The 68,412-nt window shown below is 41.3% G+C and overlaps 3 protein-coding genes across 5 annotated transcripts; 1 reads left to right on the plus strand and 2 right to left on the minus strand.

Moving 5' to 3' along the window:
* Positions 1-946: 946 nt before the first annotated feature.
* Positions 947-21,204, minus strand: slc18a2 (solute carrier family 18 member 2). Its single transcript, XM_061228443.1, has 16 exons — positions 21,065-21,204; positions 20,592-20,754; positions 17,070-17,421; positions 14,098-14,156; positions 13,688-13,771; positions 12,799-12,891; positions 11,068-11,157; positions 10,927-10,970; positions 8,565-8,625; positions 8,027-8,122; positions 7,056-7,134; positions 5,790-5,841; positions 4,861-4,924; positions 4,557-4,676; positions 3,613-3,746; positions 947-2,199 (listed from the first exon to the last, which is right to left on the minus strand). Exons 2-16 carry the CDS (start codon positions 20,722-20,724, stop codon positions 2,092-2,094), a joined length of 1,569 nt encoding a protein of 522 aa, XP_061084427.1. The 5' UTR covers positions 20,725-20,754; positions 21,065-21,204; the 3' UTR covers positions 947-2,091.
* A 1,940-nt stretch (positions 21,205-23,144) lies between these two features.
* kcnk18 (potassium channel, subfamily K, member 18) lies at positions 23,145-31,102 on the minus strand. Of its 3 annotated transcripts, XM_061227406.1 has the most exons (4): positions 30,746-31,102; positions 30,481-30,633; positions 30,027-30,167; positions 23,145-25,990 (listed from the first exon to the last, which is right to left on the minus strand). In XM_061227406.1, exons 2-4 carry the CDS (start codon positions 30,545-30,547, stop codon positions 25,167-25,169), a joined length of 1,032 nt encoding a protein of 343 aa, XP_061083390.1. In that variant the 5' UTR covers positions 30,548-30,633; positions 30,746-31,102; the 3' UTR covers positions 23,145-25,166. The 3 variants fall into 3 exon arrangements, with proteins under 3 accessions (XP_061083390.1, XP_061083387.1, XP_061083388.1); XM_061227403.1 differs by having other exon boundaries at positions 30,481-31,102; XM_061227404.1 differs by lacking the exon at positions 30,027-30,167 and having other exon boundaries at positions 30,481-31,102.
* Positions 31,103-55,862: 24,760 nt separating this feature from the next.
* Positions 55,863-63,645, plus strand: vax1 (ventral anterior homeobox 1). Its single transcript, XM_061228839.1, has 3 exons — positions 55,863-56,454; positions 59,059-59,246; positions 62,698-63,645. The coding sequence occupies exons 1-3, from the start codon at positions 56,238-56,240 to the stop codon at positions 63,220-63,222; spliced, it is 930 nt and encodes a 309-aa protein (XP_061084823.1). The 5' UTR covers positions 55,863-56,237; the 3' UTR covers positions 63,223-63,645.
* The last annotated feature ends 4,767 nt before the right edge of the window (positions 63,646-68,412 follow it).

Raw genomic sequence — 68,412 nt, forward strand, 5'->3', positions numbered from 1 at the left:
TGAACCAGTGAAGAGTATCTGGGGCTGTAGAATGTCCCCCCTTTAACACTCTCAGACCTTCTCACAGAGGGGGATGAGTTCATACAAAAATTAGGGAGATTGTGAGTAAATAAACAAATGCTGATGAAATGAATGTGAACTGGCCAAGGCACCAATGGCTGAGGCAGCACTTGTGAATAGATTCTAAAATGTGGTAGCAAGAAATGCCTTAGTGGCCTATTATTTATGGAAAAAGCAGAGCTAGCAGTGAATGTGGACTATATTTTTCTACTGTAAGAGTTTACTGCCAAGCACAAAGTGGTGTGAAAGAAATCAGTTGGCAGCTGCTGCCTTCTTGGTCATGCGTTTTACAATAAACTGTCTCTGCCCCAACATAACTCATTCTTAAATACAAATACAGTTGAAATATGAATTCTTATTATTCTTCAGTTGAGTGGACCATGTGGTTATTTTATGTTTACGAATTTTGGTTTCTACAGTCGAGAATCTCATTCCTCATTCCTCAGACAGTGTAAGATGTGAGTAGGATGACTGTGTCAGTGTTCAGTATGGCACTGCAGGGCTTTGATAACTGATATTATGTTTATAAAACATTCCCGTAATTTACAATTACATTAGACACAAATTCACTCTCCCTCTCTTAACACAATCCACTAATAAGAATACAATTGGCTGGGATCAATGCTGTTCTTACAAGCAGGTTGCACTGTAAAATGAACTCTGCATTTCTTAAAGGCAAATGATGAGGTTTTAGAACATATGTCCAACATCTCCAGTCTGGGACATTGTTATACCTAAATGATCTGATTGTAAAAAAACAGAAAAACAGAGAATGGGAAAGAAGAAGCAGTAGATGATTTTGTAAATTAAAAATGTAAAAATGTATATTTTAGGTATTTTACTTTCACCACAAAATGGCTTTTGGTCAAGCAAAGGTATGCACAAAAACAAATCAGATTCTTTACTTGGTGGCAAAATGGATTGAAGGAAATCCATTAGTTTTATTTCTATGCCACAAGCAGAGAAGAAACAACACACACACACACATCTCCAAGGGAATACAGTCAGTACCTGAAAGCTCTACACTTGTCAGAGGAAAACTGTTTGAACACCGTACACAAGAACAGTCTGCAGGCGGGGCCACAACTTACAAAAAATAATCTGTTTATCATCGTCTTTGCTGGAACAATCTATTTCCTCCAAACAAAAACCAATATGAATCATATTTCAAAAACCCAGTGCAGCTTAAATTAATGTTAAAAATCTCTCTTGATTCCAGAAATTATCAAAAATGTTAAGGCCTATTTCACGGTAAGATGTGACACGATTCTTGCCACTTCTGAAGTAATTAAAAATATATATATATCAAGTTTTTTTTTTTTTTATCAACAAACATACTGTTAAATGCACTGAATGATATAATGTGTATATATTACATTTACATACATTTACCTGTTTTCAACAACATAAAAATCCACAGTGCTCTACCGTACAATATAACATAAAGCGTAAAAGATTACAGTATCTCTCCAGTGGTAATCAACTGGTAGGATGACATGAATGGACTCGGTGCGTTCGCTGAATGAGTGCAAAGTGCCTGATCAAAAGGGGGCCCTTTCTAAAGGAACATCAAAGGGAAACAGCGCAGATGGTCTCGGCTTGCTCTCCTCCAAACACGGGCCTTTTGTTTAAAACCTGCACAAATTTCGATGTGCTTGTTAGCCAAAGCATGACCGGCCGCTTCTCGTTTGATTAAGACGCCTTTTCAAACACCTGTGTGGTGGAGCCCTACCACCTTTTCCTGTCTTTATAAGTTTGAAACTCCTGAACATGGTGACCATGTGAGACTCCCCTTCTATTCTGGCTATTTTTAATTCCTCTCCCTTCTGTGTGGTAAGGCTGGTGGCTTCTGTTGATGTGGATCAGCTTTGGTTTACCTCAGTAGTACGACACAGCGACACAAAACACACTGGGGGGGGGGGGGGGGGCTTTGGACATTCACACCGAAATGGGTCAATTTTAAAACTTTGCTCTTTTTTTTTTTTGTACAAGAAAATAGATTCTCTGGAAGGTGACGTACATGTCCCATGGCTATTCCTCGCTCTCAGTCTCTATCCCATCATCCATCTGGTAGTTCTGAGTGACCTGCGTGTTGTATGCTCTGGTCTTCATTGGACAGTTGTAATCCATAAGAATGGCCTGAGGAGATAGAATGTTGTTACCCCAGAGCTTGGCTTAGCATAGTGCGCTAGCGTTTCACTAAACATTCACATTCACTGTCTAATATGTTCCTGCAGATTTTAGTTATTTTAGCCTGCGTTATTACATATTCCTCATTCCTGATGTTTAGTGCACTGCATTTCTCTGGATGTCAGAAAAATGCAGCTAAGATCTCTTATAATGTTTATGATTTTACAACGACACATTCAAGAGAATTATTATGTCAGCATATGAACTTTCTTTTGTTTGTACATGTTCATCGAAATGCAATACTTCCTTGCTTGGTCTCAATGCCTGTGTGGACATAAACAGAATAACGTAGACAGAATTTGTATTTCCTTGTATCAGGTTACCTCATGCCAGTCACTCAGTGTTTGATGTTCTAATACCTGGTCCAAAATAAATACGATTCTATCAGGCCATTGTGTGCAGTTGATTTGACTCCTGAAAGATCCATCCTGCTTATTGTTTGTATTTAATGTTCCTGTTAACTTAAAATGACAGTTTGCAAGCATGCGGTGGTTCCTGCACTGTCCAATTTGACTGAGCTATTAAAGAGTTTATGTGAATCCAGTAGGGATTATGGAGAGCGTTCTGTCAGAGCTGATTTAGCAATTGTGGATTTAACGATGGCTGTGTGTGAGTCTGAGGGCAGTTGCCTTGGTGCCGCAGTGCCTCACTGTCTGATTTGTCACTGCCCTACAAAGATGTCTTCAGAGGCGCTTAGACAGCAGGTAACGAGCTGCCTTTGAAGGCAGAAAGAAGTCTCAGAAAGGTAACAAGATGCATGATTACAGGCAAGTTAGCTGGCTAGTCCATGGAAAGCCCAACAAGGCTTAAAACCAGTAAATGCATTATTCCAGTATTTAAATAGATATAACTACAATGAAGTGTTGAGCTCACTGTAGTCACACTTGTAAATGAGCTCGTGTACAGTTCTGTGCCTGACTCCACCATTATCTGCAGAAGCAGCACTGCATTGATGCTGCCTTCAAGGCATGGTTTTAGCAAACTTTCGAATGGGATGACACTCGATGCCTTCCTCCCTGAGAAGGCAGCATTTTTGCCAGTTCAGACCTAGCGTATTTGTTGTCCTGTAACCTGGGAGACAATAATGGCCTCATTGACTTGACATCTGCAATCGCCTCATATGTATTAGACACAAGCACTCCTTCACGGGATAGCCAAATGATTATTCCAGAGGGGGGGAAAGCAATGGTTCTGTTGTGCATGTTTGAGCAGCAGGACTGGAGGTATGACAGATGGAGCTCTTTTTATAAAAAATAATAAAAAAAACAATTCCCAACACTCGGAAAAACCAGAATACAGCAGAGCTCTCAGCAACAACAGCAATTTTGCGAAAACTGAATTAAGAAGTTTGTTTTTTCTCACCATTTTCTCCTCCTTGCCCGGTGGACTCCGGAGGAAGAAGCAGAGAGGGGCGAAGAGAATGTCCACCACCCCGATTATGGTCATCAGCCAGGGGAAGCCGATGCTCCGGGCAATCGCCCCACCGGCGGACGGGCCTTCAGACACGGCACAGGAGAAACAGTCACGCGTGAGGGAGATTAGAGCAAGACTTCCACCTCATTCCAGGGTCCTGTCTTTCTATTGGCTGGCAATTAGTGTATCCTCAGATATTTCCCTGTTCCAGCTGTCACCAATACTGCTAATTGCTTTTTCCTGTTTTACTTTTAGAACCAAAATACTGAGTCACACCTTTTCTTTTTTGTCATGCATTACATTTCACACTTTAGTCATTTAGCACATGCTTCATGTACAGTGGTATAGGCAATGGCAAAAAAGGTGGAATATATGAAGTTGAAGAGCCTGTCTGTAATAATATATTGAAAATGTATTATTTAGCTGAAAGCAACTTGCTCAAGGGCCCAACAGCTGTGTGGATCTAATTGTGGCTACACTGGGGATTGAACCACCAACCCACTGGGTCTCAGTCATCTACCTTAACCACTCGGCTACAGGCTTCAGATCTAGTGAGGGAGGAAGCCCTGACATATAAATGGTGAACCCGGTAATCATGAGCCATGTGTATCTGTATGTTGAATGGGGGTCGGGGGGTGTGTGTGTGTGTGTGTGTGTGTGTGTGTGGGTTTGTATGTTGAATGGGGGGTGGGGTGCCGTGTGTGTGTGCGCGTGTGGGGGGGTGTTCAGGTTCTTTGCAATCAATCTCCGCATATATTACATACAGTACCTCGGGGGATCAAACCCAAACCATCCCCGTTGGCTACGTCTCTGATGTGTAAATGTCAATAATTTGTGATTTGAATATGAGTGATTCAATCTTGGCCAGAGTTGTTAGGTGGGCCACTGCTCACCTAATGCAAATCCCATGCAGAAAGCCACATCGGCAATGGCGTACACACTCCCATAAACAGATACATGCCGCAGGTCCACCAGGTACCCCATTATTGGCATCATAGAGGAATCAACCATGCCTGTGAAGAGACCAGACAAACAGTTTCCACATTTAGCCACATTTGATTAACACGTGCCTTACAAAAGGCAAGGAAAATATAGAAGAGGACATGAGGACATTACTCCTACTGATTATTTCATTGAATTTCCTTTCTTCAGTGTAAACAGTTTTTTATGGAGTGGTGAAACAGTTAATTGACTCACCAATGGCAAATCCGACACCAAAATTCGGTATGATCAGTCCATAGATGTCTTTTGCAAAGGGAACCTATAAAAATATTTATAAATGAATACATACATTTCTCACACATACTGTAATGAATGAAAATCAGATGGCATAATTAAATCTTATATGATATGGTTTCTGTTCAAATTTGTTGAACATAAATGACTGTCACAATGACAACGTTAATGAAATTTTTTTGTACAGTACATTTTACAGTTAACAAGGAAAACAAAAACTTAAACCTTGCTATAATGTGTATAATCATTCTTTTTTTTTTTTTTTTGCCTCTGTCCCAGGAAAAGATGCTGACCAGCCTACTATTGCTGGTTGTTGAGTGAAAACTGCAACTATTTGAGTGTTCATTATGGCCAGAAGACAAGGGGTGATAAGGCTGGGAACATCTGTATCCTACTGAGAAGACTGTTGAGTGAGTACATCGCACCAGGGGCAGAAACGCATAGGCCTCGGGTCCTAGTGCGATTGATACTCGCCTCTCCTTCATAAAACCACAATTTCAGTGGCTATAATCCACAGATAACCGAGTACTCCCTCAGGTAATGTGGCCAGCGCAGGGCGAATGTACAGTGTCCGTAATGTGGGTTTATCAGCACAGACAGTGTGAATGTACAGTGTCTGTAATGTGGGTTTATCAGCACAGACAGTGTGAATGTACTGTGTCCGTAATGTGGGTTTATCAGCACAGACAGTGTGAATGTACTGTGTCCATAATGTGGGTTTATCAGCACAGACAGTGTGAATGTACAGTGTCTGTAATGTGGGTTTGTCAGCACAGACAGTGTGAATGTACAGTGTCTGTAATGTGGGTTTATCAGCACAGACAGTGTGAATGTACAGTGTCCGTAATGTGGGTTTATCAGCACAGACAGTGTGTATTTGCAGTGCTTACACAGAGGATGCTTATCCCCACCAGGAGCATGCCGATCAGGGCGCACAGCCATCTGGAGAGGAGCAGAGAGCCGGTAAGAGACTGCCAAAGACAACATGGCTGACAGGAGTCAGTGTTTTGTACTTGGGGCTGAAATAGACCAGGGTCAACACACAGATTTATTACAACAATAAATTCTGCAGGAAACAAAAAAAAAAAGAAAATAAAGGCCATGGTCAAACTCAATGTAATTAAAGCGGGAAATGTCTTTCTCCAGGCAAGCTTTGGGGTCTGAGCAGCAGACTATTTTATTAAATGAGAGAAAACATAATAAAATCTGAAAATCTAGAGTTTGTATTTTTGACATATGCAAGTCCGGGGGAAAATAATGGATGATGGCTAAACAAACTAAACAGGAATCAGTCAACTTTAGGAATTATTATTATTATTATTATTATTATTATTATTATTATTGTGAAAGAATTACTGTAGGCCATTATTCAGTCCGAGAATTACATACTCTGTCCTTCACTCTGTAAAACAAATTGTCTTCCAGTAAGTCTTGTTTTTCTTTTCTTTGTTTCTGACGCATTCCCCTTTTGTTCCTGTAACTACTTGCCATATTGTACTCGTTTTCTTTGCTGCTGACGCATGTACTCCTCTGATACACTCATAGACAAACCACAGGCTGTTTCCCACACAATGGAGATCCAGTGTTGGTTTGGGACGAGGTGCCTCTCTCACCAGTGCAGAGTGGTAACAGACAGGAGCCTGGTCAGTGGTTGCCGTAACCCCAGAAACTGTGCTCCACTCCATCCCACAGTAACAGACAGATTCCACAGAGTCACACTGCTGGCTAATGACATGGCCCAGACTACAGTACTAATGTGATTTCTACCCTATAGGGGACAGCCTGTGCTTGTGGAATGTGTCTTTAACAACTGAACCCCTCTGCAATCGCCTTGTCTTTGTTTTTGATAGTGAGCTCCCTGGAGACCGAGTCACAGACTAAGGTACAGGAAGTCCTTGTTTCTGGTTTGGGGCTGAATTCCGCTCAATGCAGAGCCAAAATTACCCACTGGTTCAATAGACAAATATCTCCCCTGGTGGGTGTGTTTGTGTGTTGCTCTGCTGCAATATTGACGGTTCTGGTAATAAGGACAAAAAAACGTGGCAGAGAAACAACAAAGAAATTTCATTTGATACTGCTGAACGGCGGCGGAAACGGACAACTGAGGCATGATTAAAAGAAAAGAAGAAAAAAAAAAGAGTAATTTCCCCCCTCACCTTCCCATTTTGTGCGCGAGAACGCCGAAGATGTTGGTTCCAATAAGGTAGGAGATGCTGGCGGGCACAAAAGCGACGCCTGTCGAGGAAGGAAGGGAGGGAAAGGGAGAGATAAGCGCGGGCGTTATCTGTCCATCGGAGCGTTGCTATGCGCCGGGGAGAGGGAGTAATGAAGGCTCTGAGGGAACCGGGCGCTCCACGCGGCCGCCCCTGACACCCTCATATCCTGCTCGTTTCTGATCCCTCATCGCCCGCAAAATGAGCTTCCCCCAGCCCTCCTCATCTGTCAGGGCATCGAGGGAGAGACGCGGAGCAAGCCGACTACACTAGACTAGAATGCGACTGATAAATCTGTCGAAATGATCTGGGCGCGGTCATTTATCTGCATGTTATTGTTACATTTCTCACCCGTTTCTTATGTGCTTGCTTGCGGGTGAAGGTTAGGCCCAGATTCAACCAACTACAGAGCTTTATTCTTTAATGTCCGAAATGAATGTATGCGCAAATGTACTGTATGTCTAAGGCATTCGTTGTATTTATTTGAATTACTCAAACTCAATAAATGTTCTGCTGAATGTATGTCCTCACAGCTAGCAATTATACAGTGGCCTGTAGGGGCTGACAATCAGTGCTATAGTGGTTAGCTAACAGTTAGAGGAGGTGAGGCAGTCAAGATAAGAATCAACTGTTAAAAGAAGGAAAGACAGTTGATTATTCCTGCTTTAGCAGACCACAATAGTGCCAATTTGCTTTTGGCAGTCTGACAGATTGCTGGGTTACAATTTTATTTTACACATTCATGTCCTATAAGCTGTTGCTTTTAATCACTGTAATGCTGTAGATTTAAGATTAAAGATTAAATTTGACCAACATTAGTGATTTTTAATTTTTTTAATATTCCAGGAATAACGCTGTTCTGTGCCTTTGGAGCGAGAAGGAAGACCAGAGCAAAAGAAGAAATGGCTACATACCCAGCTGCCATTTTCTTGAGCACATCGTCTCCATCATCCAAATGGGCAAGGCCGGTTCCAGCATGGCTATCGCCATGTTAGCGAAGCAAATGGAGCCTGGAAAAGGGAAGGTGATCGCAGGTAAGTGGCATGGGCCTTCTACCACCATCTTCACAACTCATACGTTTGTCACCGGAAGGCTTTTTTTGTGAAATAATACCGCTCATATCATCCCCCGCTTTCACGAGGCGGATAATTGAGGCAGTGGTTGTGCTCATTTACAAACAGGTGTCTCTCTGTGCTTCTGACACGGGGCGGCTTTCAATGTGCCCTTTTCAATCACGTAAATCACACTCCTTGTAACGGTCAACTTCACCGCGGTCGTCACACTGTGTGTTCATGTTTCTGCCTTTCAACCGCCAAAAGGGCACAGTTTTAATTTGGTTGAATTTCATAAATAAATAAATCCTTCTTTATTCAGTACTGAAAATAGTGCTTTACAATCATGAAACATTCACAGTTCCTTTCACCAGGCGTTAGGTTTACTTTGTTTTCTTACCTGCAGCGATGAGTATATAGGGATCCTTCATGAGTGTCAACAGTGAAGTCCCTTGCTGACTCTGTCACAAAAGAGGTGGAAAATAGAATTTAAAATGTCACAGGTCCTGGGAAAGCCCTTTGGGTTTTCACAAATATTGTTTTAGCTTTTTTGTTCTGGACATGAGTATGCTTAGCTTCTCTGACCGTCACAAATCCAGCAGCACTGTGTTTACTGTGGGGTCAGGCCTTTCTTGATATTATATTGGATGAGCTTGTGGTTGCTACTTCCCACCCTCGATGAAAGTACTGCATATTGTCTTTAGATCCTAGGCCTGCTTAGGGCTCATCCTGTATCCTGCCCACTGTATACCGTCTTGGAAAACATTATGACTGGGGAATCATAGAGCTTTCTCTGTATTCTGGAAGTCTCCTTGGCTTACCGCAAGATTCTTAAAAAAGAGACCCTTCAACCGCTCCCCCACTGTGATCCGTCACCTAGCGACCACAGATTACTAGGACCTCACTAATGAGAGCATTGGTGCGTTCCTGCTCAATTGTTACTTCCTGTTATTTATATATAAAGTATAAAAACTGTCTTTAGGACTTCTTCTTTCTGTTGGAGCCCTCATTAGCAGTGACCATCGTGCTTGGCGAAGAACAATTCCCCGGAGAAACAGTCCTCTTTTCAAGCACCTTAAACACGCACTTTTGAGCTCATTTGAGAGTGTGGAATCTCTATTTAAGCATCAAACACAATGGCCTCTGGATATGTTTCAATCGATGTCTACGTTTGTGGGAAACAAACAGATTGGGCAGGAGTCACTGAAATGCGATGAAGTCCCATCCCTCGCTATGAAACTTCCTCTCTGAGACAAAGTCATTGCTCAAAGTCAGATTAGATCTGGCCCAGAATCCTTTGCTTCCAGGAGCAGGCTAAACAGGCACATTTTGGAACTGGGAGCAAAGAGTGTCATTGCTACCAACCCACTGGTCACTATAAACAGGATTATGATGAACCAAGACACTAGCAACACTCCACAGCATACACAACACATAATTTAACACTGACTGAGCTTCCATGCGGTTGAAGGGCAAGGTTTATTTAGCTAAATTCTCATTTATTTGTCAGGTCCCAGAGTACCAGTTTTACCCATGGACTGAATCACTGTGGAACCCAATGAGCAGCAACCTATTCTTTTCACATTAAACCAATCCTATTCATTGAAATTTGACACAATTTTTGTGTTATTGTCATATTAATCTGGCCTAGCAGTACCACATCATTTTTTTTGTTTTAATTCCATCTGCGGTATATCTGATATCTGTGCATTAACTGAATCTCCAGGAAAATAAAGATAACTCTTTTATAGAGCAGGCTGTATATGTCAGAGGAAAAAGGAGTAAGATAAAAAAATCCAAAAACAAACTGATTAGCTCATGAACTAACATCAAAAATAACCACAGAAAACAAAATAGAACAAAATCAAACAAAATGTAAAGGTCTTATTCTCGGCTACTATTAGATTTGAAGCCATGTTTGGCCCATGTTTTCAGCACAGAATACTGAATGCTGTCTTCTTCCCCTTTTCTGGAATATAATGCCTTTCACGTTGAATCTGATAAATTTGTTTTGTTGGTGAACCTGTGTTCTCTTTGAAACACAAAACAGGACTTGGTTGGAGTCGGTTTTCAACTCGTCCACCAGCGCAGTTAAGAATAAAATAAATCATTGATTGCATAATGATCTTTCCATTTCTCAGACTATTTATCTGCTTCAAAACATACATAAATGACATAATCGGCAAACATATCCTCTGAATTGCCAGTCAACCATACTGATTTTACGTTAGTTCTACTGTTTACCATTAGTCGAACAGTTCACAAGGAACCGTTTTATTTATGCAGATGTGACTGCAGCTTTCCGCCATTTATATGTTTTATTCTTATTTTATTGAGTCTTGTTTCATTACTGGCAGTAAAAGATAATAAAAAGGAATGGACAACTAATCATGGAGCAAGGCCTTCTATCTATGAAAAGGAATCAAATAATTATGCCCTAAAACGTTTTCCCAGCATGCACCATGGAGCCCATCCATGCATGGATCACACTTGCATACTGTAGATTTTCCTTGTTATCAGGCCAAAGCACATATTAATTCAAAAGCGCAGTACAAGCATGCCAGCTTTCCTGCCTGAAAATAGACATCTCAGAAACTCTAAGCACACCCTATCTCTAGCATTGGTAATTATCATAATGCGAGAATATATAAATGAGAGCTATGAAGGCTATGTTTGGTAGACTTTGTGGTCGCTCCACTGTACGGAGCATACAGTATGTCATTTTGGCTCTGCTGTTTGAGTGCAATGTTGAAGAAATTCACCTCTGGTTCCACTTTTGAGGGCTGAAGAACAAACAATTGGAGGGCTGTGGAAAAGAAAAGGTAAATTAATTTTTTAAATATTAGAAAAACCAAACTGGAGATTTGTTAAAAAAAAAGTGCTTTGCCACGTAGTTAGCTCACCTCCGTCTAATACAGCCAGCACTGCGAGGATGAGGAAGGGAGCGGTCTTCCCCACAAACTCATACATCACACTGCCGAAGGGCGGTCCGACTGTGGAGACACACAGCAGGTGGTGGTGTGCCGTTGTCAATGTGATTTGGGGCGACAGTGGCGTAGGAGGCAAGAGCAGTCGTCTGGCAGTCAGAGGGTTGCCAGTTCGATTCCCACCCTGGGTGTGTCAAAGTGTCCCTGAGCAAGACACCTAACCCCCTATTGCTCCCGGCGAGCTGGTTGGTGCCTTGAATGAGAGGCATCAACTGTACAGTGGGTAAAGGCGCTATATAAATGTTGACCATTTTACCATTTAGCATGGTCATTGTGGACTCATGTCCACAGTGAGGATCTCCAAAATCCAAAGTCCTAGGGGACATCTTGTGTATTCTATTTTTCTAACCAATCTCTGGATTAATGAAGGTTGTTGAACATGTGTTTAAGTTTCATAATGAAAGTTTGCTCATTACAATTTTCTTTGTCTGAGTTCTTTATTTTCCACAAATGGTTTAATTTAAGAGCTGAAGGTCTTTCAATAAATCAATTTAAATGTGACCTCTTTCAAAAGGAAACAATTTACCACAGCACGTTTCAGAAAATGAAACCATTCCTTGCTTGAAAATGGATCTGAAAAAAGTCCTTCAATTACTATGGCACAAATAGTCTTTGAATATTTGATTCTGACATAATGTGACATTAAGAGGGTAAATCTTCCCTTATGAATAAACCGAAAATAATTAACCACTTGCTAGACTTTGAAATTTTGGTTCAAATGAACACAGGCATACACAGATGTGCCAAAGGACCAAGTTTGAGACCAACGACCCCAGGTCTGGATAGTACTATGGTTTTCAGGAAGTTTAAATGCATACATGTACTTGCAGACTGATGGGGCAGGTAGACTATCACATTAAATAACCCATCACAACCATTTAACCAAACTTCATTATGTTCCCTAAGGCTCAGTTATAACTTTTTTGTCTCATCTGACACATCATAACTGTTAATAGTGCACTATAAACTCAAATTGGGCAATCATATCAACCATTATCATATCAAATTACATTAGCCCATAAATGTACATACCCTAGGGACCGTTTGTTTACCTAAAAAGTCAGATTAGATCTGGCCCAGAATCCTTTGCTTCCAGGAGCAGGCTAAACAGGCACATTTTGGAACTGGAAGCAAAGAGTGTCATTGCTACCAACCCACCGGTCACTATAAACAGGATTATGATGAACCAAGACACTAGCAACACTCCACCGCATACACAACACATAATTTAACACTGACTGAGCTTCCATGTGGATGAAGGGCAAGGTTTATTTAGCTAAATTCTCATTTATTTGTCAGGTCCCAGAGTACCAGTTTTACCCATGGACTGAATCACTGTGGAACCCAATGAGCAGCAACCTAGGCCATAAATGTACATACCCTAGGGACCGTTTGTTTACCTAAAGAATATTAATTCACTAGCTGGCTCGCAATAATTAATTACGGATTACAAAAATACAGAATAATTAGAAATAGGTACTTTTGAAACAGATTTTGAAGGAATTGAAATGTGTCATCAAGTGGTTCTCATCCAACAATGGAACCCTTTGGGATTTGAACTAGCAACCTTTGGGATGCGGTCCTAGTCTGACTCAGCCAAGCTCCAGTGTAAAAAGTGAAGAGCCTGATTTTGCACTGTGTACTGACCCAGCACTCCCATTGCCAGTCCTCCCAGTGCGATCCCAATGGCATTCCCTCTCTCCTCGTCATCCGTATACACGCTGGCCAGCATTCCCATCCCTCAAATGGAAAACAGGAAGAGTGCATTCAGTTAATATTAATAATGTCTGTGATGTTTCCTGTTTCCTCTAACAACAAAAACAGTGGGTCAGCCAAGCCTGTGCTATTACAGTATGATGAAACTTTCAGAATAACACAAACACTATCAACACTAACACTGCCTAGGGGTGACATGGCTCAGGCAGTAAGAGCAGTCGTCTGGCAGTCGGAGGGTTGCTGGTTTGATCCCCCGCCCGGGCTGTGTCGAAGTGTCCCTGACCAAGACACCTAACCCCCAAATGCTCCTGATGAGCTGGTTGGTGCCTTGCATGGCAGCCAATCGCTGTCGGTGTGTGAGTGTGTGTATGAATGGGTGAATGAGAAGCATCAATTGTACAGCGCTTTGGATAAAGGCGCTATATAAATGCTAACCATTTACCTGGGATAACTGACAACTGATTTATGTTTTGCATTCAAGTACAATATGGCATCTGTGCTTCAGTTGGACGCAACACATCTGGAGTGGTTGATGTGAATCTCCTCTCCCCCGTCCCTTCACCCTTCCTCCTCCTCCTCCTCCTCCTCCTCCTCCTCCTCATCATCATCATCATCATCATCATCATCATCATCAACAACATCATCATCATCATCATCATCAAAGCCTTATTCTGAAACAGTGGGACCCCCAAGCTATGAGGGTCCAAGAGTATTGCCACAGGAGAGTGTTGTGAACTGGACACAAAATAATTTGAGCATACTGTAGAAATGCCTTTGAAAAAGAAAAGGCTTTATTGGAAGATTTTGCCGAAGACCTCACCAGCGACAGAGGAACAGGAGGACCCGACGCCTTGGAGAGACCGGGCCACAAACAGCAGGCTGTAGCTCTTTGAGAAAGCGAACACTTGATAATGACCATAGATGAAGACAAAGAGAATGTCCTAATCATGAAAAGACACTAGCCATCTTGCACAACAGTATCAATACGAACTACAGGGCATTGCAGAATTCATATTCATTTTATATCATTACTTATCAGGTACTGTATGTTCAGCTCACATAATAAGGAAAAATCACATCACCCATTTATACTGAAGCATTTAAGCACTCATCATCAACAAAATAAATAAATGCATAAAAAAATAAAATGTTCTTCCTGCAATCTGACCCCACAGACGTATTGCTAAATGTAAGCCCTATCTCCAAGCCACTGGGTAGAGTGATACTTACTTAAGGTGGAAAGAAACATGATGCAGAACCCAGCAAACATCGGAATCTGGTATCCTATTCTGCAAAGACACACGATCACAGAGTCTGAGGAATGCTCGATTGATATAACCGCAATTAAACAATTAAAAGGAAGATACTGAAAGAGCACATTTGATCTGGTGTTCTCCACATTTGTCGCACCACCCTGGTGTAAAATCCAGCTATGAGGAGCTTAAAATTACCAGCTACCAGCTGTTTCAAAACATTGTTTGAGCTGGTCGTGCATGGAGCTGGCCTGAACTGGTCAACCAGCCACCAGCTGTTTCAAGTTTTTTTTTTTCCAGCAGGGCAGAAACATGTCACCTCAGATCTATGATGATAACTACCCAGCAGACACCACGAGTGACAGTGTTGTACAGAATGTTGGATGATCACAGTGCTTCAAATTGCTGCAGATCAATAGAACAATAGATACATAAACACGAAAACTAAAATAAATGAATGCGAGAAAATTTACAAGACCGACGAAAAGAGAAAAATAGAGGCTTTCCAAAGCCAATGGTAGACAGAGCACCACTTCAGAGAGAGACGGCTGTCTGTTTCAGACGCTGGACATGCATGAATTACCTCGCGTGTCCTATCTCAGAAGCAAGGTGACTCACAAAAGATGATGGGATTCCAATATTCCCTTCAATTACTGATTGTTGAGATGACCAAGTTGAAGCACTAAAATGCTAACCGGGTGAGCCTTTGAAAGCTGTATTGTGTTATATTTGTGCGCATTCTACACTGCTTGGTTAGTATTTCTCTTTGTACCAGGTTGGTTAGGGACGTCTTTTTATGATGTTAAAAGATGACACATAAAAAAACAAAAAACAATCATACGTGCCACAGAAATTGCAGAAGTTGTTTATTATTCTGCCAAATAAAATAGTTTTCTTTATTTAAGGCAGCCATGATATGCCTGAAAGAAAACAATGAGAAGTTCTGGCAGTAAACGGTGAAATGGAAAATTAAACACATTCAATTCAAACTATGTTATTTATACCATTATACCATTTTAAAATCATGTTCTCCACCAATCTTCTGATTTTGCCCACAATCCCCTCCAAGCATACAAATTGGTATACTGTACAATTCCCTACCACCCATGGGGATCTTTCATGTACACAAACTATTGGAGCTTGAGGCAAGACAACAAGGACCCTTTCCCTTCAAAATTACACCAATATCTTCTGCGTCTATGATGACATATAATTGACAATAATAATAACAACTTTATTAATACAGCCTGGTTAATGCCGCTGTTTATTTCAGTTTAAAGTGAGTTTACATTTTTTACCCATTTGGAACCACAGATTGTCCTCAAATGTGACCTAATTATGATTGATAAAAGTTGGGACCTATCATTGCAGCGATTTGCTTATTATCTAATAAGCAATTCTAGGCGGTGTTTTCAAGAAGGAAACACGTGCAAAAACGTAGTATCGGACGCACAGATACAGTTCCGTGCAGCCTGTGGCTAAGACAACGAAAATAAGCGAAAACATTAACAGCCGCTGAAGTTTGACAACATCGGAGCTGCTATTCCGAAACGACAACAGACGGCCTTTGCTTGCCCAATCAGGTGATTCTAAATGGGTAACATGTTAACCATATTGGAGCTCATGACTTATTTTTTACGTTCAATTAATTTAATGTATCGTCAGTTATCGCGCTAGTTAAGCTACTAGATGGCTAGCTAGTCTGATTAGGTATAGAAGAGAGTGTCCGGCGATCACGGGATAATTGTACCCTGCCTGTTAGACACATTGATCGCTAAGGCTTCCACAAATAATGATTTCTGAAAAAAAAGTTACTTTCAGTGTCAAACCACTATGCAGTGCACTTTGTTACATAAAGCTGTAAACAGCTGCAGCCAAAAGTATCCACTGGCCTTGTGGCGAATGCAGCTAGTTCTAATTAACTTGATGTCGCATCACAGATGCCGAAGAACAAGTGCCCAAGCTGTGGCTACACCTAAACATTGTGCGCATCTTATGTGTATTAATATAATAGCCTACACACTTTAATGACGGATTACACCGTCAAAACCTCTGCAAACAAGAACTACGTTCGAGCATCCTGTGCTAAATGCAAGCTCAGAGACACAAACCTGCATTAGATTGACCAGTCAGCCAAACTAAGCAGCATAAACATTTGCACCTTTCCAAGGCCCTAATTTTACAAAACACAGATAATGTTTCCATTGATTAAAAAATAAATGTAAATATCCTCTCTTTGTGTGGCTAAATATCTCCTGAACAAAAGTAGACTTAGCAAAGTAGGGATTTTCCTTACTCAGTAATGGAGTTCTAAAAATAACATTTCCAGCCACAAAACTTTTTTTTTTTTAATTGGAAAAATGTGAAAGGTTTCTCAAACAAAATGGAATATGAAGCTCAAGTTTTCAAGAATTTAATATCTCATAATTGTCTATCAACACACAGAGGCAGAGAAAAATCCAAGAGTTGCTTTGGTGCAACCTCCTGGAGTTGGCATGGAATGGCCCATATGTCTTAAAGAGTGTGCTATAAGCAGTTTCAGTCGAGCTGGGTGGTGTAAAGGCACCTGCATGTCAGTCGACAGCTGCTCTCTTGTAAACGTTCCCTCGCTGATGCTGTCGTTTTTGACATGGAAACAATCATCCCTTGCTTGCTTTGAACAGGCACTTGGCCATGTTTATCCTTTAGCCCTTTTCTAGAGGTGGCTGAGGAGTCTGACAGCTGAAGCATATGCACTACAGATCGCTACTATGATGGGCTATTTTAGACCCTACTGGCCAGCCATCTACACCAATGCCAAACGAGTCACATCTCACTGGCATCAGGTCATTATTGCAAGTGGTGCTGGGCACATTCTGACAAAGCCCTTTGACGGTCAAATTTTCAACAGGATGCCACAGATCACACGCAAGTCCCATACCCACAGAGGTCAAAGGAGCCGGCACCCACCTGTTGGTGAGGGGCCCGATGAAGGGGTTTGTTATCAGCTGCACGGTGGCCTTGGAGGCGAACAGCAGCCCCACTTTAACGTTTTCGTCCAGAAGCTCGTTTTTATCCTTGGGGCAATCGGAATCCTCCGCGGTGCCGTTTGTGGGCGCAGCGGGAGAGGGGGACGCCCCGTTGCCTGTCATGGCCATCGGCGTGGTGAAGGGGGCGGCGCCAGCGGTCACCCTGGTGGAGTTGTCGTAGAGGGACACGATGGTTTGGAAGGTTCCGGAGGGCGTCTGCGGAGAGGCTGTGTGGTTGAGAGCCACCGCCCCGGGACTGTCGGCCACGTACAGGTAACTTGGAATGATGGGCACTGGCGGAGGAGGCAGAGTTACGCGTTAGCGGAGGAAAACACATCGGACGTTTTCGCAGTGCGGTGCTCATGGAGCCGTTTGGACAGCGAAACAAAGTACACGCACATACAAAAACTCAAAAGTCAGGTGCCGAACTGAAAAATGGTCTTCGTCTACATTGACATTTTTTTTCATTTGGCAGATGCTTTTAATCCAAAGCAATTGAGAAGTGCGTAGGTTCTTCCAAAAGTTAAAAGTACCAAATCCATAACTAGCAAAACACACATGAAGAGCTGTTCTACACAAAAGACAATAGTGATTATAAGTGTAATTTTTTTTTTTTTTTTTTTTTTTTTTTTTTTTTGAAAAGGCTGAGTCCACACACTGTAAATACCATATAATGTACCATCTACCTTACCACATCTGTGAAAATGAAGATGGCTTACACTTACTTGCATACTTTTGACACGTTTATCCAGACATGCAAACAGGTATTTTCTCTGGTCTTGTTGCCATTAACTATTTTAAATTTACAAAGAAACTGATCATCATGTGACTAGAATGTTCCTATTTAAACAAGTACTTTGCTTTTGTCTGCTGATGTAGGGTTTTTTTTACACTATTGAACAATTGATAAAAAATTTAACAAGATTTGGAATTTGATATTCAGATTCTCAATTATTCTCAATTTTTAGCACTGGAAAATGGCCACTCATGTTACGTGAGACTATATTATGCCATTTAGTCAAGTGGAATGCTGTTTCCATGCTTTAAAACTATATATACACCCCACATCAAGTCAGTAGTGAAGGAGTACATATTTTGATGGCCATATCTGAGTCGATGATTGGCCACACATGGTGTCTCCACCCATTAATCATTATTCTCTGATCGTTTGTTTTCAGCACATTTTCACCCCTCAGGATAGGAGCATAATGACATCACCAACGGAGGAAGGACCATTTGAGGGAGAAACCGCACACTGAGGTGAGCAGCAAACGCCCTCCACCCCATAACTGTCCCAGCAAGGCTTTGTGACTGCAGTCATTCCCCTAGACTAGAACATTAATCTGGGAACTAACCGGGACAAGTGAACACCACCAGAAGAAAAATCAATGTTCTGTCTTGTTGGCTTCAGCATGATTTGCAGGTGTGGAATATTTGAAATAATTAAATGAGAACATCATTGATGACTGCTGCCCATTCAGTCCAAATGTTTCTTGTCTACAGTACACTCTAGTGAGTGTATACTCTGGAGCATTGTGTTCACACCTCAAAGGTTCTGGCAAGTTATTCCAATTGATACAGTCTTTGTGAAATAATATTTCCTGATTGTGACATTTTGCTTCAGTGACAAATTTAACTTTAATTAATTAATTTTGCCTACACTGTCAAAAAGGATATGTCCATATCCAACTATTACAACAGTTAATTTCAACACAATTTGTGTCAAAGTTACTATTTTTGTTACAAATATACAATTTATGTTTTTCACTGTCTGTTTTGAAAGAAACGATTAAGATTCCAGGTAAATTTTTGGTCCTATGTGTTGAGCATCACATCACATGTGAACAGCTGGCGGTGACAACCAGGATTCAGGTGGGGACCAGTGGCTGCCCTACCGCAACAAAGACTCAGTCTTTTGTTGTGGGTGTGCCATACAGAAGTCCCTGCACACAGATTATCCTGAATAAATCCATTTGGTTTATAAATACAGTAGCACCAGGATTATCAAAGCAACAGGAGGATTATTGCAGTAATTCCCTAATTTTCCTTTTTAGTTTGTACATACATGTAAAAGTGAAACATTAAATGCCAATAACAAGAAACATTAGTTTACTTTTCAATAACGTGTGCTGTAATCCTATTTGAAGTTACCCAGGATGCTATAGGAGTTGCCCTTTATGCAGAAGTCAAATCCATAGACTGTATACAGTCAAACTGGTACAGTGTCACGCTAAACATATTTCAGGTTGGACCTCGTCGGCGAGCTTTTATTGGGAAGGTGTGCTACTGCCTAATTTCCTCCTGACACGGACTTTAATTCAGTACAGAACAGAAGACCCCTCCATCCAATTCAGAGCCCAATCGTTGCCTCTTATCACTCTGCCAAAGGCTCTCAGATCGGTACACGTCAGTGTCACAATTAATCTGACACAAAGTGAGACTTATCGAGGGCAGCGGACCCCGGCGCTTTCGGAGAAATCGTGGTGGCTTATTCAAAACGCAAATGAATAGGGACAAATCCCCAGAAGCAACACGGCGAAAATCCAATATCCTTCAAATCCATGGCTTCTGGTGAAACGGGGCTCTTCAGAAAAGATCAATAAGCTTTCTTAAACCTGAAATCTGTGTCAATATTTCCATTTTATTGTAAAATAAACTCAAATTGATGCCACAGGCCAAGTTGAATAATCAGCCCATTAAAAAAATATACCTTTGTGTTCACACAGAAAATAATAAATCATCTTTATCAGTATCAGATAAATACTGACATGCAATTCAGCCACCAGACCATGAACAATATCCTATAATAAAATGAAATCAATTATTTCAGGTCATACCTAATTCATTTATCATTTGACAAACTCTCGATTTAATACCAGATACTGTTCATTTGCATGTTACAATGGCATTAATTGGGCACCTACAGTATATACATCACATTTTAAACGTGATTTTCTGGTAAAATGCTTTTAGCTCTCTCAATGCACTGCTCGCTTTCTTGTATGCTGAATCTGACGCTCAGAGGTCATTACGATGTAATATTACGTTTATTATATTTTAATAATGTTAAGATCTTGTAACTTTATGTTGAGTCGAATTGATTTTAAGGGAGTCTAGTATGCAATGTAACGGGCAGAAATGATTCATTTCGAGAATTAATATTGATGCATTACAAATAAAGTAGCCTAGTATAGTGTACCTCGTTTTAACCCCAGTTGAATTTGTTGAAAAGTTTGCATTCTGTGAAGATTTGCATCCAAACAAGATTTACATTACAGATCGCAGAATGTATGAAGGTGTAAAATAATTTAAAAATGAAATTGTATATCCACACTTTTCGCTTTTTTGCCGTTATGTTTTTGATGTTTAAAAAGTTAACTTAATGCTAACGAAAGGAACTCGGAACAGTGCAATTGTTTGGAGAACATGTAACAGGTGTGCATATTCGGCGGTTTGCACCTACCAACTACGGTGAGCAGCATGTTATCCAGTAGCAAAGCGATGAAAACGATCAGCAGAATCAACCTCCGAGATTGTCTTTCGTCTCTTACCCATCTCAATAAACTAAATTCGCGTAGCTTGTCTAGTCCTCCCATTTTACAGCCCAAAGAGGAGAGAGATTCGCCCTGAAACGAAAGAGCACGTTAGCTGTAAACCTTTCTGTGGAGGGAAAGGTTACAGGATGAAGAACGCATCAGGTATAACAAGAAACTTTCTATTATATTTTACTCCGTAACATATTTAAAGAAAGTAAGATTAGCTTTAAAAATCGACCACCCTTTCAGAAATATATTCTCTTTCCAAGGGTTTGCGCCCAGTAATGAAATCTGCATCTTGACAAGTGAAACGTCACAAGATGTTCGCCAGTGCCTTAGCATGAAGGAAAGCAACCACAAAGTTGAAAGATGTACACATTCATTAATGACACAGTCTTACCTTAAACGCACATTAGAAAAATCCCTATGCAATTGCAACGTGAAGAAAGGGACGTTGAACGTGGGGAGGTTTGGTTACTTGACTTATCCCTGACGTCACGGAACCCTATCAGTCACGAGCATCATCACGGCATCGCCAGCGGAACTCGGCTGTAGCCCAGTATTAACGGAGACGAGTTGCTTCCTACAGATGACCAGCTCCTAAAGCCTCCGGTTTGACGTTTGACATCATAATACGCCTAAAATGCAATTTCCCGAACTGCATTTTAAAGAGAGATCAATGCACAAACTAAATTGATTTGTGCTGTGAATCAAGTGGCATGTGCTCTGTTGCATACAGGATTTTCTCCTATTCAAGTAAAAATGGTCTGGTGTTATTTTCTAATATTAAGCAAATTTACTGGGTTGCAGTTTGTAATTCATGAAAAAAAAGAAAATTGTTAGTTTCTTATCAAAACTGCAATATGTAGTGTATTAGTAGTACCAACGTGAAAATAATTAATATTACTGCTGCTATTGTTATACAAAAATGTATATTGTCAATTTCAATCAAGCTTCGCCACATACACATTGCGTCCACTTTTACAAGATGTTTGAGACTTAGAAAATGGGCCATATTAACATATTATTATTGGTGTTCATAGTGACGATACGAAGGTAACATTGTTTGACTGTCAGTGGAAGTGTTGAGCAAATCCAACCCTGAACCATCTATTATAGTGGCTGCTAGTAGTAGCACTCCACCCTGCCACTGGAATGACCTGCAATGCACGTACGCACACACATTTCTAAATGCACTGGGGTGACTGTTTTTTCTTTTTTTTGGAGAAATGGTATGTTGGTGGCAGAAGCATACATCAAAATACAAAAATAAAATTCAGGAGATCGAAAACCCAGAGAAGCAACTGGATTTCAGCCCTTTCACCTGGGCATTAAGCCCACTGCCCTGTTCTGCGCTTCACATAAGTCCTGCGCTATAACAACCGATACTGGAAATTACATTTAGCATATCAGTGCCCAGGGCTCCACCTGGTGTACATTTACACAACGTGTTTCACTGAGTTTTGTGGGTTGACTAGTGCCACCTAGTGTTTTAATTTAAACCCTGCAGGGTCCTGGGTTTGGTGCGATATGATTCAAAAATTCTTTGTGTCGTCCTCTGCCTGAAAAATCACACGATGACCCCTTCATGGCCTTGCCCTGGGAAGGTGGGTTCCAGTGGGCAGGGTACCTCCTGCATGTTGCATCAGGAGCTACTCTTTGCTTTGCTGAGCTGACCGAGGATTGTGCAGAAATGAGATATTGTATTACATTTTCTTAATTTAAAATGGAATGGCCCGGGGACAACTCCTTAGCCGAAGAACGCCACGCCTTTTCCGTGCGTCCAGCTACTAAACACAACCTTGTTATTTACATTTACATTTTTGTCATTTGGCAGACGCTTTTAATCCAAAGCATCACATCCAGAACTAGCAAAATACACATGAAATGCTGTTCTAAACATAGTCGTCATCATAAGTGCAATTTTTTTTTTTTTTTTTTTTTTTTTTTTTTGGGGGGGGGTTAGACGAGGATAGGGATATCAGAAAGGAGGGGCAGGGGAAATCAGGAGGGAGGACTAAGGTAGGTTGTTATGTTCTTCATCCTCCCTCCACCCTCCTCTTGTTTCTCCAGACGGGCCTCCTGCTGATCGTGTGAGAGTGACCGTGCTCTCCTGCAGTCTCTGGGCTGAACTGTGTCCCACCTGTCCCTGTGCCACACCTCCAGGACAACCTGCAGCAGGTCTGGCGTCTCAAAATCTCTCTAGCCTTTTTCCGTTTTCTGTGCAAGCGCTTGTGTGGAAATGTACCCCAGATAAACTGTTTAATTGGCTGAAGTAAAACACCTACAAGGTGCACACTAATAAGCATTCAGTGTGTCCAAAGAAACCATTTCTTTTAGTTTTGAATGAAACTTAGACGCCTTCTGACACCCGGAAACATGCTTCGCGTTTCAGTTCTTGAGGGATGTATGTATGTGTGGAAGTATCAACACCGTACGTCATGTTCTCACCTTCGTAAATTATTCAGCCATTACAATAATGAGTTGGTGAGAATTTAATGTCATTGTAACAGCAAGAGACACAATTAGACAAATGAACACCAGCATGAACACATAGGGAAGCTGACACAATTAATCTTTAAGGTCTAATAAAAGCACATCAATGCTGATCACAAACAGTATATTACACTCAGGCCATTCTTAAGGGATACAGCAAAGCAAGGTTGCAATTACGTTGTACTGGAAAATAATTTAAGAATATTAGCTTAACGACACAGCTTTTTTCTCCTCTCAACCTTTTCTCAATCTTACAATCGTGTATTATCATATTCGTCACAGTGCTTTTTCTCCAGTGTCCTCTGTCAATTTGGGTGAACACAGACAAGAAAGAGTGGCCACCAACGAGCGTTCGAAAAGCCTGCGCTTCTTTTACCTCAACTGTCCATTAGCTGAGCTGTGCAGCCACTACATTAAGGACGACCCGCTTAGTTTGCTCAGACAGACGCATTGTAGGCACCCCCCAGTTAAATGAGATCCTATGAGTCTCTTGACACCCCTCCCCTCCGAGTGGTTCTGGCATTTTTCTGATGACCCATAATGGAAAACGTTTCATTTCCGTATCATAATATGGCACATTGTGATGCCAGTATTGTGATACCAGCCAAATTGCAAAAGAAATGTCTTGCCTATTAAATAATAAAAACAAATCCAGATATGGATACTCAAAATTTGAGTACATACATGCTGCATTTTGCAGCCGGTTCTCAAATCTACAATGCAAATGCAAATGATCGCTTTCAAATGACTGAGAGGCCAATAAACTTCAGTCTCAAATGCAAGCACTCAGCAGTTGATCACTAACAGATTCGGCTGGCTGTTTGGTTCAGAGACTGGTAAAGTCTATCCATTGTGGTAATGTGAAGCTGTGGCTTGGGCAATGCACAGGCCAGGAGGGTTCAGTTACAGTACGAGTCCGTGGTGGGAGTTTACCGGTGCGCTTAAGAACAGCTCGCACAAGTGGAATGATGTCCATAAATGTCCGACCGTGTAAACTTGAGCCGTATAAACCTGGGGCTGCTCTGGGTGCTGTCATCTGCTCATAAATAATCGGCAAAAGGATAAACTGTGTCCTGACCGCCTGGAGCTCCTTCCCCTTTTCTTTTAATTCGCATGAAGTGATGGATGTTATCAGATGATTAAGAGGTCAAACAGAACATGCACCTCAGGAACTCTCAGGAATGGGTGGTGTTGGGGAGCAGTGTGTTGCTACAGGAACTCTCAGGAGTGGGTGGTGTTGGGGAGCAGTGTGTTACTACAGGAAGTATCAGGAGTGGGTGGTGTTGGGGAGCAGTGTGTTACTGCAGTAAGTATCAGGAGTGGGTGGTGTTGGGGAGCAGTGTGTTACTGCAGTAAATATCAGGAGTGGGTGGTGTTGGGGAGCAGTGTGTTGCTACAGGAAGTATCAGGAGTGGGTGGTGTTGGGGAGCAGTGTGTTGCTACAGGAACTCCCAGGAATGGGTGGGGTTCGAGAACTGTGAGCTAGTTTGCTCTATTGATTTCAGGAAGGTGGAAATTAAGCAGGAGCTTTTCAAATGTTCCATTAGGTGCTGCTATCAATGAAGTCAATGGAAAGATTATACATCTGTTCAAATCATCCATGTTAAAACTTCTGAAATGTTCATTCAATTGCTAGGTGATGGCTTTAACCATTGATACCTATGCTAATTTGACATTTATTACAGAGAGCATTGGCTGTAACTGCAATACTTAGGTTAACACTGGCTATAATACGACAGTGACATCTTTTTTACAACCGTGTACTTCTCTCCATCTGTTCAAACGTGCGTTAAGTGCAACTGCCAAGGCATTATAATGCAGAAGCCAAAATGGAGGGGGGAAAAACCCAGCCATAGTACTGTTCCAGTATAGCTGGCTCAGTTAAGCAAGTTTCTGTCGGTGGGAAAAAGGTTTCAAGGCTTGTCCTTTATCTTCTGAGCCCCACCGAGTGAGGGGCGGGTGGTCTCTGGTCTCCGGGGCCCCTCGGGACCTGAACTGCAGTCCTGCTACTTGTACTTCAGTACCTTCCCCCCGCTGATGCAGCGGATGAACGTGCGGTAGTAGCCGACGAAGCGAGACTGGCCCAGCTTGAAGGCCATGGAGAGGATGGCCATGCCCGTGATGAGGAAGAGGAAGGTGACCATGAAGAAATTGGGATGCTGGGGCACGATGTCGCCGAAGCCGATGGTGGTGAGCGTGACGAAGCAGAAGTAGAAGGCGTCGAAGGTTCCGATCTCCTCCTCCCACAGGGGCAGAATCAGCCCGCCGAACAGGAGGTAGGCGAAGAACAGCACCAGGATGAGCATGAGGGGCACGTCCAGCTTCTCCAGCTCCTCCCCGGTGCACAGGTCCCAGATCCCGCGCTGGGGCTCCGCCCGGCTCAGATCAGGGCAGGACTGGCTCCGGGGCAGGGCGGCCAGGCCCCTCTGTCTCAGCAGGTTCTCCCTGGCTAGGTTCTCCTGGGTGATGATGCGCTCAAAGATCTGGTCGTTGTGTAGCTTGATGGACTTCCTCTTGACCGACGCCTGGCTGCGCAACACCTGCCTGATATCCATGGGCACCCGGACCACCGCGTCCTGGCTGAAGGTGTAGACGGCGTTTTGTACCCCGGCCTCCTCCACCGGCTTCTCCGAGGGACCCCAGGAGGACCTGGCGCGGAGTGACAGGTGGCTGCAAAGCTTGTGCACCTGGAGGTAGGCCTTGGAGACGAGGATGGCCAAGATGTCGCCCACGTCGGTCAGCACCAGCAGCATGAGGGGGATCCCCACCATGGCATAGATGACACACAGCCACTTGCCAGCGACTGTTACGGGGTACATGTTTCCATATCCTGGAGACACAGGGGATGTAAATTAGGTGGTTAAACAGGGCTGGTGTCTTATGGGTTTATGCTCATTTCCTTTAGCTATCACCCGGGACATGTAGTCAGGAGGATAGGCAAGGCTGTCACAGGACATTGCTGCCTTCACTTCACTCACAACAGTGCGAAGGCATTATTGTGCTGGGGACAACCATGATGGAAAAGTACTAAATGCCTCTGCCTTTAGCATCAGAGAACCTGTAACTGTCTCACATTACATTATTACGTTTACATTAATAATATGTTTTGCTAATAATATTTTTGAGAATTTATCTCAAAATGATCCAAAATTCCACTTATTATCTGGAAAGTGCCTGTGACTGGTACCTTTTCTGTCTAAAATCATTGATTGATCTAGCCTATAATGTAATGGAGTACCAATGGGAGCCTACAGAGAAAAAATATAGCTTAAAGGACATTATATATTATATTTTTAGCAGTTAAGGATATGCAAAGGGTATTTTTCAATTCTTCCATAATTATTTCCGAAACTGAATTTCGCACAAACAGATGTCCGTACCTTCAGCACTAAGATCGAAAGGAAAATCAGGTAGCAGTTGAAATTGTACTTCCCTCTAGGGTCTTTCAGTGCACTTGTCCCTGGTTATGGGTATGCACTTTGTTGTACGTCGCTCTGGATAAGAGCGTCTGCCAAATGCCATTAATGTAATGTAATGTAATGTAATGTAATGTAAAAAAACGTGACCGAGTTAGTGCAAATGCACAGAGCACTCGAGGCCTCAGTATATTTGAGACAATACTGGCATCTGCTGGCGATGTATGGCATCATGAAAGCTAAGACAGGCTCAGTAGGTTACAGTGGGACTTCAACCAAGATGCCTTTAAGTGAGAAGATGTTTGGAAAAATTTAATAAATTCCATGTATCTGCAGATTTAACATGAGGATGGCCACAGTGAAATGATGATAGTTAATGAAAATGTTCATTGGGATTTCTGAGGGACCGAGAGAGATGTAATCACAGGTTAATGGAAATATAGATGATGTCTTTCAAAATATGAATCTGTCATTCAAATAATTGTACTGTGGCGTGACTTTAACGTTAATCCATTTGCCCATGTCTTGTTGTTCAGATTTTTTTAAAACTGCTTTCTTGGGTTAGTGCCTTTCCTGTTTAAAGTCCATTATTTTCAATTAGTCCGTTTCTTCTCATCTTGGTACTTAGCATTTCAGACTTTCCGCAGACTGAATAATGTATTTTCACAAAGTACTTCACTATGCATCATATGCCATTAAAAGATGATGGGAAAAATAAAAATGACCCACATTTACCATTTTTTAACAACCTGTTGTTGATATTAAGACCACAGCCACTTACATGATTGATAAATTAAAATATTCTGTACAATTTTACGTTCCTTCATTTTGGCCTTTAGGGGGCCATTTCTACTGAGACAGAGCAGCAGAAATCCACTGTGCTGTTGAATCTGAATCCAGTCCAAACCCATTACTGTTAATGGTGTGCTGCGCAGCAAACCGCCCTCTTTCACTTCCTGTACGTTTATTTTCACTTAGTAAGACACCAGTAAGAAGATTAATATAGCCTTTATTGACATGTTTTGGGGGTAGCAATTACAGTGCAGTAAATTTGTTAATCTGTTTTCTGGCTTGCTTTGCAGGCTGTCGGGTGTCAAATGGTCGCTGGCTCTCCTGTAGTATAATGCGGCTTGTAGGATGTGAAATAGTCACTGACTCTCCTGTAGTAAGTAGTGTGTATGTAGGATGTAAAATAGTCACTGGCTGTCCTGTAGTACTGTGTGTGTAGGGTGTGAAATGGTCACTGGCTCTCCTGTAGTATAATGCGGCTTGTAGGATGTGAAATAGTCACTGACTCTCCTGTAGTAAGTAGTGTGTATGTAGGATGTAAAATAGTCACTGGCTGTCCTGTAGTACTGTGTGTGTAGGGTGTGAAATAGTCACTTGCTCTCCTGTAGTATAATGCGGCTTGTAGGATGTGAAATAGTCACTGACTCTCCTGTAGTAAGTAGTGTGTATGTAGGATGTAAAATAGTCACTGGCTGTCCTGTAGTACTGTGTGTGTAGGGTGTGAAATAGTCACTTGCTCTCCTGTAGTATAATGCGGCTTGTAGGACGTGAAATAGTCACTGACTCTCCTGTAGTAAGTAGTGTGTATGTAGGATGTAAAATAGTCACTGGCTGTCCTGTAGTACCGTGTGACCTGTTGGGTGTAAAGTAGTCACCGTGGTGCTCCCTGTGCAGGTGCAACTGGCACTGAAAAGACTACAAAGGTACCATGAACAACTCCAAAATTATTATTTTTTTTTAGAAATTATAGTTTGTGAAAAACGTCATCTTCAGGGGGGGTCATCACTTCTTACCTACTCCATTGTCGTATTTGGCTACTGTAATATGTGTTCCTGTATTTTGTCATTTCTTTTTTTTTTTAAAGATGCGCTTTGAAATGGTTTTGTCAATTTGTTGCAGTGCCACTCATCCCCATCTCCAAGAGGCTACTTACAAGACACTCATATCGCAACGCAAGATACACTGAGACTTACACATTAGCTAATGCACTACGATTTGTAATTAAGATGAGCAGGAAGTAGCAGGCTCTGCTGAAGATAACTTGAACAGAAACTGCTAAACAGGAAGCTCAGAGCTTGAAACCTCAGAGGTTGAAACCTGGGTCAGAGCTTGTTTTTGATCTGAAGGCAGCATCTTGGCTGGCATTTATGTAGCGCCTTTATCCAAAGCACTGTACAATTGATGCTTCACATTCACCCATTCATACACTTTACATTACAGGCATATGGCAGATGCTCTTATCCAGAGTGACGTACAGTTGATAACACTAAGCAGGAGACAATCCTCCCCTGAAGCAATGCAGGGTAGAGCGGATCTTATTGTGGCTACACCCAGTCATGTACCTTAACCACTATGCTACAGACCGCCCACAAGAACATTGAATAATTTGCTGCAATCTTCCAGTGGTTTTCTCAGATTTATTTTTACTTGGCCGATCATATATCTTATTCAAATTTGCTCCTCTAAACTCAGTTCTATGTTTTTTTTTATCTTAACGTTCATCAACTTTTTATAGGCTGTGAGTCACCCCTCCTAAAATTCTGTTTGATCTGCTCTTTATCTGAGACCACCTCACTGCTATTTTTACAAGTGCTCTGATCATTTCCATTTGGCCAGTCTGTTATTCTGTTATTACTCCACATAACATTGACAACATTTAGTCCTTGGTCCTGGAAGAATCCAGGATGCTAGGCAGAAATACATGAAGGAAAAAAACACAAACAATATGATTAGGATGGCAGTGGTAATCTTCATGTACAAAGGTATAGCAGCATACTGTTAGTGTGGATCGCCCCTGTCTACTGGTTTACCGACTCCATTGAAGTAAGCCAACACAAGAGTATTGGGGCCGCCTGCCTTATCTGTCCATAATCAATGATTATGGGTAGCACACGCAAGCCACAATTTATGCCTCTCCCACTGCACTTAATGGATATCTGCTGAATAGATTACAAAAAAGAAGAAGAAGAATTTACTTAATGCTTTTAATGTAGTGTTTTCCAGAAGACCACAACCAGACCTCACGCGCAGACCAACTGATGCCATATGCTATGAGCCAACACCACCAATGCATTTCAACCAGAGCGCATACATTGTGTAGTTTGACTTGACTAATCTTCCTTTGCACTGTAATGGCAATGCGGGAGTTCCGGGAAAAAATATTGCTCGTTCCAACAGTGGATATTAATCTACAGGAGTAATCATCATTCAAAATAATTGAAAACCCCGCCAAAATTAAACCAAATTAGAGAAACTTATCTGGGTGACTAGTCATTTGGAACTGTTCCTTAAACAACATTCGTCACTGGGGGATAGTTCTAATGAACATAATGCACGTATTTTATCGACAGAACAATACGGTAGGATGTGTTCAAACAAAACACCTGTATGCTGTAGCGTTGTTATTTTTGACCGACAAGTCAATTAAAGTTAAAAACTTACCTACTGTTGTAAATACTGTACAACAGAAAAACATTGATCCAAAGAAGGTCCATAACTTCGGGCTTTGAAGCCATATCATCTTAAAGTTGTTCATCTCGCTTTGTAATTTATCCAATAATTGTTCTTGCTCGTTCAAACTATCTGAAGGAAAAGCACATAACTGATTTCAAGATAGAATATAGGTATCTAGGCAATATGTTGACTACTAATTAGATGTACAGTAAAAATGCTGTTGCAAACAAAGGTTTTGCTAATCTCTTCATCAATTCCTCAATTAAAATATCCAAAATGTTACCTGCGAAAAGCAAACTATTCTTTTTTGTTGATCATACATAGAATGCAATAAATACGCGTAGCCTTTGGGAGAGACGGACATATGCCGGTCATCCACAATTTTTTCATACGAATTGGTCTAGCCAGTATTCTTGTGAGACGTTTGAGTTGAAATTCTTACCATTCCTACTTGAATTGCGAACCGTATGCACTAGAGTGAGCAAAAATGTTTTGTATTCCTGATTCATAGACCCATTGATAGTCCCACCTTCGATGTACCGGAATGACAGAGCCCCTAAAGCGGCGTATCCAACGAGTAACACAATAAGGCAGCCTAGAGGAAACAAAATCGACAATAAGCGAATGCATCGCGACCTCTTTTCCGAACTTTGCTGCCCGTCTTCTATCGCAACAGACATCTTGCGACTGACTCGGCCACGACCTACTAGTCCAACGTGCGGTCTGCCTGTCTTCCCATCTCCAGATGCTCTAAACACTTAGCTGACAGTGCAGCGTAATTGCGAGAGTGAGCATGAACCGCGCCGTCCTTCGCTCGAAGTAAGCCGCTGACTTGCATCCCCCAGGGTGGCAAATGCATGATTGGGGAATTACCCTTCTTGAGCAGTCCTCAAGAGTTGCGTTGAATAACAATTAATCTGAGAATACGAACTAACGGATTATATCAGAAGGAATGTTTAACAAAGTCAAAATGGTCATTTAAATGTATTTTACAAGCAAAAGCAGTAAGTCATGGGCTACAGGAACCACTTTTTAACTAGCCTACGTAATAACACTTGTTTCTGTTTCGCATGCGGAGACGAATGACACTTGTTTCAAAACTACAACCGCAATCAAGTTTCAAAACAACAACCGCAGTCTCTGCCATGTCGCCCTTAAAGTATGTTATTTCTCACATAAAAAACTGTAGGCTTATTGTAACCAAAGAACGCGCGTTTGAATGAATCTCCGAACTACAACAGTAATTCATAACATTGATTGATTCCACCCCACCACCTCCTTTTATCACAGCGATTTAAGTTGGGTTAATATGCATACGGTGAGAAAACTTCCAAAAAACTTCCGTTAAAAGACAGTTAGGGTGTCATTGGAAATCTAACAGCCCCAAAACGATTAGACGTACTTGTTTTAACACTGAGCATTGTGCTGTTTAAAGTTCCTTGAAATTTTCAATAACTTTCTCTCTTCTTTATCTTTGCTTAATATATATATATATATATATATATATATAATTATTTTTTATTTTTTTTATTTTTTTTTATTATTTTTTATTATTATTATTTATTTATTTTACCTTTCTCTATATTTTATCTGTGCTGTGGGTGTCGGTCATGTTTCTGATGAGGGAGAACACCCAGGATTTAAATATGTCTGCGGGGTCAGGAATTATGAAAAAACTACAACCGCAATCAAGTTTCAAAACAACAACCGCAGTCTCTGCCATGTCCTCCTTAAAGTATGTTATTTCTCACATAAAAAACTGTAGGCTTATTGTAACCAAAGAACGCGCGTTTAAATGAAAGTGTCTCCGAATTTATTTTACCTTTCTCTATATTTTATCTGTGCTGTGCGTGTCGGTCATGTTTCTGATGAGGGAGAACACCCAGGATTTAAATATGTCCGCGGGGTCAGGAATTATGAACAAGCAGAGACAGCTGGTACTGTATGGCTGAAGGGGCACACACTGGGGATGGAGGGGGCGGTAATAAGTTCTGGCTCTTCTGCTGCCTCTATTCGTTAACCAAAAATGGTTCCGTTCGCCTGCATATTCTGTCTCCAGTGGATGAGAGGCGCTACTGACTCAACAGACGAGCCTGCCAGGAAGTGCCGCCTTTAATAATTCAAGCCTACGCTACAAGCTTGTACGCTATAAACGTGTGCACAAGAGCAGCATAAAAAACAGTAAAACAATAACTACCTCACACAACAGATAGGAGAGTAATTGTAGCAGTACCTTGAATCAACAGTGACTGAGCCTGAACTAGTTTAAAAGAAAGTGCAGCGTTCATTGTGGCATGACAGCTATTCATTACAATCTTGCACACTGTTCCTCGCATTTATGTAAGAAATCTGGTGGGAATTGTATCCGGAGAACAGGTTGAAGGGTTCATATCCATTACAATTTGAGTCAGCTTCACTGAGAAAATGTGACAGGATAGCAGCACAAAGAACTGAGATGATCAGAAACTGAGATGTTATGCATTTGTGTGTAACATAGATGATATGTGTATGTGTATGTGTATTTTTTTGCTTTAACTTGTGGAAGAACCTATGCACTTGTAAATCACTTTGGATTAAAAGTGTCTGCCAAATGACTAAAATGTGAATGTAATTTGTTTGTTAATTTGATAAAATTATTTAACTAATTGATAAACAAAGTGAAATTATTTAACAAGATTTATGCACTTTTTCCAGCCATTGTACAAACCTATGGCAGGGCAATCCAATGAATTCTGAAAATAAAACTGATAGACCAGAATGGTTTCATTTCCCCTCATTGTGGCAGAATTAACATTAATCAACATTTTCAGTTTCCACATGAGTGTAAATGCGCAAGAGTTAGATAATGAGCTGTAGTCCCTAACCTGCATGTCTTTTGACTGTGGGAGGAAACTGGAGTACGCAGAGGAGCCTCATACAGACATGGGGGAGAACATGAAAAGTCCATGCAGGGCTTGAACCCAGGACCCTCTTGTTGTGAGGCAACAGTGCTTCTTTCTCCACACTTTGGCCTTTCCACTACTTAGTTAGAGGTTAATCTTGGTGTCATCAGTCCATAAAACTTTGTTCCTGCAAATAAGAGATTTTAGTTTCATCCAAAACTGAAATCTCTCACTGAAACTCTTTGGTAATTTGTGCTGAACTACCTTTTTTTTCACACAAATGCAATTCATTTTATCCATGCATATGTAAACAACACTGTTGTGTTTGACAACATCATCTCTTGTATTTGGTGGAAAATACAATTTCCTGCAAAATCCTGACCCTACAAATTGGAAAATGTCTTGGAAAATTGACACCTTCTCCCGTTCACACAGGCAGAAAAAAAAGCACAAAATGGCAGAACATTTAGAGGTTAAGATGCATGGAAAGGGCTTTTGTCTCAAGTCCCTGTGTGGCCACCCACCAATGAGTGCAAAACTGTCCAATTTTGTCGTTCACAGTTCATGTATGCCTCATGCACCCATTTCCAACTTGGAAGCCAGAAGTGCTTGGCCCAGAAAGGAAAGCCTGTTGCTTTGACAGCTAACACATCTGGTTTATCTTACCGAGGCAAATATTTATCTGAAATTATTACTTGTGTCGAAAGACACTTGTGTGTGATGTGCTCTGATGTCTGTGTTCGGGCAGAAGAACCATTTTGAGCAATGGAGGCTTCGCAAATGACCTCACTCATTGTGTACTGGAAGAACCTTGACTGGCAATAAATACTGTCATGTTTGTTTAAATTATGTGATGTGTGGGAGGGTTAAAAATTGCTGGAGTGCCTGTCAGTGCCTGAAATAGTCAGCAGTGCATTGCGCCTTGGCTTGTCTACACTTTTTTTTTTTTTTTTTTGCTTCGTCTGTTTATTTGTAGTTTTTAATTTGTCATCGTAGTAGCATGGGGCAAATGCCATTTGTGAGCACTGGGTTTACATTGATTGTCAAAAAGCACTTGTAAGGGGCCTTTCCAAGTCATTTTCTATATGGGCTTCCATTGGTCAGTGCTTGCCTTGGCTGTTCTCTGATTGGGTGGTTGTTCTTCCAATGGGCCGCCACTTAATGATGAACTGTGCACAGTAAGGATTTTGAAGTGCCACTGTAAATGCAGTGGTTAGTTATTGTCTATTCTTTGGAAAGGGGGGATGCAATACGATACCAAAAATACCCCCAGTTTTGTAAACTTTGTGCTCAGCTGATTGAGTCGGCCCATATTCGGGAAACCTTTGCAAAGGAAATGTCCTAGTTTGCTGTCCGGGAAACCCCACAGGAGCACTTTATCTCTTAAAGTGAATGTGCAATATAAGATTAGGGAGACTGTGTGGCGTGGTCTGGGAGGCAGACAGCTCTGAAGACATACAGACCACTCCTGTGCAGCCAGCAGTGTGACATTTTCTTTACCATAAGTAGGCAGACTGTACGCTTTCCTTTAAAGAAAATGCAACAATAATGCATGAGATATGGCTGATGCAATACCTGCATTTGGTCTCCGTATAATTGCGATGACAGATACCCTATCCCTTCTATAGGACAGCGTTTCAAATTTGTCACACATCACGGTCACATTTATTGGGTTTGTCAACACTTTATGCTTCATCAAATAGTGAAATAAAAAAATAAAAATGAGAAACTATCAAATATAATTTTTCAACTATAATTCCACATGCTAACACACAGAAATGACAGAAGTATAGATTGGTCATAGAATAGTTCAGATTCATTTTGAAAGGATGCACTGTGGGTGAGAACTCTGAAATGGTGACACTGTGTTCTCCAAACATAGCACCACAAACCAATAGTCAAGATTTCAGCCCCAGGGGACTTCCATCTTCATTGGTCCAGACAAACCAATGCACAGGTGCGTTCCAGAAATGGTACTAATTGTTTATGCAGTACTCATGTAACCAGCCACTATAATTGGAATGGACTGAGTTGCTTGAATGCCTCCTTTCTGAATCCTTTCCCTCAGCTGTCCTTGCCAGTTTACGACAATAGTTTCACTGGCCTTTAAAACAAAAGAGCACCAGATATAGATGTTTCCAGGAAAATTACAAACACTCATCTCGTATGTTTTTTTTTACACTAAGGCAATGTGATAAAAATAATATGGGAACTGGTAGAAAGCTGTTGCCTACCCAACTATGCAAGCTTAGAAAGGGAAAAGGAAGTTTGAACAGTTAGCATCTACAGGGCTTTGCATTGCAGAAAGGAACAAAGTTTTGAATCGGGTTGCATTAGCGGGGGTGGGAGATGTCAACTAAGTATTTTAGCACAGAGCCATTAAAGACAATATAATTGGTAAAAGGAGAGTCAGAACAGCCTTGTGGGCAGGGTACCAGGTTCCCAGTAATGCCTATGAGTCATTCCACGGGAAACAGTCCCTGGAAAATGATCTGGTCCATATTCCTGTACAGACTAAAAATTCAACTAGAGTTACAGATACCAAATAGTCATTGAGAAATAATTGGCCAATGATTGTCCAAAATGGCCGCCTTTACTGAGGTATGATTTGTATTTCTAGGGGGGAAAAGGGAATATAATCTCATTATTTTTGTGAGATTACAAGGGCATATACAGAATGGTGCAAACCCAAAAGAATAGAGAGGTGCAGACGAACGGAACATAAATATCATAAAAATAAGAAAGTCAAATTCCTCCTTTCTGTGTTTTATTGACCAATATTTCAGCTGAATGCCTTCATAAGGGTGATGGACATAATGGCATGTGTAATTACGACTGCAACCATAATAAGTTATTCAGACCTTAAAAACAAGTAATCTATACAAAAAGGTTATAAATGTAAACTGGTGATTCATCTTCCACAAAGAAAATCAAATATTTTCTTTCAGCTCACATGTGATATTCTTCATTTCACAGAGATATCTACACAGCAAATTTGAGGTAATGGATATTACCCTTACATAATTCTTAATGTGAAAACTGTTATAATGTCTACTTGAATGTAATATAATCTTTGGCCACCACTGATCTGGTTCAGTTTTCCAGTTTCACATTTCAACCCTGTTAAACCTTTTTAATATACTGTACAGTATAATTATTTGGGGGATATTGCAAGATTACAGCTCCTATGGCTTGTAGTTGTGAATGTGTGAATGTGAATGTCTCCACATCTTGCATGTCTACTTCTGTTTTATTCATTTTAATACACTGACTGTGTGACGGAAATATGAGGAGAGCTGGATGGTATCCATGTAAGCCTGTCTCTTGATGGCGAGATCCCTGTACTGACACTCAAATGCACTGACACTCAAACGCACTGACACTCAAATGCACTGACACTCAAACATACTGACACTCAAATGCACTGATACTTAAATGTACTGACACTCAAACGCACTGACACTCAAAGCACTGACACTCAAACGCACTGACACTCAAATGCACTGACACTCAAACATACTGACACTCAAATGCACTGATACTTAAATGTACAGACACTCAAAAGCACTGACACTCAAATGTACTGACACTCAAACGCACTGACACTCAAAGCACTGACACTCAAACGCACTGACACTCAAATGCACTGACACTCAAACATACTGACACTCAAATGCACTGATACTTAAATGTACAGACACTCAAAAGCACTGACACTCAAACGCACTGACACTCAAATGTTCTGACACTCAAATGCACTGTCACTCAAATGCACTGTCACTCAAATGCACTGACACTCAGATGTACTGATACTCAAATGTACTGACACTCAACTGCACTGACACTCAAATGCACTGACACTAAAACACACTGACACTCAAATGTACTGACACTCAGACGCACTGATACTCACATGTACAGACACTAAAATGTACTGACACTAAAATGCACTGACACTCAAATGTACTGACACTCAAATGCCCTGACACTCAAATGCACTGACACTCAAATGCACTGGCACTCAAATGCACTGACACTCAAATGTACTGACACTCAAAGGCACTGACACTCAGATGCACAGCCAGGTTCATTCATTTGTGTGCCCTACGACAGCTTCTGTCCGGCTTCAGGAGTCCATGCTTGAAATGCTATGTGTTCCTGAGGGTAAGGCCAGGACAAACATTTTCATTCCACTCATATCGCTGTTCCAGTAATGAGGGGAACGCATTCATATAAATTCCAGAAACATATTTCCATAAATGAGAAGAGTAATTGATAATTCGATTTTAACAGCACAGCAAAATAATATTACGGTAATAATATTCTTTAGCTGTAAATGCAAAGAAAAATTTAGTTGGTCTCTTGATGAAGACTGGGCTATTTAAATGCTTTTCTGACAGATCTGAGGACTTCATATCCATGTCATATTCATATACTTCTGCTCAGGACTATAGGCTGATTCTATTCATTTCTCCTGATCACAGCAGAAGAAACCTTGTATATTGTTTGGTAATGACTGTAAAGCACGTGGCAGTTTATTAAATCCTTTTTAAACAAAAACTCAGGAAAGGGATTTAAAGCTCATAGACCCTGTGCCTGAAAAGCACCAGCAATACTTCATTTTGATGTTGAATTTATGTTTTTTTTTCTACTGTTTTTTCAATAATGCATAGGGATGAGAGTTTCTTGGGAATATATTGTGCATTAGAGGTCAGGGAACAGCCATGGCACCCCTGTTTAAAATAGAGTTGGGCCTTTTAAACGTTCATTTTCCACTTTAAAAGCCAGCTGAAAACATGTGGTCCCTTTAAAACATTCAGTGTGGTTTGAACCTGGCCACTGGACACTGGACACTGGACACTGGACAGTGGTGGTTTGTACAGAGCACTTACCTAGTAATTTGCTGAACACACCTTATGCTGACTTCCTCCATTTGAGGTTTCTGAAGGACACTTAGTGATATGAGTATTGTGTTCTATCAGGACGTATAGTTTTCCTTCATGACTCCACATTTATGATGTAAAAGCACAATCACTCAGGCCCTCATATCGCTCGACGATTCAAGTGCTCTCCTGACATACAGAAGGAATTTACTTTCAAAACATTCTTAGGCCTAAGTATACTGTACATTTCGCAGTCTCTCAAATTAATAATAATTAATAATAAGCAATAATTCCCAAACCGCCAACACATACATTTATATAATTAGATCTTTTCTTTTAATGTTTCTTTCCTCTGAAACATCAATTGATCCTCTTTCCTCGACCAACCTCTCAAGGACAAACCTGCTCCTTCCCCCGCCTCAGTCTCTTTAACCCATGGTCATTATTTCTCAGGAGGCAGGTTGTCTCTTAAACCATGACTCCATATATAGAGATGTACATTGCACATGCTTTTAACTTCTGCTATACTTCATCAACACAAGAGCACAGAACCTATGCATGTTGCCGCCTACCCATTCGGAGCCCATAGTTTAATGTTTTCACTTGGCAAGTGTCAAAGAATGTAAACTGATTTTATTTCCTTCTGCTGTCCTGTGTTTCATCCTATCCGTCTCAGAGATGGCTGTTCTGTATGGATGGGAGCAGGGTTACTTCCTCCTGCTACTGCCCTCTGCTGGTTGGAAAGGGTATCAGAGGGTGTAAACTAATGGCGAGGAAACAAAATGAAGTCTGTATACAGTAGTCACTGTAGAATCTAAGAGTTCAGTGTTCAAAATTGATGAAAATTCTTTATCCAAATCCAGAAAGCTTTCAGATTTCTGAAGTGACAAAATGGCAGCGCTGTCAACAATGAATGTATTCATTCATTACTGCATTTATGTTCAGTAACATTATGATTTTTATAAACAGCATGTCTGTTTATTTCCCCTTTATTCTAAAGATAAAGCTTGCTTCCTACAGTGAGAGAACACAGCAGAGCACAGAACTTTAGATATCTACAGCGAAGCATTCGACATTTGACCCGAGGCTCTTCATACAAAGAAATATTGCAGTCATAATGAACAGTATTACATTTATTGTCAACATATTAATAAAACGGTAGCATGAATCTGAAAGAATGAAAGCGCTATAAATGTCACTAGTGAGTTCCAAGACCGGCAATGGGGGTGATTTATTGGTCCAATTGCTGAAACATCCATTTGAAATGGTGGTTCTTCAGGGAGTGCCTGGTTACAGACTGCAGCTCATTCTGCCATTGAGGGGTCCCAGTGGAGCAGTGGGCAGACAGAGTGGAGCACCCACAGATGTAATGACACATATGAAACGTGCATATCTCTCACCGATAAACAACCAAAAGTTAATGACCATATAAAATCATTGTTTACCAGCGGGGATGCCAACAGTATACAGTATATGTGGCTTTCAGTGTTTGGCTTTCAGACTCCAGAGGAAATTGATGAGTAACTCTTTCGGGCAGTTGAAATGCAGGCAGTCTGCTGGCACCAGCTATACAGCAGATGACTGGATCTCACCTGGGTACTGCAGGGTTCAAGACCTGGCATATATAGATCCGGTTCTCTGTTCTTATTGGTCAGTTTGTGTTCTGTGCCATGAGCCGTGCCAATATTCATGATATGCCATGGCTTCTTGTGCAATATCGGCCTGCTAGTCCGAGCTTTTTGGACTTGCCAAAAGCAGCACTCTCAGCCTGAACCTGCTTCCAAATACCAGATGATGTAACTGTATACGCCCTGAAAAAAAGACCAGGCCTCTTACATACAGTACTGTGCAGAAGTCTTAGGCACCCTAGACTTTATTATATTACATTACATTACATTACATTATTGGCATTTGGCAGACGCTCTTATCCAGAGCGACGTACAACAAAGTGAATAACCATAACCAGGGATAAGTTCGCTGAAAGACCCTAGAGGGAAGTACAATTTCAACTGCTACCTGTACAACAAAGATAAGGACAAGGGCCATTTTTTTTTTTTTTTTGAACGAACAAACAAACAGAGCAAAAGTGACCAAAGTTAACTATCCAAACACTGCTTACCTAGCCAACTAAAAATACCGATACACAAAGCAAGTCACAGAGACAACAATTAAGGTTCACAGGGAGGTAGGGAGGGATGGGGAGAGGTGCTGCTTGAAGAGGTGTGTCTTCAGCTTGCGCTTGAAGGTGGGGAGAGATTCTATAGTTCTGACCTCAACGGGGAGTTCGTTCCACCACCGTGGAGCCAGAACAGACAGTAGTCGTGAGCGTGAGGAGGAGGTTCTGAGAGGGGGAGGTGCCAAGCGGCCTGTGGAGGCTGAACGAAGAGGTCTGGCAGGGGTGTAGGGTCTGATGATTTTTTGCGGATAAGCTGGGGAAGACCCTTTAACTGCTTGGAAGGCTAGCACCAATGTTTTGAATTTGATGCGAGCCATGACAGGCAGCCAGTGGAGGGAAGTAAGCAGGGGGGTGACGTGTGAGTATTTGGGAAGGTTGAAGACCAGACGAGCTGCTGCATTCTGGATGAGTTGGAGGGGTCTGATAGCGGACGCTGGGAGGCCAGCCAAGAGGGAATTGCAGTAGTCCAGGCGGGACAGGACCATCGCTTGGACCAGGAGCTGGGTCGAGTAGGGGGTGAGAAATGGGTGGATTCTCCGTATGTTATATAGGAAGAACCTGCAAGACCGGGTCACCGCCGCAATGTTCTCGGAAAGGGACAGTCTGCTGTCCAGCACCACGTCGAGGTTCCTTGCACTGGGTGACGGCGTGAGTGTGGTATCCCCAAGGGAAATGGAGAGATCCAGATGGGGAGAGGTATTAGCAGGGATGAATATCATTTCAGTTTTACCTGGGTTGAGCTTTAGATGGTGGTTGTCCATCCAGCTCTGGATGTCCCTCAGGCAAGCAGAGATACGGGCTGAAACCTGCGTATCAGACGGCGGGAACAAGACGAAGAGTTGGGTATCGTCCGCGTAGCAGTGGTAGGATAGCCCATGTGCAGTGATCACAGGGCCAAGGGAGCGAGTGTAAAGAGAAAAAAGAAGCGGGCCAAGGACTGAGCCCTGGGGAACTCCTGTGGCGAGGGGCCGAGGTGTCGATACCGAACCAGCCCAGGCAACCTGGAAGGAGCGACCAGAGAGGTAGGACTCAATCCAGTCCAGGGCTGTGCCACAGATGCCCGTTGCTGACAGGGCAGACAGGAGGATGGAGTGATCCACAGTGTCGAAGGCAGCAGAGAGATCTAGAAGAATGAGGACAGAGGAGAGGGAGGCTGCTCGTGCGGCATGGAGTGACTCACTGACGAAGAGGAGCGCAGTCTCTGTCGAGTGGCCCGATCTGAAGCCAGACTGATGGGGGTCTAGCAGGTTGTTGTTAGAAAAGAAGGAAGAAAGTTGAGTAGAAGCGGCTCGTTCTATAGTTTTAGAAAGGAAAGGAAGAAGAGATACCGGGCGGTAGTTCTGGATGATGGAGGGATCCAGGGTAGGCTTTTTTAGCAGCGGAGTGATGTGGGCCCTCTTGGAGGATGCTGGAAAACAGCCGGAAGACAGGGAGGAGTTGACAAGGGACAAGAAGTGATTAACAGGTAATAGACAAACAACCTGGCTCAAGCCCTAACCCTTGCTGTTCAAATGAGCAATTTAAAAAAATCAACGTTACCGCGTCTAGAGGAAAACCCGCAACGATACTAAACACCTGGTCAGAATGATGCACTTACTGACTAAGGACAACTTTCGCCAGTCTAATATACACTAGCGTCGCTCTGACACGCCTATTTAAATGGCCTACAATTGCTCACAAGCAATACCAAATCAAAGCTAATCTACTGATAAATTCCACAGCTATTTAAGTTATTTAAGACAAATGTTCAATCACTCTACAGGTATGCAACCAGTAGAAGTGATTAACAGGTAATAGACAAACAACCTGGCTCAAGCCCTAACCCTTGCTGTTCAAATGAGCAATTTAAAAAAATCATCGTTACCGCGTCTAGAGGAAAACCTGCAGCGATACTAAACACCTGGTCAGAATGATGCACTTATATATATGTTTATTTTTTGTGTGTGTTCGTATAAAAGAACACATTTGAGTTTTTACAGATATAAATTTTACAAAAGATTTCATTTTACAGAGACATTTTTGTATTTCATTTTTAAAAAGTAACATATTACTGTACGCAATTGACTACTTTTTACATAAAAACTTGATCAAGGCTTGATCAGAGTTCCGAAGCAAGGAGCCAACCAAAGTCTGCAGAAAAACTGTGGCAAGTTCTCCAACATGCTTGGAACAGCCTCCCTGCTGATTGTCTTATGCAGGACAGCATTGGCTATCTCAGAGAAGTGATGCAGTTTTAACGCTGAAGGGTGTTCATAAAAAATATTGATTTGATTCAGTTTTGAACTATTCTGCCAAATTACTAAAATGTAATGTAAAATGTATAGTACGTTTATTTAGGACCTTCCATTGCATTATTTTTGAAAGAATCTTTTCTGTACAGAATGTTATACAGGTGCTTAAGACTTTTGCACAGTACTGTATGTAGCCCAGTAATTAGGTAATGGACCACAGCTACGGTGACCACGATCAATCACTGCAATCAATCTGTAGTGCTGGCATTGCCACCTGGTGGACAGCGCCTCAATATCCCCATTCTGGAAACCCCACTATGTATAATGTAGCTACTTAAAAGTAATTATTGAGATTGCCCGGGGTCTTTAACACTCATGTTGCATGTGTGGTGCTGAAATTAAGCCGTTACTCGTGACGAGGGAAAAATCACACGGCAGTCAGGGCAGGCACCCCGTGCCAGTGGAGGGAAGCTGGTGTTCCACATTCAATTTCTCTGCACATTAATTCACTTCGGCTAAAGACCATCCATTTGGCCGTGAAGTGCTTCATACTAGTCCTTCACAGCTAATGGCTGACGGTCAGGACAAACAGCATAACTGCAGCGGCTTGTCGGTGGCCAGGAATGCGTGGGCCCTCTTCACCTTCACGAGTGCCTTGTGTCTTGTGACTGTGCGCTAATGCAGTGCTTTACACCGTGAGCATTTTAAAACGCTTTGTCCCAGTCTGGTGTCTAATGGAGCTCAGCGGGCATGTTGCCATATGTGTATGCATGTCTGCATACGTTTATTACGGATTACACTGTGTCCTACGGTCACCGTCAAGGTGTAGGTCAGTTGGCTAACTAGTTAGTATTGTCATCTAAGGTTAAGAGTTACTTAGCTAGCAGAGGAAGCTGCTGATAGACTGCCTAAATGAAGCGTAATGAACTAAAGGCTTTTTTTACAGCTGACTTTAGCTAACCGGTTGGTGGTTAACCGTAGCTAACTTCAGGAAAGATGAACCTTAATTATTAAAATATTTATGCCTTAAATATTTTTTGATTGTATGTGGTAAAAATAACTGTAAAAACTTAAGACAAGATTTTGGGTGATTTCTTCCAAAAACCCACATGTGCACTGCTTACACAGATGGAAAAACGGGAAAATAACGGCCAGGAAAAATTTGTACCAAATACATATTGTATGTCAGGTACTGGGCTGGCCTATGGCTAAGCAATGGGGGTTTGGTTAGTGGTTCAGCTTCTATGTAATGTGGAAGAACCTATGCACTTGTAAATCGCTTTGGATTAAATGCGTCTGCCAAATGACTTAAATGTAAATGTAATGTAATGTAATGTAATGTCATCTAATGTCCGCCTCTTACTAAAAGCAGTGTTACTCTTCCTAACTATGACATTGATAGAGTTGGCGAGCATGATAATAATTCAGCTATCAATCCACAATTAAATAAAAATAAAAAAAAGTTTGAAGGGCATTCCTGCAATATATCATGACTTATAGCCACCTCACCCTAATGTAACAGACATTATGGCAATGCACTGGTGCAGGTTTCCAGCAAGGATTTACCACTGTCGACTGTTCATTTTGTGTTCAATACAGTCTTCACCAAAGGTGTGGAAAAGTAAATTGAAAAAAGTCTCCACAGTGGACAAATAAAGCTTTAAGATTTGCTGAGATTTGCTAAAAAAAAATAGAAAATTATAAGATATATAAAATATAAAAATTACATAAATATTGTAATATGCACACTCAAGTTAAAAAATAACTAAGGTTAGCCAAATGGCTATTTGAAAGGCAAATTGCACACAATGCTAAATGTAATGACAAACCTTTCTTTCAATACTGTAGCAGGAAAAGCAAAGAGGAGGTTAAGTGCATTAAGAATAATGGAGAACTGCTGTATAAGGATAAAGATATTGTTGATGCCTGAAATGGCTACGTTGTTAAGAGTAAGACCAGGTTTGATACGGTGCTAGATACTATCTAGCTTTTAGACAAACTAAGCAGTAGGTACACTTTAGTGGTTGGAAAAGGCGAGCATTGCTGGGCTGAATGACCTGTTCTTGCCATTTATGTTATGTTATGTTATGTTATGTTATGTTATGTTATATTAAAGGTGTTTTTTAGAACAGTTTTAAGTTTCAAACTGTTACTGTGTGGCTGGGTCGGTGGTTTGATCCCCGGTGTAGCCGCAATAACATCCGCCGTTGGGCCCTTCAGCAAGGCCCTTAACCCTGCATTGCTCCTGCTTAGTCTAATCAACTGTAAGTCGCTTTGGATAAAAGCATCAGCCAAAATGACATGTAATGTAATGTAATGAATAAATGAATTCCTTGGAATTTGTGTAGACAAAACAAAATGACAAAATTGCTTAACTTCAAAAGACACTCCATTAAAAACAGAAATGTAATTTGTTTATGGTGTTAGGAAGATGAGAGGTTACCTTGCAGGACAGTTCCTCTGATGCACATTGATAGGCCACTTATTTCCATTCTAAACTGCACCTTTCATATACTTGCACTGAGCACTTTATTAGGAACTTGTGTTCATGCGATTATCTAATCAGCCAATTGTGTGGCTGCAGTGCAGTGCATACAACCATGCAGATACGGATCAGGAGCTTCTGTCAATGTTCACATCAACCATCAGAATGCGGAAAAATGTCAGTGACTTTGACCGTGGAATGATTGTTAGTGCCAGATAGGGTGGTTTGAGTAACCGACTGTAGAGTTTGCAGAGAATAGTGTGGAGAACAATAGATATCCAGTAGAAACGCCTTGTTAATGAGAGAGGTCAAAGGGCCAAACTGGTCGAAGCTGACAGGAAGGTGACAGTTATGCAAATAACCACACATTACCACCGTGGTATGCAGCACAGCATCTCTGAACGCACAACGCATCAACCCTGTGGATAGGCTACAGCAGCAGAAGACTTAATAAGTCTAAAAAATACCTAGTAAAGTGCTCACTGAGTGGACATCAGCACATCAGCAAGGTTCATTTCCTGGCACTTTTCAACCGTTCCTTCCATCCCCATTCCATGAAGACAGGCGTCCTTTCAGGGGAGCCACTAGGTGGCGGTATTGCATCAGGCAGCTCCCATTGTCTTCAAGGATAAGTGGCTGCGTGCTTGAACGCCACGGCCATCAATTTGCCCGTTCCTCTAACTTGTTTCTCTTTGTTGTTCTCTTCTTTACACTTCAGCACTCTCTGCTATACATTATCATTTCGTTTTTTTTTTTTTTTTAAGTACTTAAACCCTGAACATACGACTGAATAACCGCTTTCATACAAACCTCTATGGGAAATGTATGTGCAATCAGGGACAAACTGACAGGGCAACACTAGGAGTAATGAGGTGAAGAACATCAGTGTAATATTCTTCATTCTACTTAATTGTATACAGTTGAGTGTCTTTAGATATTTTGTGCTTGAGTAGATTGGCCTGAAGGTGACAGGCATTTGAGAGCTGTATTATGTAACTGCAATGCAGGGGTCAAAACCAATATCCAGGGGCAAATTATTTACTCCAAGTACCTCCTCGGGTGTTATGTAGCAAGGTCGGGATATAGTCGTGTTTTCAGGTAAAGAATCTCATGAATGATCTGTCTGATGTGTTTTTAAAACAACGTGCAGCTTTAGCTTGATGACACCCTTGCCACAAAGCAGGTTCGACAGAGTGAGCAAGGACAGGTGTGATGTAAGGAATTTGTAAGCGTTTCAGTTATTTGTGCTGATATCTCCTCTGAGCCGGCGGTGGGAACAGGAGGGTAGATGAGGTGTGTAAGATGGAGTCCCTGTGAGTACCTTTTACGGTTCTCTTTCCAGTGCCGTGCTTGCGCTTGTCGTCATATAAAGGTAAATTGAGGCAGAGGGGGAGTGCTGTTCGGCAGAATGTCAGCGCGAACAAGCGCGCAGGAACAACGCAGAGCTAGTAATTACGGCCTCATTTGTCTGAGGAGTTGTTTTAATTTACATTGTTTTCAAGAAAACACACACACTGTACGGTGGTGACTTTAAAGGCTAGTCACTGTTTTTTCAATTGTAATGTTTCTTACCGTTTTTACAGGTGGACACTGATAGATCTTTGAGATTTTCTGTGGGGGTTTTTTTTTACATGAAAATGAAATGTCAAAAGAACTCCAATGGTTAAGTACTAATTTAATCATGTCAACGTAATTTTTTAATTAATTTCCATTTCATTAATATACAGTCACTGCACATATGAAAACAATGAATGCTTGACATATTCGTTTGAAACAGCGATTGTAATCAGGCTGAATTGCATATGATTATTGAGAATGAGGCTTATGACCCAACCAGTGACACTGATACACTGTGGAAAAACACGAGTAGTCTGATTCTTTGAACGCTTTCTTATTATTTTGAAGTTGTTGAATTTTTATTGAAGAGGGGGCATGGGGTGTTCGTACATTCAGCTCTTTTGATCTCGGGCTGTCGTGCACCAAAACATCCAGAGCACGACAATAAAGAGTACAGTAAAACACCATCTCCTGACAACAGAGCTCAACCCACACTTGACAAGAACATCACTGCTCTAAGAACGGGCTGGAGCCGGATTCAAAGAGAGCCGCTCTCCATGGAGTTGTATACAGTACTGTATATCTCTACACGTAGTATGTGTTTCATTGTGCATTGAACAAGGTTTACTTGGCCGTAGCTGGTCAGTGCAGTGTGGATCCTGTGTAACATTTATACAGGGGGGGGGCGGGACGACGGTTGAAATGAAGGGGCTTCTCGTGAATGAAGACTGTTGGGGTGTGTTGAGTAGCGTAGCACACACACACACACACACTCTGAGATATTGAGTAGCTCACTCTGGGGTGACGTCCATATTCACCCAGACCTCTTAGGCTGACTGGAGGCTGTACTTTCACTATTGGCCAATAATGATTTCAGAGCCCATTTAGCATTACATTTAGCACAGTAACTGACTGCCATAATAGTGGTGCCCCCTTTTCTCACGCAGCATTACATCTGCTCTTTTTCTTAAAGGAAATACAGCTGTAAAAGCTGAAGTTAAATGTGAACTGTTTTCCGATGTTCAGCACTGATCCAAGTGCTCCAAGTGTGGCTCAACACATAGACGGCTGAGGTTACCATTAGCATGGCAGTGTCTTAGTCTTTTTCAGTATATTGTACTTACCTAAACGTGGACTTTTGGGATGATACAATGACAAATATTTCTCAGATTTTTTGACTAAATCTGAAAACAGCTTTTGTTGCTGTATACAGGTATAGTGTTGCAGCGTCTTTTTCTAATGTTGATATATCATTTAAATTGGTTGAAGTATACTCCATTACTGGCTTGAAAGGCACACCACTTTGACTCAACAGTTTGCCCCTGCCATCTCTGTAAGTGAAGGAATGAACTTTGGGAATACAAATATGGAGATTTGATTTTGATGTTTACCAGAAGAAAGCCCATTGGTGGCTCCATTCAGACAAGAAGCCATGTCACCCCATGCTTCACTACAAAGACAATAGAGATATCAGATCTCTGGTGCCTTATGGTTGCAGTTGCTGTCTCCCTGTAACACCCCAAACAACTTACAGTAACACACAACTGTGTCTTATCCAGTCCTGTTAGAGTAACACATAACTGTGTTTGATCCAGTCCTGTTAGAGTAATACATAACTGTGTGTGATCCAGCCCTGTTATAGTAACACATAACTTTGTATGATCCAACCCTTCTATAGTAACACGTAAGTGTGTCTGATCCAGTCCTGTTACAGTAACACATAACTGTGTCTGATCCAATCCTGTTACAGTAACACATAACTGTGTCTGACCAAATCCTGTTACAGTAACTCATAACTGACTGATCCAGTCCTGTTACAGTAACACATAACTGTGACTGATCCAACCCTGTTACAGTAACACATAACTGTGACTGATCCAACCCTGTTACAGTAACACATAACTGTGACCGATCCAGTCCTGTTATAGTAACACATAACTGTGTCTGATCCAATCCTGTTATAGGAACACATAACTGTGACTGATCCAGTCCTGTTAGAGTAACACATAACTGTGACTGATCCAGTCCTGTTAGAGTAACACATAGCTGTGACCGATCCAGTCCTGTTATAGTAACACATAACTGTCTGATCCAGTCCTGTTATAGTAACACATAACTGTGACTGATCCAACCCTGTTACAGTAACACATAACTGTGACTGATCCAGTCCTGTTAGAGTAACACATAGCTGTGACCGATCCAGCCCTGTTACAGTAACACATAACTGTGTCTGATCCAGCCCTGTTACAGTAACACATAACTGTGACTGATCCAGTCCTGTTATAGTAACACATAACTGTGACTGATCCAATCCTGTTACAGTAACACATAACTGTGACCGATCCAGTCCTGTTATAGTAACACATAACTGTGTCTGATCCAATCCTGTTATAGGAACACATAACTGTGACTGATCCAGTCCTGTTAGAGTAACACATAACTGTGACTGATCCAGTCCTGTTAGAGTAACACATAGCTGTGACCGATCCAGTCCTGTTATAGTAACACATAACTGTCTGATCCAGTCCTGTTATAGTAACACATAACTGTGACTGATCCAACCCTGTTACAGTAACACATAACTGTGACTGATCCAGTCCTGTTAGAGTAACACATAGCTGTGACCGATCCAGCCCTGTTACAGTAACACATAACTGTGTCTGATCCAGCCCTGTTACAGTAACACATAACTGTGACTGATCCAGTCCTGTTATAGTAACACATAACTGTGACTGATCCAATCCTGTTACAGTAACACATAACTGTGACTGATCCAGTCCTGTTAGAGTAACACATAACTGTGTCTGATCCAGCCCTGTTACAGTAACACATAGCTGTGGACTCGTATGATAATTACATTTCAAAGTAAAATAAATGAGTCTCAGGATTGAATGCGTTTCGATGCATTTGCCTCGGCAAAATTGCCCCGGCAACATTTAAACATCAGTTAGATGCAGTTCTCACAATGGAAGCTTTTACATAGCTCACAGAGAGTGAAGGTGCAGTTGGCAGGCAGCGCATTGAAAAGGTTTAAATAGATTTTTTTTCATTGCAAAAAAAAAAAGAAAAAAGAAAAAGCTCATTATAGTCAGAGGTAGGTTTTCTACGCAAATCTTGGTGAGTGTTTGAAAACACGGGAGGCGCAAAGTGGGAAGTCTCCCTCTCTCTCCGTTTAACCTCATCTTAGCTGTATGGCGAGCGTCGCCCATGCTGGGAGTTGTGCTGATTGTGTGGCGGTGTGTTCTTCAGCAGTCGCCGCAGACGCACTAACACGGCACACCGCAGAGGAAGACTCTTTCATTTATTTATTTATTTAAATAAAGACTTCGTCTGGCCTTTGTTCCAGAGAATCTTCCGGCGAATCAGGAAAAATAAAAACCAGCAGCCAGCAAGGACTCGAAACGGCTGCACCGCGCCGTAATGTACGCCGCTCATCTGCCGAAGCTGAACACAATTCGGCTTAAAGTATCTCCCAATAAATGTGAATTTTAAAAGAAATATTTGTTACATCCTATGCTAGGGATGAGCATATTAGTCACCATTTAAACAGCATAACATGTTTTCTGAGAGCAGACTTTATTCCTGTCATAATCATGGACATCTGTCTTTTATTGTATGTCTGCTAAATGCCTATAATGTAATGTAATGCATCCATGATGTTTCAGAATGGTAAAATATTGTATGTGTGTAGAAGTCCTTAAAACCACAAATTGAATAGATGGGCAGTTTTCACATGTAAAAACAAGAACTATGTTGTAAGATAGTATTCGCAATTGCATGATTCTTTGTATTTTGCTAATTTCCCGACCTCCTGCAAGTGAAATAAATGGGGATGAATTTGCATGATGAGTTTCACATCTTTATAGCCCTCCTAATAAATTATTCTTTGTATCTCTTAAAGTAAATTAAACTACAAAACATTAAAATTGTCAATATTTATAATGATCTTACTTTTATGTATTTAAAATAACTTGATGAACAAGTACAGTAGCAATATTAATTATTCTCACAATGAACTCATTGTTAATTTTAAAACTCCTTGTGTTACAGACATACAGTTTATGAAAGTGAGTGCATTATCACTTCCGTTGAGTGACAGATAAAAACGGGCTGATTGCCCACATTTAAAAAAAGACACACTATTGTTGTTTTTGGCCATTTTGTTTCAAATACCTCAATATAGAGTAGAGTACAACACAATACAATACAAATTGTGTTCTAGGCCTTTTGATTTACTATAGTGTAAAAGAGAGCAGGCATCCAATCATTGAAGAATAGCACACAGTATCCCTGAAGTCAGTAAAAATAATTATTTAATCCTAACTCTTGGACAGCTGTCATAAACGGTCCTTATCACCCCAGATTGCCCAATGGAACACCATACCATGCACAGGTGAGTGCGCTTCGGGGCTGAGAGCTTGTTTTCAACCACCACAATGTCTGTTGAGACCACAGATGTGGTATTGTTGGCTCAGGAGATCGACTCCCATTGTGAAGGGTGAAAATCCCCACATACATTATGAGTGTGATTCTCTCCATAAGCCTGCATGTATCAGTCAACTTCCTCAGTGTCACAACCAGCCTATTCTACTGTCCAGTGTCTGCAGCACAATAACTGTTGAAGCATAACTCTGTTTAACTGTTCTTATGCAGTGTTCTCATGACCTTATTGTTTGGCCTGGGTACAGAGTATTCTGAGTCTTGATAAAACTAAAAATGCTACAGGGCGGCTGTAGCATAGTGGTTAAGGTATATGACTGGGACCTGCAAGGACGGTGGTTCAATCCCCGGTGAAGCCACAGTGTGTATCCGCACAGGCCCTTAACCCTGCATTGCTCCAGGGGAGGATTGTCTCCTGTACGTCGCTCTGGATAAGAGCGTCTGCCAAATGCCATTTATGTAATTAATGTAAAAACATTGCTGCAGAGCAGTTAAGAGATCTTGGAAAAAGTGATGAAAGGCTTTGATAAAGTGTGGGGGGGACAATGGCTGACGCTTCTCCGCTGGTCTGAAACAAGCTTAGCAACACAGGGCTCGAAATCTCAAGTTTGAGTTTTGCTTGTTGTGCGATTCTGAAGAATCAGAATTATATCAAAGATGAGCAACGGTACACAGTGTATGACTTTTATCAATTAGTGGATTTGCAAATGGCGCCTGAACAAATCCGTTTGTGTGTGCATGTAAGTGCATTATGTGTTCTGTCCTATATTAATAGAAGTAATTCAGATCTGCATGGAGATATGTTGAGAACAATTCTTAAACAATTACTCCTAAATCAATCATTCTTTATGAACCACTTACTCAGCACTCAAAACCATTTTAACTAAGAGAGGATAGTCTCCCATAAAGTGAATCCTACAGGCGCCACATTTTTCAGAGGCAAAATCACAAATCTTGTATTTTGCACTAAAGATCTGCTGCAATCTCATTCAATTGGCCCTGAATACTCACACACCCTATATCACAAACGGTCCTGTCTTAATTGAAATGGGTTTTAAAGGAATTCATTTCTGAGGGAATGACAGCTCAACAGACACAAGGGGCTTGTGGGAAAGAGGAATGTCTCTGTGCGTTCCGTTGTGGAGACAGCTGCCACAGCTGGGCTGGACTTTCCTGCTCCGATCCCTTTTGATTGAAGATACAGGAACCGCTTATTGTGAATTTCAGCATCCATTATAAAACGTGAAATGACAATAACATGTAACATTTGAACTTTGGGTTTTCCTTCGGCACGTTCACGCTCAATAAACCTCTGTTTACAAAGTCAATGAGCTTGTGTTCCTGTCAGGCCCCTTCGGCGTTAACGGCATTCACTCTGCGCAGCGCCGTGAATGAGGAAATCGCAAATTGAAAATGATAATACTATGAAAGCACTGAAAAGGAAGGTCTTCGGCATTGGCAGCCTCTGGGTTTTGTGTTCTCCTCGCTCTATTCTTGTCTCACGGAACTGGCAGCCGGAGGATGTTTTGTTGGCGTTTGCCATAGGAGAATATCCAGGAGATGTAAATGAATTCCTTTCATCAAGCGTTGTTGTTGATTGTGTTGTGTGTTGAAGTGTTCTGCTGCATCGTTTCACGCAGGCTTTTACTTTACCTGCTATTTTAATACCTCGACTGTTACCGCGTCAACCTCCTGGCCAGGGAGGATGGGCATCACTCCTGTTGTGAAGGACGGGCCCTCCTGAGATTTCTTCCCATCGGGGAGTTTTTTCTCGCCTCTGTTTGAGGTTTTTCTTTTTTAATCTCATGCTATTTAGGGGCTCAGTGTCTTTTTTCTTCTCTTCTATGACCCTGTAAAGCGTCTTTGTGACAGTCTTCTGTAAAAAGCGCTATACAAATAAAATTTTATTGAATTCATATAATGAAAATATTATATTTTCCAATGCACCTACACAAGAGTTAAACTTGATTTAAATAATCTGAAACCTAACATTTCAGAATGGCTTTTAATTATTGCTGTCTTGTTTTTCTATTTGTTCTGATTTCAAAAGATTCTTTAAATATTCTATGCTATTGCTTTTTATGTATTGCATTTTGAGTTATGCTGTCACTGAAGTGCTTTAAATGCGCTGTATGAAAATCACTTTGTAAATCAAGTTCATTATTACCCACATTATAGCAAAACCACCCACAAGTGGCCACCCACCAGATCAGTCTGTGCTCGATTAATCTTGCCTGGTGCAGCTGAGCCAACCAAGAGGACCAGAAGGCGGGGTTTGCACATCCCATAGGTGGCAATGTGCCAGACAAGCTCAGCAAAGCCCAAAATGTTTATGTTTTATATTATTTATATTATTATATTGACCCAGGTGTGATTTGTTATGATATGTCTTAGTGGACATATTTAGCTACAGTGCTCCAGATTTGGTCCCTGATAGATGTGTTTGTCCTCCTTGGCTAGGACTGCTATTCTTGAAGCCATTCTGGCCAAGCCATTCCTGGACCAAAGTTACCTTTGCTGGCGTGGGTTGTTTTGTTTTCCACTTTAGTGCTTTAATAGCAGAACATCACAGTCATTTGAATCATGCACTGTAACAGCCTTGAAAGTAGGATAGATACTCTACGGCACTGTTCTAAGGCGTTCGCTTGGTTAAAGCGTACACACGGGTAAAAATGCTCAACTCAGGCGTATTTTCTATCGTTCCGTGCTTAAGGAGAATAAATTTCTGTGATAAATGTAAACCTGGCCAGGAATACCACAGATGCCCATACATACTACACATCCCTGTTCCTGGAGAGGATAGAAATGTAGAGTTTCCAAAACTAATCTGTTTATGTTGCATCTGTTGACAGAATTCATACAGGTAATTGTGGTTCAGTATCCTAGCAAGCACAGGGTGCCTGTGGATCCACACTGAAGTGGTTATCCTGTGAACATAAAACATTCTCACAGTGTTACTGGGATGTATTGTTATGGTTATTACATTGCCACTACATGGCAGCAACCTTTGTGTTAGCTGGGTAGTATCCATTGTGTCCAAGCAAAACCAGCCAGAAATCTTAGTTCAGCCCAGCATGTAGGTCTGGTTCCAGCTCTGTTGCAGCAATGGGCTGTTTAGCTCGCAGAATTGCCTCTTTGGCAAAATCAGTTAGCTTTGGCATCTTATACATGTTAGCCACGTTGCTAGCAGATATGCCATGTAAGGTTATCCAAATCCAGGATTTTCCAAGTAAGATCAACACACTCAAGAAAGCACTGTCGATACTACATTTAATAGGCTGATAAATTGAATAGACTTCGCCATTGAATTCAATCACTCCAGAAATTTTACTCATTTATAAACCAGCCCAGAGAAGACCTCCTACTTCACCAATGTAGGTACATTGAAATACATATCCCGAGTGCTATTACTATTATAATTAATGATATTTTTAAAGATAAATTACGATATATTGTTTGTCCATTTAAAGTTTTCATCCACTAAAGAATAATCTTGTGTGCTTCAGCATGCAATGCAATTCTGTAGTAACAGAAACTAAGAAGGTATGTAAAAAATTGAGGAAAAAGTAGCTGACCCACACACACTCACACACACGCACGCACACACACACTCACACACACACACGCACATACACATCCACACTCACACACACGCACACACACACATGCACACACACGCACACCCACACACTCTCACACACACACACGCACATACACACACACACACACACACACGCACACACTCACACTTCTTATGTCTTGGTGGTCTCATGAACGACTGAAGCAGATCAATCATGAAAGCAAGCCACAGTGGTTTAGGTCATGCTTTCTGTCCCAGGTGGAGCCAGGCAGTGCGGTCTGAAGGCAGCCTCTCCCTCCCCCTCCTCCCCCCCCCCCACCTCACTCTCTCTCTCCTTGGGCCACTCCAGGCCTGCGTTCCCCAAACACTCCCTGAATAAGGTTAGTGCAACATGTGGCCTTTAAACCCGCCCAAAGACTACTGCCTGGCAGCCACACTCAGAGGATTGTTTGTTAATAGTCCAATTAGATAATTGCCACCGTTCCCTCCTTTTCCTCTCCGTTTCCCATAAAGGCATGAATGAGGAGAGCAGCGTGAAGGGGGCTTCTGGCCGGCAAGGTGACAAGGAGGGACGGAGCTTGCTCGGCTCACAAGGCCGTTCGCTTGAATTGAATCATTGTGGCCTAATCAATGGTCTTATTGGATTACTGGCCACTGCTGTTCCCCAAGATATTGTTGCACTGACAATGAAATAACTTGGAGTGGGCTGGGTGGGTGGGTGGGTGAGTGGAGGAGGGGGTAGGGAGGGGGGGGGGGGGAAGGAGTGTAATGAGGGGGGTGTTCCAGAAACACTTTTTTTTTCGTCCCAATTTGTTGAGTTTCCCCAGACCTTTAGCGGAGATTATCCGGGCGGTGCGAGCGTGCGTGTGTGTACGTGGGAAGGAGGGCTTAGCGTGCTAGCGTTCGGGCGGCGCTGCGCAGTGCCGCGTACGGGACGAGGCAGGAGGCTGTGTGCGCGTCCAGGGGACCGGCGTGGACTCCACATCGCCACTCGCGATATCTCAGCTGAAGGGGATCCGGCTTTTTTTCCTTCTTTCTTTCGTTCTCTTTCTCTCACCCCCTTCCCCTCTCTCGCTCGCTCTCTCTCTCTCTCTCTCTCTCTCTCACACACACACGTACTGATACGCGCACACACCCACGCACACCCACACACACGCACGCACACACACCCACACATACGCACAGTCCTGTGACCGCACCAAACCGGAGAGAGCTCTTTGGAACAGGGGGGGCCCGTCGATTGGCGAAAGACGCAAGAAAGAGCCATTAAAGTTTGCGCGGGCAGTGAAGGGACCGACTCGCAGCGGAAAAGTGTTAAGATGGCCGGACCCGTACGGGGGATCGCAGGATGAAGCGCCCGGGAAGTTTTCTGGAAGTCTCTCTCTCCGATCGTTTGCTCCGGGAGGCTGCTCGCCAGGCGAGACCAATCATTTCACTCGATTCTGTGGCTGAAAGCTGTCTGCCGGGGGGACCGGGGAGAGCTCAAACCCCTCTATTAAGACCTGATATATTATCCAAACAATTTAGTGTATTCATGAGGTTACGCAAATGTGGAGGCCTCAAAATTACCGTAATCAATTGAAACAGCAAGTGTGCGTCCGTCCGGCGGTCTGATTATTTGGAGATCATCTATCAACTAGATGTGTATGTAATAAGGCTGGGGCATTAAATGGCTCTTGAGTAGCAGTGGTAAGTCCATGATCATTGGGCAAGTGAGTTTGGACAGCAATAATAGGGGCATGTAGACAGATGAGGCAAACATCTCCCCCGCGCATTAGGTATCTGACTTTGTGTCTAAAAGGTGCTGTTTATAAGGAGCAGCCGAACCACTGAGACAGCACAGCCTGCGATACTCTCCGTAATCTCCCTTTTCCTCCCCTGACCTGCGAAAATATACAAACAAAACCAGGAGAAGAATAAGAGCGGAAAAAAACTAACGACAAGCGCTTTAGGGGGTAAGTGAGCATGGATGTTCGATACAGCCAAGAGACCGAGGCGGGTATGGTGCTGAAGAACGGACTTAAGGACGGGAAAGAGGGCAAGGATTCCCAAGGAAACCTTTCCAAATCCTTTCTGAAGGAGCAGCAGGAGTCCTTCTCCGCATCTGGGACGATGGAAAACTGTGAAAAAAGCCGGGGGAACTCTGGAGATCCGGACTACTGCAGGAGAATCCTGGTCAGAGGTGAGAGATTAACCTCCCGGCTGCTCCCGCGACTTCTTTTCAGCTTAACGCCGGTATTTTTAAACAAACGTTCACTAACGCTTCCTCAAAAAGTATCTTCCTTTTGCCGTACGAACCGTTTTATGGGTGTGAAATTACTGTGTGCTACCCCTGTAATGCTGGAACACTTAAGGAAGTGGTTCTGAAAAAGGTACTGGATTCATATCACGTTTTTTTTTAATCAGTATCCCTGATTATTGTTTTCAGTTGAAATGCTACAAACAGGTGTAGGTGAGAAATTAGTCTTAATATTTAGATTTTTTTTTTTTCATATCTTATGTTTTCACTGAAACAGTACTTACTCAAAATGAAAACACCTCAGGGAATAATGTGGTCAGTGGTGTTGCAGGATGCTTCTTGTCTAAAAATGAATTGAATTTAATCTTCACCCTGTAAAAAGGAGTGCTAATATTTTTTGTAGCACTTCCTTTTCGTTAGTTAGAAGTAGCTTCTGGGCTAAAGGAGCATTCCCTGTGAGCACACCACTGTAAATATTGGAGTAAGCCCAATTGTATTATTTTCATTTCAGCCAATATGAGGGATTTTGTTTAGATTTTGTATGAATTAAAATTAGAGACTAGATTTGAAATGTGTGGGCTTTTTTAGAACTTCAGTCTGAAGGATAATTTAATGTAATTTAAAGCAGTATGCCCGACAAATTAAATTTAAACACCACACATCATTTTCCAATCTCTCACAGAATTATGATGTAGCTTTTATTTAATTCATGAAAAAACAAAACTAAAATATCTGAGAACATTTGACATAAAAACACTTAACTTTGTCTTGAGGATTAGCACTGACAAAGTGAAGTATTTAAATGTCTTTCTTTAGCTGTGCTTTGTATGTTCTATTGAATTATAATTTTTTCATAATTTATTGAATTATTATTTCCAAATTAATCTGAAGAAAATTTTTATGTTGTATCTGGTATTTCCATTAACTAGAATTGTGCCATAAAATTTAGAGAGTTAAAAAAATGTTATTGAAACCACTTGTCAAAGGGTTGAGACGCTGTACCTCTGCCATCAACAAAGCCTGTTCATTGAAATATTTTAAGAACTTGTGGATATAAATGGGCAATTCTAAGCCTCTAACACAATTTTAGTACAAACATAACATATTTTTATGGGTGCACATTTATCACAAATGACTTATGCGGGTGTTAGTGAGAAAAGTACATGTGTTTACATGCTAGTCATTTGAACATTTTAAAAGGGATTACACATTGTTTTGAACTGAGTTCAACTTTTAACATATTTTATTTTATTTGATATAATTAAACCTTGGTTGTATTTATATTGTCCCTTGTGGCAGCTGGATCCCTTACGGGTCAGAAGTGAATAAACACACTTAATTTACTGGATGTGTTAAATCTACAGTGGGCTAACATGGGGATCACCTGATTAAATAACAATTAACCTGTTTACTCGCTGCAGGATTGAGAGCTGCTCAGCTCTAGATTTCCTCATTGAACAGCAGATTTACAGCTAATTGTGTGATGTGCACTCCTAAAGTCCAATTTGTCCTGCCATTGCTGAAAAGAGAGGAAATGGAGAATGGCAGTGACAGGGAGATTTTTTTTATCGCAAGAAATGAACATTCCCTTTTTTTATCTGTACCAAATATTTCCTTTCAAAAGCGTATTTTACTAAAAAGGAAAAAATATTATTAATCTTTTGTGCATTATCATTATTGATGTTAATATAAACTCGGAAGCTTTTTTAATAACTTATCATTCGTATATAACAATAACAATAATAACAATAATACTAATAATAATAGTCATTATTATTATTATTATAGAATATCATAATCCTGTTTATAAAAGATGCATAGCATATAATTGCAATTCTAAATTGATCATGCTTATTTAGCGTTTTTTTTTAGAACAACATGGAGAAAATGAGGGACAAAGGCCAATTAATTTATATGTTATTTATGTGAAGAATATAAAATGTGTCTGTCATATTTGTTGTGCAGAATAGCCTCCTGTATTTTCATAGCCTAAAAATTTATTCCAGATTTATTGTAGGCACTCCGGCCTTGAGGCAACTTAACTAAGTTTATTTGTGTGTTTTTATCTTTATACTGGACACACTGGCCATCAGTCCAGTGCTCTCTTGTGCTAGATCTCCTGATTTGATCATCACAAAATTCAAAACAGAACGGTAGACATATTTTTAAATGCCAAATAATGTTTTATATACATTATGCTTGCTGTTGTTAACAGCACATGCAAATCACACACAGCATGTAGTACAGCACATAAAAACCACATCATTAGGATCCTTTTTTTTGTGTCACATTGTAACTGTGAAGGCCATTTGCTTTAGCTGTGTTGAATTTGGTTCACAGCCACACAGAGGGTCTACGCACAGGTCTGCAAGGATTGCATTACGTACAGGACCGTACTTCAAACCGACCTCGTGATCAAAAATTGGGTCACGTTCAGCATTTAGCCAAGTTGTTTGCGTTTGCAGTCACCGCCCAATCGCTAATGAGCTAGCTGTGAAATGGGGAGTCGCTAAAGGAAGCGGTGGGATGTTTTGTGTGGCGTTTCAGATGCCAAAGGCTCCATCAGGGAGATAATCTTGCCGAAGGGGTTGGATCTGGACCGGCCCAAGCGCACCAGGACCTCTTTCACAGCCGAGCAGCTGTACCGGCTGGAGATGGAGTTTCAGAGATGCCAGTACGTGGTGGGGAGGGAACGCACGGAACTGGCCCGGCAGCTGAATCTGTCCGAAACTCAGGTAACGGACCATACGTATACAAACCCCCACCCACCCACAACACCCTTCACCCCCCATCCCAAACCCCCCAGCCCCCCAAGCCCGTCAGACAAAGAGGGAGAAACCCCTCATTGGTAGCAGGTTCCGAGATTCATTTCAGCAGTACGCCGTGGAATACCCAGGCCCTGCTCCGTCCCGTCAGCTGCTTGTACATCTAACCAGGAAGCTCCAGTAAAGATGTTTTTCTTATATATATATATATATATATTTCTTTTTATGAATATGATCCAATTGCCGTCTGAAAAGAGGAATGGGGTTTCGCATACACACGCTTTCTGGATCACGATCACAAACAGTGTTTCTGTACGTCAAGGAGCTCAATTGTTTATCCGGATAAAAACATGCGGATGGAAAACTAGAAACAAAAAATGTGAATTCCACATTTAAACATTCTGCGGTATTTTTGGACAGCTCTTCATTGCCTGAAGTAGTGTTATTTCAATTGTTCATGGTTCTGTCCAAGGCTTGCATGATTAATTATTTTTTTATTCTTTTGTAATAATTACCTCCGCCATCTGATCTCTCTATTGTAAACAAACAACACCCAGTCATTTTAATGTTCAATATTCATTTGAGATTCTTGGCTTCTGTTCCAAAGGCACCAAAGAAAAGGTTGCAATGGGCTTAGCTCTGGGGTCAAACAAAGGTCAAGCTATACCCATTCCGCAGTATCGCGTATGCGCTCTTCGTCTGCTAGCTGTTTACGAGAGACTCCCAACGCAAGCCAGCCCCTCCATATATAATTTTCACTTCAAGGAAAAAAAATCAGCCACGCTTCGTTCATTGGTTCAACAGTTTTGCAAGAAGAATGGCCTAGTCAGGCTTGCTCCGTTGTTTAAATTACGCAGCGGTTGTACCTTATGATATGTCTCAGAGAACGCAAACAAGCATGACTTTGGAACAGCGGTCACGGTGAATCATTTATTCGGTTCTGTTGAATAAGACAGACCACACCTCTGTGTTTGCGCGTCCAATTTTTAAACAAAGCAATTAAATTAGGACTCGCTTATGTTTATTTTAGTGAGCCTGCTGTATAATTATGTTCTACATATGTGTGTCTGAATAGTACTCTGAGCATTTTACCAGATGTTAAAATCCTGTTTTGTATGGGCCTGACTATTTACAATCGTGTGGTTCGTGAAATTGGTTTGGTTTGTAACACATCCAATTTTATGTCAGTGAATAGAGTTGTAGTGATTTCAGAATGTTGTATTGACATATTTCATGCGACTACAAATTTTAAATATCATACAGTATTGAATATTCTTTCACAGAGGACAAAAGCGTGATTTATTCATTCATTTACTTATTTTGATTTTTGCCTGTTGAATGCAACCTGCTCTGTTAATGTGCACAGACACTTTTTGATTGCATTTTATCTTCATATCTGCTTCACTTGTTGATGAAGAGGTTTCTAATGCTGGTGGCATTAGGAAATTAACGTCTTGTGTCTGAAATGTGTGATGTGCTGAATATGAACAAAGATTATTATAATTTCTGGTTATTAAGCCTCAAGAAAGATTAAGTGCGAAGGTGTTGCTGTGGAAATATTTTTCATTCAGATTCACACTGACCAACATTTGTATTACCTTAATAACCTTCAAGTGTAATCAGTGTAAGAAAAAATTGAAAACAGTCCTAGTGGACGATGATTGCACCTGATTCAGTCTGCTATAATATGAAACCTTTTGATTGAACCACAAGCCCAAATGTCATGTCCTTAAGTGTTTAGGGAATAATTATTTACAAACCATTTTTGAAGCATAATACATAATAATAAGTACATTTGATTATGGTACAGGTGGGTAGGTGGAGTAAAATTGTTCATTAGAATTGGTCATTTAAATGTATTGTTTCCTCTGAAAATTATTTTCAAAGTTTTGACTGTTTGGGGGATGTCAAAACAATGGCTGTATATACATTGTCTTTTCTGTATACAGTATATATATATATATATATCTTGAGTTATCCATTTTTAGGATAATGCATCACCAAAATAAATACAAATAAAATGCATTTATAAAACAGGGAAGCTATTTGTTTTCTTGAAAATCTGAAGTCATCTATCCATTAAAACAAACTATTTAGTTAACTAATGTTAAGGCACTTGGGATAGCTTTGCATGTATAAATAATGTACTTTTTATGGTAAATATGAATTGTCGTGTCTAGGAAACGACAGGGCTTTTAGGAGGGAGATCTTTTGTTCTGTGAATTTTCCCCTACAGAATATGTCTCATCTTACTTTCGGCAAACACTTCTCATGTAGTTATTCTTGTGGTAAAGTTTATGTGAACAGATACCAATAATGTTTTGACTGTATCAGTTATTATTAATAACATTTTTAAGTGCACCTTCCCATATTCCAAACATGATGAAACATGTATGAAATATAGAATTAATGTCAAATTTGCACAAACTTTGTATTGATATACAAGTGCTTTCAAGCACTTTTTTGGTAGGACTTAATGCATTTCTACAGGTCCAAAATTGCAAAGTGGTCCATTTCCCAAAATAATTGCTGTTTTATGAAGAACACGTGTGGGTGCTTATGTCTTTTTTTGCCATAATCAACAGTTTTTTAGTTTCATTGTACGTTTCTGAGACAAGGCGCATGTATCATGGAATCACTTGATGTGGAATTAGCCATTTGATAAATTCTGTTTCATTTTCAACTTCACACAGTTTGAAAGCCTCTGTGCTGTCTTCAACGTTGTGAGGTGTTGTTTGTCTTGTGAATTTTCATTACTCTTATACCACTCATTGTAAGAGCTGTGTTCTCACAGCTGTCTTCTGTGCAAATATACCCATTTTACGTTTGTGTGCAGTGCCCATTTCAGCAGTTTTTTTCCCTTTTTCATTGTGTATATCTCCATTTCATCCCACATAAAGCAGTCTTACTTGCCGTTTTTTTTTATTTTGAAAACATCCAGGCCCAATTCTCAGCATATGTATGGAAGTCTTGTTCTGCCATGCTGCCAATATTAAGGCAACAACACGGAAACATTGGTGTATATGAGTAAACTGACATTGATTATGATTCAGTAAATATGTATTTTATGCATTCTTTTTCATGAGTTTTGTGAGATTTATATTTCGGTGTGCTGAGTAATGGTTTAATGTTGTTCTTTTAAATTTTCTTGCGCTCAATTATTTTGGCCTGGAGAAGGTGAATGTTTAGCGACTTGAAGGTGAATGTTTGCTTACGTTGGTTCAACCAGAAAGACAAGCATTTTCTCAACATTGTTCATTTGAACTTACTCGTTTTGCTGTGGCCGTGAAAGTAAAACTTGCATTTATTTAGTCTGCTTTTGGCGGTTTGCTTAGGCCTGTCAGTGAAGGCTGAATGTTTGGGTTAACATTGTCTGTGCTTTGTCTGTCCGTCTCTTTGTGTTCCGGTCGCGGCCGCGCAGGTGAAGGTGTGGTTCCAGAACCGGCGTACGAAGCAGAAGAAGGACCAGGGCAAGGACTCGGACCTGCGCTCCGTGGTGTCGGAGACGGCGGCCACGTGCAGCGTGCTGAGACTGCTGGAGCAGGGCCGCCTCCTCACCCCGCCCGGGCTGCCGGGCCTCCTGCCCCACTGCGGGAGCGGGGCCCTGGGGTCCAGCCTGCGCGGGCCCTCCATGGGCATGACCACCAGCAGCAGCAGCAGCAGCAGCTCAGGGACCGGGGGCAGCCCGCCGCTGCCCGTCGTCACCAGCTCCGGCGCGGCCACCGTGCTCCCGGGCTCCACGCCCGCCCACGGCCTCTTCAGCTTCCCCATGCCCTCTCTCCTGGGAAGCGTGGCCACGCGGATATCCTCCAACCCCCTTTCCATGGCCGGCTCGCTGGCCGGAAACTTGCAGGAACTATCGGCCCGTTACCTGAGCTCTTCGGCCTTCGAGCCGTACTCCCGGACCAACAGCAAGGAGTCCATGGACAAAAAAGTGCTGGAATGATCTTTTCTCAAAAAAAAAAAGAAAAAAAAAGAATCGTTTTTATTTTCCTTTTCCATTTTTGTTTGTCCTTGGGTTTTGCCTTCTCCTCTCAGTGTTTGTGCGGTGGTTAATCATCTCTTACTGTGTCAGTGTACACCTGCACACCGATGCCTCTCACACAATTAAAGAGAAAGACAAAGACATCTCTTCTTATATTTTGGTGACAGGGTGATTTTCCAAGCTTTTTGCACTAAATCAAGTTTCTTTGCCCTGCGTTAAATTTAACACAAATGCTTGAAAAAGCAGACTACCAAGAGATTATAAAGGTATGGAAAAGAGAAATTTAATGTTTTCAGTTAAATGTAGCTTTTTTTTAGTGTTTGGAAAATACTGGGCGAAGTATAAATAGGAAACAAAAAAGCTTAAAATGATCCCTGTTCTGTTTGTCACCATGGTGATGAGCTGCGGGGGGGGGGGGGGGGGGGGGGGGGGATGACATCTGTCAAATGAGCGGCGGTGTTATATTGGCATATGTTTTTTGTTTTTGAGCGTGTTTCATGTTTTAAATAAACTAACACCACAAATGTACATAGAGGTAGCAGGCCAACAAACTTGTGAAACTCGGTTCTGTTGATTTGCTGTTGAGAGTTGGTATGAACTGGAAAATGGAGCAGCTCTTATTGAACTTTATGAATTTGAGGAAAAGGCATATTTTTATAATAACCCTGCAGGTCATGAGTAGGAATTCGGTGTCTCCGTCGGTGAGTTCCTCATTACATGTGGTCAATTGTTATTTTTCATCAAGTCATTGACCAAAACAAAAGAAGAATGTTGTCATATGATGGTTAAACTGTTTGGTGTTTTGTTACATTTTCAATGGTTTGTGAGGGTTCTCAAAATATAATTTCAAAACTAAAGTCTAAATCTGTGACCTTTATGTCCTAAAGATGCAGTATTTTACTTTGATTGTCTGTGATTATGATACTAGACTTGTAGTCCTAATTGCCATGTAGAGGAAACCTTTTGGAATAAGCTGCAGTCACTTTCAGTCCGCGTTGGTATGGGAACGAAAGGCTGATGTAGTGTCAAGTTTTAGAACTTCTGCCAGCTGCTCGCAAAGTTGCATACGTCCAATTTACTGGGTGAAAAAAATCACACATTTGAAGGCATAATTGTAACCAATGCAAAGTATAATTTTTTTTTTTTTTAAGAATTACAATCCTTTTACAAGATGTACATTTCTTAAAGCTGTACCATTTGGTCTGGGTCAGGAACATAAAGGAGCAAGTACAATGAAAGTAAAATTATTTGTAGTATAACGAGAAAGACAAATGAGAGTTGTTATTTTATTGTAAATTATTCCTGTCTGTAATTAATAGATGATTAGTATATCAGCGCAATGATGAAAGAATGAGTGCAAAAGGTGGGTGATGAATCAAAACAAAAGCTCTTGGTGCTGTCGTTGTGAAATATCTTGAACATTGTGACAATGTGGTGTGAGTGTGGATATATATTATATATATATGACTACAAAAAACTGCTTGTTTTGTCATTGCTTGTTTTCTGGCGTTTCCGGTGTTCACTGGGTTTATTCAGTTAAAAGCCAGGGAGCATTTTGTTGTGGTAAATTGCAATGTGAAAAAAAAAAGACATTTAATGTGAAGAAGAAAGGAATTTTTGGTGGATTAGTCACTTCGCTGAAGTACGTTGTGTCGAAAGGTCTTCGGATGGCGTCTTGGAATCCGTAATCGCAATTTTACTTGTCGTTTGTTTTACGCAAGATGCAGCATTTTCCAACGCCATTTAAGAGGAAGAAAATGCACCTGTAAAACACAATCATGTGCACGGAGTAAAGGCAGACAAATAGTCTGTCAATACGTTACACGTATAGTCTGCCAATACGTTGCATCCTTCACACGCATACGTATGAGAAGTCATCAACGGCATCGTTTAAAAAGTTAAATTACAGTAGTGTGAACGAGGAACCGTAATGAGACGTCACTGGCTCTGAACGCGCACGCAAACCAAGGGACACTGAACCAGCATTGTGGGAGACCAAGGCCGAGGCTTCCCGTTTTAGAGGTAGATTAGCACACTAAAACGTGAAGGTGTTCCTCAATGCAAAACTATAAAGTGGACAAAACATAAAGGAGGTTACAGATAAAGGAATCTGCGGAGAAGCGTAACATTGCGAACCTCAATGCTGAATGCCTGAATAGCAGCTTCGCACCTGTGACACTGCTGACTCCATGACCAGAACAAAATCCAGCTAACAACACGGCTCATTCGGCTGGCTGTGGGGGAATTCTGTGTACTAATGATGATTAGCTTTCAAGGAAAGATTGATAGCTTCATTAATTAAATATTGTCCTCAAAGACGGACGTGGCCACACCCTGCAGGATCGTTAAACATCATTGAAATCATTCAAATAAAACCTTTTCTGTCAAGGATATGGCAAACACCCACTTATGAAAGCCTCCAAATACTGTTGCTAAATAAAACCTTTTCAAGTTATACTTTTACACAGGGAACCATTTTTCTCTTTTGAGTACAAGAACAAGCAATTAGGTCTTACCTTTACTTATATGGGATATTGTTTTGCATATAAAAATCAAACTGCATTTACTAAATGTATATTATTGCTTAAAATGTTTTTGTAAAACAGTACATAAACAGAAAACATACATTCATTATTCAAACTTATGCTCTAAAGAATTAAAAAATGTCTCCTTTTAGGTGAATAATATTTTGTGTAATTACATATTTTATCAGGTGTGAACTATCCTTGTGATGGAATCAGAAATACAGTGTACATAGAACAAGGCATGCATGTGTCACAACAATAAAAAATGTAGTAAAATCTAATACTAATTGTAACAACACAAAGGACAGGATTTGTAAGAGGGGTCTCTTTTAACAGCACCTTGCAAAAAATCAAGCAATGAGTGTAATCTTAAGATTGAGTGATGGAAAGAATGAGTGAGACTGCACTTTTCGGAGGGTGTTGTTTTAGCAGGCAAAATTGCTGCTGTAAAGTTTCAGCCAAAATCATTTCGAGTAGAGGGTGAGAAAAGTTGGAATCGGACTGACTCACGGTTTTTAAACTCCAAGCGAGACGGGCTTAGTTGAAAGGTTATAACCCGCAAGAGTATTATTAAACTGTCAAAATGGAGGCCGAAAACTTACAGTGCCGTGGAGGACGGCCTACGCAGCCAGCAGAAGCTTTGCTGTCTCTGTCTTCAAGAACACTTAAAGCCTTTTCAATTGTTATGTTTTCTATGGGCCAAGAAAATCCCACTCGGGCCTGTGAAAGGGAATGGGTTCAGCCATTCAGAGCGCAAAAAACACTTACGTGAGAAAGGAACTGTTTCTAAAAAGCGGCCTCAGTGGTCACAAAGCTAAGGAAATTGCTGGACGTACAGCAATCAAAAATAATAATTATTAATGTTACATTCACGAACATTTCAAGGTTCATTAAAAAAAAACTGACACAATGCAGGAGTTCCTTTATGTTCTTAAATGTAGGATGATCTTTATACTTTATAGTGCCTTTTTTCCAACAATCGTTTTATAAAACAGACATCATAAGGGTGTAAATTCTTATTTATTCAATTTCAGTGTGCCGAGGCAGCCACTGCCTCTCCTGTAACTGTGGTGTTGTTCTGAAGTGTCAAAGGCTCACTCATAAAGAATGAACATTCACATGTCTGATGTGTAGAAACTACATAACGCTAACAAAAAAACATTGCGAGAATCTGACACGCTTGCATTCTTTGCGCTGTTCTTTCTCGCAGAAAAGTCTTATCAATTAATCAATAGATAACAATTTTCCCCCCCATTGGCAGAAAATAGGATCCAGACAGCAGCAGATCAAAATATTTGTATTAATGATTGTTCTTATTTTGTATTTTGATGAAGCAGTGCAGGGGATCTTTCGGATGTTCCAGGGGCGCTGAGCTGCTATCTCAGAGGCCTGCCTCCACACTTATCTGGGCCTTTTTTTTGTCTTTTTTTGTGTGATGGTGGATGGGACCTGTCTGAGCTGCAGACTGGGGCCCCTTGTTCTTCCCCAGTCTGAATGTGTAAAATCCAATCCTCCCCACTGTCTTGTGAATCTCCCGGGAGAGAAAGCCACCACATTTTCCTCTTCCTGTCCCATTCTCTTTTAAAAGTCCAATTAGACAGAGGGTGGCTTTGCAAGTGTGTGTGTGTGTGTCTGTGTGTGCATGGTGGGGGGCTGGGTGTGTGTGTGAGAGAGAGCTCTAGCCACAGACCACCAACACATTTTCATCATCACATGACCCTGTCTTTAAACCCACGCCTCTGGAAGCAATGAAGAAAGGCACCCTCTTTATTGTTCTTTTGTATCTCTTCCTCTTTTTTTGTCCATATTGAGGATGGTGAAAAAGTAAATATGCTGCCTTATAGGAACTATTTCCTCTTATCTGTCGCCTTTTTCGCTGAGTATCCAAATACGATTTCCTGTTGGCCTCTGAAATCAACCACTCTTGACGTTCCTCGGTACCTGACTACCCGCATCAGTTTAACCTTATAAATGATGCACTTAGGCAATGAAAAGATTGTGTGATGACTTCTTGTGCTCTGGGGGCATACGTACATTTCATACATGGTGCCTGGAATTACACGATAGGTTCAGATATACAGTAATTATGGTTGCAAATAGGGTCTGACATAATTATGGTCACAGGTTTATAGTCAATTTCTGGAGCATTTCAGATGAATATCCCAAAAAGTAGCAGTTCCTCTTGGAGCTAACCGGTTCCGGAAGCCTCTTGGTCGTTTCTCTATAAATACATCCATACAGGCCATCGGGTAGCCCCACAATGGTGACCAGAAACCCATACCACTAAGATAGGGGAATGCATAACCAGAGATTTTTGTTATTTAGCAGCGTAAAGCAACTCATACAATGGCTGGATGCTGGTGCACCTGGTAGAAAGGGAGGTTGTTTTCAACGTATTTTAGAATATAAAGTGAACTGACCTATCATGGGCAGAGGCTAAGCACTGACTGACAACAAATTTTGTATGTGTGTATACAGAGTGACAGGGAGAGACAACTAGTGATTTTCAATGCTGACAATGTTTATTTTTTACAAACATAATCTTTTTTTTATTCCTCAAGGTGTGAAAAACCATTTTGGTTTTGCATAATGGGTAAATATTGAAATATCAGTATACACAGGTGAG

This window comes from Conger conger, chromosome 18, assembly GCF_963514075.1.
Source record: "Conger conger chromosome 18, fConCon1.1, whole genome shotgun sequence".
In the NCBI taxonomy this organism is placed as follows: Eukaryota; Metazoa; Chordata; class Actinopteri; order Anguilliformes; family Congridae; genus Conger; species Conger conger.

Bases quoted from the DNA above. Each gene is read 5' to 3' on its own strand.
- kcnk18 (XM_061227403.1), bottom strand. From the start codon at position 30,718: ATGTCTGTTGCGATAGAAGACGGGCAGCAAAGTTCGGAAAAGAGGTCG. The intron at 30,168-30,480 runs GTAAGAATTTCA...CTTTTCCTTCAG, and splicing joins TCGCAATTCAAGTAGGAATG to ATAGTTTGAACGAGCAAGAA. The intron at 25,991-30,026 runs GTAAGTTTTTAA...CTGTGTCTCCAG, and splicing joins TACAGTATTTACAACAGTAG to GATATGGAAACATGTACCCC.
- slc18a2 (XM_061228443.1), bottom strand. From the start codon at position 20,724: ATGGGAGGACTAGACAAGCTACGCGAATTTAGTTTATTGAGATGGGTA. The intron at 11,158-12,798 runs GTCAGTACACAG...GTGTCTCCACAG, and splicing joins ACTGGCAATGGGAGTGCTGG to TCGGACCGCCCTTCGGCAGT. The intron at 7,135-8,026 runs GTATGTAGCCAT...CTTCCTCGACAG, and splicing joins CTCAAGAAAATGGCAGCTGG to GCGTCGCTTTTGTGCCCGCC.
- vax1 (XM_061228839.1), top strand. From the start codon at position 56,238: ATGGATGTTCGATACAGCCAAGAGACCGAGGCGGGTATGGTGCTGAAG. The intron at 56,455-59,058 runs GTGAGAGATTAA...GTGGCGTTTCAG, and splicing joins CAGGAGAATCCTGGTCAGAG to ATGCCAAAGGCTCCATCAGG. The intron at 59,247-62,697 runs GTAACGGACCAT...GCGGCCGCGCAG, and splicing joins TGAATCTGTCCGAAACTCAG to GTGAAGGTGTGGTTCCAGAA.